The sequence below is a fragment of the Pinus tabuliformis genome, chromosome 9 (genome assembly GCF_031772625.1).
Source record: "Pinus tabuliformis cultivar Carrire ecotype Pingquan chromosome 9, CPIR1, whole genome shotgun sequence".
Lineage (NCBI taxonomy): Eukaryota > Viridiplantae > Streptophyta > Pinopsida > Pinales > Pinaceae > Pinus > Pinus tabuliformis.
Window position 1 is genome coordinate 382660564 of NC_142307.1, and position 72089 is coordinate 382732652.

Sequence of the window (72089 nt, forward strand, 5' to 3'; positions counted from 1 at the left end):
CCTGGGTATTAACATAATTGGCGACTCCAATGGGGACTTCCTCAAGATTTTCTAACTTCTGTTTATCTCTTTTGCTGCTAGCTTTGGAAAATATACAGTAAGTTCAAAATCTTGTCTGGTCTCTGTAGACACAAAAATATTCTTCAAAATACCAAAAAGAAGTTTAGAAACTGGCTCCTAAGAGGGAAACCAGACACACTAGGTCAAACCCTGACCCAAACCCGCAAGATTTTTTTGAAAATCCTAATATAATCCCTAGAATAATTAGGAAGCAGCAAAGGCAGGAAAATCCTAGTGATTTGAGTTCTGAGATAGCCCATCCTGAACCAGTTACAACCCCTATTAAGGTTCTATTTCGCTCTACTCCTATATCCCCCAGTTCACCATCTACATCCCAAATCCCTCCTTTCACATCCTCACCCACTGCACATATCCCCTTGAACAACACTCTAAGTGTTGCTACACCTGTTACCCCTGTAGTACACACCGTTACTTTTATCCCAGTTGCCCCTGTAAATCCCCCAAACCTTGTGAATATGGCTAACAGATATTCACCCCTGCAAATACCAGCTAATGCTGCAGCTTTGCCCCAGGATTACCAAACCAAAATCTCATATTTTTACTCCACTGGCCCTTTGACAGCTGTTCAGCATGCCAAAAGGATGCAAGACCATTTTGAGACCTATGAAATAGATGATGACAGTGTGAGAATGAGGATGTTTGTTCAAAGCTTAACTGGGGATGTAAGAACTTGGTTTAGATCCCTGAATGCAAATTCCATCACAACTCCTGATGAGCTTTATCAAGCCTTTATTAGCAGATGGGAGAAGAAGAAGGATCCTCTGCACATACTTGGTGAATATGACACTATTAAAAGAGGTCCCCAAGAGACTGTTTTGGAGTATTGTGCAAGATTCAACAATGTATATAACGCAATCCCACAAAATTTAAGACCCCCTCCTAATTTAGCTTTGTACAAATTCCCTGATGGTTTTGATCCTGACATGGCCTATCAGTTAAAGGAAAGAGACCCTCAAACCCTTGCAGAGGCCCAAAAGGTTGCTGTCACAGTGGAAGCTAACCTGATTGCCAAAAGAAATAGAGCAAGGTTGGAAAAAAGAACAGCCTTCAAAGAAGAACCCTCTGCTTTTGATCAAAAGTTGGATGCAATACTCAATGGAATGAAAAGATTGGGTGACAGAGTGGAATCGGTTGAGAGAAAATCATCATGGGAAGCACCTCAAAACAACCCTCCTAGGAATCCAAATTTTAGGAGAACTCAAAACCCAGGCATTGGCAAGCCCAGTGCTGACCAAGACATAAGACCCCCTTTCCAAGAAAATTATGCAGAGACTTCCACATCAACTGAACCCAATGAAGATCCTCAGATTAATTTAATGGGTCTAGATGGTGAAAGTCAAGTTTTCTTAACACAAGAAGATCATGAGGATGATGAAATCAAACTGTTCCAAACTAAATCAGGTGAATCCTTTGACTTTAAACAAGGCTATGACACTGCTGTTTATGAAGTCCATAAACAATACAAGCTAAGGCATAGAACTGTGAATGTAAGTCAGCCTGAAAAGATAAAGGATAATCAGCAGCCTAAAAGAACGATAGTCACAAAACCTAATGACAAAACAAATTCACTTGCAGAAGAAGTAATCATTGAAGAGGTCACTGAACCATTGTCTTTAAAACAGCAGCCTATGGCTACTTCATCCTCTCACCCTAATTTAAATACTACTCCTCAAGAGATGAGTAAAAAGGACAAGTCCCAAAATCAAGATAAGAATCAAGAAGAAGAGTTAGTGAACAAGGAAAGGACTGTTATCCATAATCCTAAGGCCCAATCTGAAAAACCCTTTGACCTAGAAACTGAAATTGGCAAACTAAAGATAGCAATTCCTCTCTCAGAACTAGCCAAGCATGACATTTACAAACAACAGATCAAGAAGTCCCTTCAACTCACCAGCATCAAAGATGATGTCAATGTGTTGGATGAAAACCCAGAATTACTGTTTGGCCCAGAAGTGGATGGAAAAATAGTAGTTACGGGGGTACTACCTTTTTATGTCAGCTTACATATTCATGATAAGATATTACATAATGCAATGTTTGACTCAGGTGCTTCTCACAATCTCATGCCAAAAGCAGTCATGGAGAGATTGAATCTAGATATAACAAGACCATACAAGGACATGTTTTCCTATGACTCCAGCCAAGTCAAGTGTTTAGGTCTCATAAAAGATTTATGTGTGTCTCTGGTTCACTACCCAAACAAAACAATTCTAATGGATGTCGTAGTTGCTGATATCCCACCTATGTATGGGATGCTGTTATCAAGATCATGGGGAGCTAAACTCCAAGGTTCGCTACAATTAGACATGTCATATGCCACCATCTCTGTTTTTGGGCAACCAAAAAGACTATACAGAGAAACACTCATGAAATACATGGTCAGCAGTGAAGAAAAGCCTCAAAACTTTCCCATATATGCTGTCCATTCAGAAATAGACTCATACATTCTCTTCAATGACAGCACAACTTTCTCAAAAAATGATGTTGAAACCAAAATACTCATACAAGAGGAAGACTCTAATCAAAGAATTATCACTCATAAAACAACAGTCAATCAATCACTAGAAACTGCTGTTGCTCTAGTTGTTAAGCATGTTGGATCAAATGATGAGATTGTCCTAGAAGACAAGCCAGATGAAAAACCAGAACTTCAACTTACATTGCCAATCCATCAACAGATCCTTAAATCTCCTTCACAACAAGACATTCCATGGTTCCTTGAATTTGATGGCTCAGTCAACAAATTAGGGGCAGGAGCTGGAGTTTGGTTACACAATAAAGAAAATAGTCATGCAGAAGGCAGAGCCTATAGATTAAACTTCAGATGTACAAATAACATGGCAGAATATGAAGCTCTTTTACTAGGCCTCAAGTTAGTAAAGTTGTTGCAAGCTGCCAGGGTTTCAATCATGGGTGATTCATATTTAGTTATCCAACAAGTGAAGGGAAATTTTGTCACCAATGACAAAAGACTGAGGTCCTATAGGTCTGCTGTTGCTGAAGTACTAAACTTTTTCGCTGAATTCCAAATCACTAAAATTCCTAGAACCCACAATCTGCATGCTCATAGTTTAGCCACATTTGCAAGTACCTGCAAGCTACCTTTTGAGCCCCATAATTGCTTTACAGCTGAGGTAAAACATAGACCCTCCATTCCAAACAATGTTAATGATTGGCAAGTATTTGAGGATGATATGCAAATAAACAATTTTTGAACGCTGCAACAAGAGTTTGCAGGATTAAATATTGACACTGACAAAGCAAGTCAATCACAAATACTTGACAAAGCAAGTCAATCACTAATACTTGACAAAGCAAGTCAATCACAAATACTTGACAAAGCAAGTCAATCACAAATACTTGAAAGAGCAAGTCCATCACAAATACAGTTTGAACAGATCAACCACCCAATATCACCTAGAACAGCAAAGCAAATACTACATCCAACCATTTTCAACAAGGAAAACATTCAGCAAATTCACCAAATCAGTTGTGAAGAAGTGCCCAATGCTGAAGCTGAAATCATTGAGCTGAAGGATAATTTTCTTCCAACAGGCCTAACTCCATTAGAGGATATCTTTGACTCAAATGACATCCCTAGAAAACCGAAAATGCATCCCCTTAACTCTGCCATTGAAGAATGCAACATTGGGACTGCTGCACAACCCAAAATAATAAAATTGTCCGCTTCCTTACCTCCTGACCAAAAGCCTAAATACATTGACCTCTTTAAAGAATTCCAGGATGTTTTTGCATGGATTTATAAGGACCTGAAGTCTTATGATACCTCTGTTATCCAGCATACTATCCCTCTCAAGCCTGATCAAAAACCCTTTAAAAAAAATTTGAGGAGAATCAATCCTATGCTTCTCCCAGCAATGGAACAAGAGGTACAGAAAATGTTCAAGGCAGGCATTATAGCACCTATCAGATTCTCTGAGTGGATCTCAAACTTAGTCCCTACAAGAAAGAAAACTGGTGAAATAAGGCTGTGTGTGGATCTAAGAAATCTGAACCAAGTATCCCTCAAAGACAACTACCCCTTACCCAAGATGGATCACATTCTCCAAAGAGTGGTAAGGGCCTCAAGGATCTCATTACTTGATGGATTCTCAGGATTTAATCAAATCTTAGTACACCCTGATGATCAAGACAAAACTGCATTCACGACCCCATGGGGAACTTTCAAATATGTAAAAATGCCTTTTGGATTGAAAAATGCAGGGGAAACATTTCAAAGAGCAATGGATATTGCTTTTGCCAAAGAGATTCATGACTTTTTAGTCATTTACTTAGATGACCTCACACCGTTTTCAAAATCTGACCAAGAACATTTAAAACATTTGAGGCAGATTTTCTTAACATGTAGGAAATATGGAATTTCCTTGAATCCCAAGAAGTCTCTATTTGGTTTGGAAGAAGGTAAGCTACTAGGACATATCATTTCAAAAGATGGCATTAGAATTGATCCAGACAGGATACAAGCTATCCTACAAATGCCCCACCCAAGAAATATCAAAGAATTGCAGGGATTTTTGGGAAAAATCAATTTCTTGAGAAGGTTTATCCCAAACTTAGCAGAACTAATCAGATTACTAAATAACATGCTAAAGAAAGATTCAAAGGTAAAGTGGACAGTTGAAGCAAATCAAGCCTTTGAAGGTATAAAGCGGGCCCTTACCCAAACCCCAGTCTTGACCAATCCTCAATTTGACAAAGAATTTATCATTTTCTCCTTTGCCTCCCAGCATACTATTGCTGCTGTTTTGTTGCAGAAAGATGACCAAGGAAATGAGAAGCCAATTGCTTTCTTTAGCAGAGCTCTTAGAGATGCACCTTTAAAATATAAAATCATGGAAAAGCATGCTTATGCTTTGGTCAAAGCCATCAAAGACTTTAGGATTTACATCCTTTATTCACATGTTATAGCATATGTGCCAAGTCCTATTGTAAAAGACATACTCACTCAAGAAAACCTAGAGGGCAGAAGAGGAAAATGGATTTCCAACATCTTGGAATTTGATATTGAGATAAAACCTACAAAACTAATAAAAGGGCAAGGTTTGGCCAAACTAATGACAGAAGCAAACTTCCAAGCCTTAGACATCAACCAGCTGGACAGTGAACCGGAGCTGGCGACTCCAAAGATCAATGTAGCCTTTGAACAATCCCCTTGGTACTCTGACATATGTTATGTATTGCAAAACCTGTGTGCTCCCCTAGGATTGTCCAGAACTAAATGTAGGTTCTTAAAAATGAAAGCTTCTAAATTCTGTGTTATGGATGGAAATTTATTTTGGAAAAACCATGAAGGGATATTGCTAAACTGCCTAATTCAGAATGAAACTGACAATATCATAAAAGAATTTCATGCAGGTGACTGTGGTGGACACTTGTATTGGAATTCCACTGTGGATAAAATACTAAGGGATGGTTACTACTGGCCCACCATGTTCTCTGATGTGAAGAAATTCACCACCTCATGTCATAAATGTCAAGTGTTTGAGGGAAAGAGACAGTTACTGCCACTTCCCTTAAAGCCCATTGCAACAGAGAGACCTTTTCAACAATGGGGCTTGGATTTCATTGGGGAAATTCATCCCTCATCTTCAGGCCAACATAGATGGATCTTAACAGCCACAGACTACTTCACCAAGTGGATTGAAGCTGCTCCATGCAGACAAGCAAATGATTCAACAATCATTCAGTTTTTGGAGAATAACATATTGGCTAGATTTGGTTGTCCTGACAAAATAATCACAGACAATGTTGCTGCTTTCAGATCCAAGAAGATGGTGAATTTCTGCCATAAATTTCACATTACCTTGGGCCATTCTACTGCATACTATCCCCAAGGAAATGGCCTTGCTGAGTCATCAAATAAAAGCCTGGTAAACATCATAAAGAAAGTGCTGGAAGAGAACAAAAAGAATTGGCATAAGAAGCTTGTGAATGCTCTATGGGCAGATAGACTAACAACCAAGAGATCAATTGGGACCAGCCCATATGAGTTGGTTTATGGATTAGAAGCCAAATTCCCTTCATCACTAGGGGTGCCTGTTATGAAACTTCTTCAAGAAAGCCAAGCTGAACCAAATGATATGCAAAGAAGGATCAATCAAATAATATGTTTACAGCAAACTAGAGACCAGGTTTTCAGCAGACTTCAAGTTCTACAAGAAAAGCTAAAGAAGGCCTTTGACAGAAGAACTAAGGCAGAAGACTTTAATGTTGGAGACAAAGTCCTCAAATGGGACTCAAGAAGAGAGGATAAGGGAAAACATGGAAAATTTGATTCCCTTTGGAGAGGACCATTTGCTGTCCAAGCTGTACAAGGAAAAAACACTTATTTCCTTAAAAGTCTTAATGAAACTGATTTGGATGAAGGTCCTGTGAATGGCAGCATGCTCAAGCACTATTTTGACTACCACCCATAAGTGCAGCCTGAGTTTTCCCTTGTACATATCCAGATGTATATATTATTTTCTGTTAGGATGTAAAAATGCAATTTCTCAAAGTTTTCTTAACTACCAGCAAAAGGTAAATAGGATCAGAGGTCTACCAAGAACGGAAGTACACAATTTTGGCATTTCAAAGCAGCAAACTTCAAAATCTTGATAAGAGCAATCAAGGGCCAAGGCAATCTGACCTGTTGTTCTTGGTCTTTCAAATGAAAAACCATCCCCATGTGGAGCCACTGTTAGCTACCTATACCAATAGGTTTCATATTTCATGATTGGCAAGGAAAGGTCCAAATATGCTCTGCTTTGATGATGCAAAGATCCCATATTTCCATGAGGAGACTAGGTTTGTATATAGCTTGATGTGAACTCAATTTTGATGGATGGTCCAACAGCCTAATCTGGATCATGCCATGTTTTAAATTTTCAGTTGTAAAATAGAGAAAGAAGTCTGTCCAAACTGTTTAATCTTGGCAGACAAGTAGTTTAGGTAGAGAAGAAAGGCTCCCAACTGCTTAATCTGGGACCTTGGAAGAAATAAGGGTAGAGGTAGATAGAAAAACAAAAGAAAAAAGACAAAGAAAAGAAAAGGCAAATAAGGGTCTGCAAGCCTAAGTGCACCCTCCAAGAAGAAACAAAAAATGCTAGGAAAATAGATGGGTAGGCAGTTGGGGTTGCAGAAATATAATTTCTTACAAATTGCATGTGTGGTAGCCTTGTTCATAAAGCAAAATCAATGAATTGAGAAGGTGTTCTTCTCCATCAGGTTGTAGCAAGCAAAGAAGCATGTCTAACCTCCCTTCCTCCCCTCTTCCCATTCATTATTAACATCCCATCATCAGTTGAGATTCATGGAAGAATTGGTGGTTTTATGGTGGTTCTTAGTCCTATTAGAAGCCACATTTCTTGTCTAAAACTCTTTTTATTTTGATCTACTCCCTAAGCTAAGTTATTTTCAAATAAACTTAGTAATTTTTCCCTTCATCCACCCTTTTTCATCCATATTAACCCTAACTCTAATATATAATTCCCCTATGTTACCCTTTCCCTAGTATTATAACACCATGGTGTATAAACCCCAAACATTGTATAAATATCCCTCCCCTTGGCATTATAGCCAATAAGTCCTCTGTCAGGGATCAAATGACATCTGGTTACTTTGATAAACCTAGGCCAAACCCCCTCCCATCTTCTGAATCCATTTGGCCCATTAAAACCTTCATTTGCTAAAGAAAATCTTATAAAAGACCTTGTTCTACCTATACCCGCTTTAATTTGCAAAATAAACAAAAAACCCACTTTTCTCATTTATCCAAAGTATGGGTGCCGTGTTATTTTTATATTAAAAGGAAATTGAAAAACCTTTATAAATATGCCTATACCAAGAGGTCTCCGCCAAGCACAGATCCCGAAATAAACATTAAAATAACCCCTGCCCCCTTCCGTATTGTCCGATCATTTCACTAACCCGTCAACCGTCGGATCGGACCCCTTTGATCCGACGGTCCTCATTCATATCGGAGCGACCCCGACGTCCGACAGATACCTTCTGATATCTGTCAGAGGGTGACGTCAGGCCTCCGCCACGCGTCATCCCCACAGCTCATCGGAGGTACGCCTGACAATTCCCCTTCCGTATCAAAAGCGGTGCGATGAGAAACCGCTAACCGCTTCCGGTTTTTGGTCAATCCGCCCGCCCAACGTCACCACCACGTCATACCCACGTCAGTGCCACCCCACCGTCGCGTCAGCTCCTTCGTCCGCCCCCGCGCTGATATGTCCGCCACCTCATCATCCCCGTGGACCAATCATAGCTCTCCACATCACCCGATGACGTCATGCTGACGTCATCCGACCTTGACCCCACCTGATGACGTCATGCTGACGTCATCCAAGAAAGGCGCCAATATGCCAAAAATCCATATTTAGGCCAATTTTCACGTTTTTTCATACTTTTTGCAAATTCGTTGTTGCTTTCTCTGCATGGTTTCTTCACGTCCAAACTTGCACCACCTTGCTGAAATCGATTTGGAGACCTCCGACGCGCCATTTCTACATAGATTCGTGATTGTTGCTCGCTGTTTGCCAGGTATTTACCTTTGTAAATCCTTCACATGCCTAATTTGTCTGTGAATTCCCTCGAAAAGCTTAAGAGACACCGAAACTTATAATTCACCGGCGAAATCTTTCTGCCTGGCCCCCCCTTTACAACTGTGAGCTCGAAAAACACCAGCTGAGCCTTGTTTGCCCACATTTTCATAAAAAACTGTACTCTGTGCGCGCAATCGTGAAACAACTTACTCAAACTGCACCTACCTGCTAAAAAAGACAGATTGAGACCACACATTGGTCTTATTTGCACTTCAAACAGTATTTCAATTGCTGCAGCTGTTTCACTCACCCTCTGTTCCATACAATTCACATTTTTCATTGTAGAAAACTCTTTTGTGTTGCTCTGCATAGCAACTCCATCCATAATCCTAGGAGAAATCATGGATCCACCAGTAGCTCCTATAGCGTTGAACGTTGCTCCACTGAATGCCCCTCAGAGACAATTGGAATGGCAGTCTCTGGCAGACATGGACTATCAGATTTCAGAGGAAATGCTGATGAGGACTAAGTTCCACTTCCACCTGCTCAATGAATTGAAGGCCAAGCATGAGACTGGAACAGATGTGCTGGGCATATGGGACTCATTCCTCCCTATTTTTAAGCTCCCTCAGGTTAGACAATTCCCTGATTTGATCCATCTGTGTGCTGAAAACTATGACCCCACTCAGAGGGCAGTTCTCGACCCTTCAGGCTCAGCTGTGTTTTATGTCACCCCAGAAGCTATCAAGGATATGCTCTGCTTCAGGACTGAGAAGAAACTGGTCCCTAAATCACTTGTAGACCTGATAAGTCAAGGAGCCAGAATGACAGATGCTCAGGTCACCAGATTAAACCAGCTATACATTGACCTTGACTCTGTGAAGTATCCTCCTATCAATCAAGTATACCTCAACCAACTGGGCAGAGATCTTGCAGACATGATTAGTCCCATTTTGGGCTACAACTCAATTGAGTTTGTTGATCAAACTGTGCTGGTAATGATGCTCATGTTTGCTCCTGGCAAGTCTCCTATCTGCTATGACTATGCCACCTATATAGCAGACAAAATACATGAGCAGCTAATGAACCTGGAAAGAGAAAGAGTGTTCAGATATGCCTCTTACATTTACCACTTGATCTTATATCATCAACATCAGAAGTTCTCTTTTCCAATCAAAAGAGAGGATGCCCAAGGCAATCCAAGATCAGTGGTCTATTGGTCCTCTGTTTTCCACTGTAGATTTGAGTCTCCTTATACTTATTGTGAGTTCATAGATCTCTTCATCCACCCAGCTATGTCAATGATGATGGGCTCACCTCCTCCAAGGCTCACTGATGAAATGCAAAGGATCCTGCAGTTATCCAAATCATACAGCATTGGGGACTGGTACTTTTACCAGAACCACACCGTCATCAGGATATATGGGTGTGAATTATCTCCCTATAGGCTACCAAAATATGTGCCCATGAGGCTGTTTGCCCTAGAATACTTCAGGCAGTTTGGCAATGTTGATGTGCTTCACTTTTCAGGCAAAGTCAAGAAAGCACAGTTGAAAGTCAGGAACCAACTTGGCCACTTTGTCTATAACCACAGGGAGGAAGGTTGGAGAGAAGCAGACAGGATACTTGAGTCCTTTGGCCTTCAAACCAGTTTCCTCTGGAAACCTTATGACCCCAACCACTTCATCACTTTGAGAAGGCTCAAATATAAGCTCTCTGGCTATGATCATGTAAAGATCCCTCACATTGAAAAACATGCAAACCAAGCAAAATGGAGGAGAGGAACCCTAGAAGAGCCGGTTACACAAGAAGAGCTGAATCAAAGAGCGGTGAGGAATCTAAAAAAGATGGCTGACCTTGAACTTTGTTCACAGGTGTTTTCCCTTCCAAGCACACAAGTGGGAGCAGTTGCATCCTCATCGACTGTAAATCAACAAGCACCCAAAGCCACTGAAGTTATATCTAGCAAAATCAAGGAAAAGGAAATGGAGACCGAACAACCACCTCATGAGAAGGTACGGCAACAGCAGCAGCAGGTAGAACTACAACAACAACAGGAATTGCAGCAAGAAGAAGGGCAGCATAATAAAGAGCAGCCCCCACAGCAAGAAGGGGCAGTTGAGGCCCCAATCTTCACAGAACAGTAGGCACAAAATACGGTGCATCCTAGGCAAGAAACATCAGTTGATGCATCAATCCTCCAAACTCCACAAAAGGAGGATACTAGCAGAAAAAGGGACAGAGAGACTCCCTTGACCACATCAGAAAGTCATGGTGAGAAAAGACAGAGATTGAGTCCTTTCTCTGAAGAGGAAATGCCAACATGGTAGTCTCTGGGCATGGGCCCACCTAGCAGGGAAGCATCTGCAAGTTCCTTCCAAGAGGAGCAGAACAGAACTGTGGGAGGAGAATTCAGCTCCTCTAGCCAGCAGAAAGAGGGTGAACTGAGTATTAAACAGCAGTTCATAGACATAAAGAAAAAAAATGAGCCCATAAAACTACAGCTCTACAATCATTTGCTGAAGATGGCTCCCACTAACCAGCAAAGACTGATGTCTGCTTTTGATGTTAGTGAAGGCAAAATGATCATGAGTCATTTCTTGCCAGCTGTAGCATAGCCCCAGTCTCATGCAGATTATATAAGGACCAATCTTGAGGTCCTTGCCAAGGACATCCACCTGATGGACAAAATTGAGTTACACAAACAAACGGGTGAGATGGTCTATGCCTCCTTGGCAGACAAAACATTGGACAATTATAGGCTCGAAAATAGCCTTAATAATACAGCCGCCCAACTTGAGTTGGAAAGGGCATCCTCACAAGCAAAGGACAACAGAATAAGGTCCTTAGAAGATATAATTATTGAGATTGGGCATGATCCCAAAGATATCAAGGGCATACAGGAAATATTGAAGTTAAGGGATGCAAACATGGCTGCTTTGAAGAAAAAGATCAAAATGCCAGCCACCATTCACCCTCAAATAGATGAGGTTGCCCAGCAGAGGCATGATCAAGAGGCCTCAACCTTGCTGGTGTCTCTATATAAGCAGTTAATCCAGACACAAGAAAATCTGGGAGAATCAGAGGCTGCACATGCAGCATTACAGGCAGTTCTGAAACAAAGAGAAGAAGGTCATACCTCCCAGCCTCCTCCTGAAGTAACAAACCTGGAGGAAAATGCTCCAACTACTATTCCTCCTCCTCAACAAACAGAACAGGCAGCAACATCCACCTCAGCAGCCCCACCAGCAACAGAGCAGGCCCCAAGCTTGGACATGCAAAAGCTGAGGAATGATATCCAGGCCCTGGAAGCTCAAATGACAGAGCTGAATGAGACCAGGGATAAATTGGCCAAAGTGAATGATAGATATGACAAATCCAAGCAGTCTGTGGCAGAAAAGGGCAGGGAGATAAAAGCCCTCAAACACAGGATCAAAGAGCTAGAGAATGAGCTCAAATTAGATAAGGTTGTGGCTGAGCTTAAAATAGTGTTGTGGGCTAACATTGGCCAATCTATTAATGACCAATGGCAGTATATTGAAACAATCCATGAGCAGCTAGAGCTCATTCCAAAAGCACAGGCTGAAATTCAGAGATCAAGAGCTGCTCTAAGCAATATGCCTGAAATTGCCACGAGGATGATTAATGTGCTTAACAATAGAACAAGTACCCAGTTGGCTGCCATGGGAATTTCAAACAGAACTGATCACATTCAGTTAATCAAGAGGGTTCTCACACTGAGAAACTTGGTGCAGACATTAGAGAGAAGAACCCAGGACATGCAGACTGAGGTAAACATGTTTTTGGAGAAGTTTCAGGTATTGGAAAATAGAGGGCTCCCTAGCTTACTGAACAGCGCAGGGAGACTGTTCACTCATGAGCAGTATGCCAAAAGGGTTAATGCATTTGCCACAAGTCAGATCAATGAGAAGCCCAGCACCTCAGAGGAAACAGGGCCAGCCACAGGGCAGACTCTCTACAACAAAGTAAAAAGTTTATTTTTTATAATGAATGAAATCAAACAGTTGTTTGAGGTGCCTCCCAATTTTTACAAATATACAGAGGCAGAGGAGACTATGGATGCAATTCTCAGGCATCAACTACCTACACTAGAATGGTGGACTAAGGCCATACAGATGATTTTATAAACAGGAATCCATTCAATAAATTTTGTTCATGAAAAATGCAAATTGTCATACACATGACAGTTTAAAAGAATCAGCATGCATTAAAGATGAAAGCTGAGCCAACTCAGCAGGAATTACGGCCAACAAAGCAAGATGATAAGCTACAGGTGTCCAGGCCGAGAAGCTACAGCAGAACAGCTCCAAAAGCACATTTCTCAGCATTAATGCAGATTACTCCAACCGACTCAGTGGCCTCCTAAGGCCAAAATATCTTCTGACAAGCATAAAGATGCATTTACTTTGTATTCAATGATGTAATAACTTTCTTATCAAATATCTTGAAAAGTTGGTGAACGTATTCATTTCTGAGATAACTTAGCACTCAGATATTTTGTATAACCGATGGTATATATTTGCCCCTCACACAAGCTTGAGGGGTTGTTGTTGATTTCTCTTGAAGAAGTTCTTATGCTGTAATCCTTTCAAAGTTTAATAAAGAAAGTGATGGAATTTCTCGGAGTTCTGAAGTGTTGAATGCGTTCTGGTGTCTGTTGAAAAACTGCAGGATTCCTGTGTACCTCATAATACAATAAGTTTTTCTGTAACTCTCTTTGTTATGTGTTTCAATCTCTTACAATCCATATGTGTTTCTAATTTCTAAGTGTTTAGCAACAAAGAAAAAGAATAACCTTCAGGACATATTCATGCAATACCCTGAGTTCAATCTATGTTGTTAATGAATGTTTTCTTCAGCTATAATCTTGATAAGTGTAATTCTTAATTGCTGCACTTTCAGAATATATCTTTCACAGTGACCTTTGTTTCAGGAATTCAATTTTGCTCCTGAGCCACATGTTTCACTTTCACTTCACCAACTTAATGGGGAATTCTTAATTTCTTTCTGTTGGCTGACCATACATCACCATTTAAGTTTAAATTTTGTTTGTTGAGATACCCAATAGGCCCTGCAGTCTGAACATCATCACTCCAGCATTTCAAAACATTTCACAGCTCTAGACTCCATTGCCCAATGATATACTACTGTCTGAACACTACATCTTAAGCACTGAAAGAAGTCCTTCAACCAAAACATAAACCAAAAACCTGAGCATAATAGCTAGCCTAAAATACTATCAGAACAGAGACAAATCATAAAGAGAGAGCCCTCTCTGATTACAGTTTGGCTAGGAACTGTGATCCAAAGATTGGTTAGTGGTTACCCCGGCCGTATTCCCTTGGGAGTCATAGGGAACAACCTGGGTGTTAACATAATTGGCGACTCCACTGGGGACTTCCTCAAGATTTTCTAACTTCTATTTATCTCTTTTGCTGCTAGCTTTGGAAAATATACAGTAAGTTCAAAATCTTGTCTGGTCTCTGTAGACACAAAAATATTCTGCAAAATACCAAAAAGAAGTTTAGAAACTGGCTCCTAAGAGGGAAACCAGACACACTAGGTCAAACCCTGACCCAAACCCGCAAGATTTTTTTGAAAATCCTAATATAATCCCTAGAATAATTAGGAAGCAACAAAGGCAGGAAAATCCTAGTGATTTGAGTTCTGAGATAGCCCATCCTGAACCAGTTCCAACCCCTATCAAGGTTCTATTTCGCTCTACTCCTGTATCCCCCAGTTCACCATCTACATCCCAAATCCCTCCTTTCACATCCTCACCCACTGCACATATCCCCTTGAACAACACTCTAAGTGTTGCTACACCTGTTACCCCTGTAGTACACACCGTTCCTTTTATCCCAGTTGCCCCTGTAAATCCCCCAAACCTTGTGAATATGGCTAACAGATATGCACCCCTGCAAATACCAGCTAATGCTGCAGCTTTGCCCCAGGATTACCAAACCAAAATCTCATATTTTTACTCCACTGGCCCTTTGACAACTGTTCAGCATGCCAAAAGGATGCAAGACCATTTTGAGGCCTATGAAATAGATGATGACAGTGTGAGAATGAGGATGTTTGTTCAAAGCTTAACTGGGGATGTAAGAACTTGGTTTAGATCCCTGAATGCAAATTCCATCACAACTCCTGATGAGCTTTATCAAGCCTTTATTAGCAGATGGGAGAAGAAGAAGGATCCTCTGCACATACTTGGTGAATATGACACTATTAAAAGAGGTCCCCAAGAGACTGTTTTGGAGTATTGTGCAAGATTCAACAATGTATATAACGCAATCCCACAAAATTTAAGACCCCCTCCTAATTTAGCTTTGTACAAATTCCCTGATGGTTTTGATCCTGACATGGCCTATCAGTTAAAGGAAAGAGACCCTCAAACCCTTGCAGAGGCCCAAAAGGTTGCTGTCACAGTGGAAGCTAACCTGATTGCCAAAAGAAATAGAGCAAGGTTGGAAAAAAGAACAGCCTTCAAAGAAGAACCCTCTGCTTTTGATCAAAAGTTGGATGCAATACTCAATGGAATGAAAAGATTGGGTGACAGAGTGGAATCGGTTGAGAGAAAATCATCATGGGAAGCACCTCAAAACAACCCTCCTAGGAATCCAAATTTTAGGAGAACTCAAAACCCAGGCATTGGCAAGCCCAGTGCTGACCAAGACATAAGACCCCCTTTCCAAGAAAATTATGCAGAGACTTCCACATCAACTGAACCCAATGAAGATCCTCAGATTAATTTAATGGGTCTAGATGGTGAAAGTCAAGTTTTCTTAACACAAGAAGATCATGAGGATGATGAAATCAAACTGTTCCAAACTAAATCAGGTGAATCCTTTGACTTTAAACAAGGCTATGACACTGCTGTTTATGAAGTCCATAAACAATACAAGCTAAGGCGTAGAACTGTGAATGTAAGTCAGCCTGAAAAGATAAAGGATAATCAGCAGCCTAAAAGAGCCATAGTCACAAAACCTAATGACAAAACAAATTCACCTGCAGAAGAAGTAATCATTGAAGAGGTCACTGAACCATTGTCTTTAAAACAGCAGCCTATGGCTACTTCATCCTCTCACCCTAATTTAAATACTACTCCTCAAGAGATGAGTAAAAAGGACAAGTCCCAAAATCAAGATAAGAATCAAGAAGAAGAGTTAGTGAACAAGGAAAGGACTGTTATCCATAATCCTAAGGCCCAATCTGAAAAACCCTTTGACCTAGAAACTGAAATTGGCAAACTAAAGATAGCAATTCCTCTCTCAAAACTAGCCAAGCATGACATTTATAAACAACAGATCAAGAAGTCCCTTCAACTCACCAGCATCAAAGATGATGTCAATGTGTTGGATGAAAACCCAGAATTACTGTTTGGCCCAGAAGTGGATGGAAAAACAGTAGTTACGGGGGTACTACCTTTTTATGTCAGCTTACATATTCATGATAAGATATTACACAATGCAATGTTTGACTCAGGTGCTTCTCACAATCTCATGCCAAAAGCAGTCATGGAGAGATTGAATCTAGATATAACAAGACCATACAAGGACATGTTTTCCTTTGACTCCAGCCAAGTCAAGTGTTTAGGTCTCATAAAAGATTTATGTGTGTCTCTGGTTCACTACCCAAACAAAACAATTCTAATGGATGTCGTAGTTGCTGATATCCCACCTATGTATGGGATGCTGTTATCAAGATCATGGGGAGCTAAACTCCAAGGTTCGCTACAATTAGACATGTCATATGCCACCATCTCTGTTTTTGGGCAACCAAAAAGACTATATAGAGAAACACTCATGAAATACATGGTCAGCAGTGAAGAAAAGCCTCAAAACTTTCCCATATATGCTGTCCATTCAGACATAGACTCATACATTCTCTTCAATGACAGCACAACTTTCTCGAAAAATGATGTTGAAACCAAAATACTCATACAAGAGGAAGACTCTAATCAAAGAATTATCACTCATAAAACAACAGTCAATCAATCACTAGAAACTGCTGTTGCTCTAGTTGTTAAGCATGTTGGATCAAATGATGAGATTGTCCTAGAAGACAAGCCAGATGAAAAACCAGAACTTCAACTTACATTGCCAATCCATCAGCAGATCATTAAATCTCCTTCACAACAAGACATTCCATGGTTCCTTGAATTTGATGGCTCAGTCAACAAATTAGGGGCAGGAGCTGGAGTTTGGTTACACAATAAAGAAAATAGTCATGCAGAAGGCAGAGCCTATAGATTAAACTTCAGATGTACAAATAACATGGCAGAATATGAAGCTCTTTTACTAGGCCTCAAGTTAGTAAAGTTCTTGCAAGCTGCCAGGGTTTCAATCATGGGTGATTCATATTTAGTTATCCAACAAGTGAAGGGAAATTTTGTCACCAATGACAAAAGACTGAGGTCCTATAGGTCTGTTGTTGCTGAAGTACTAAACTTTTTCGCTGAATTCCAAATCACTAAAATTCCTAGAACCCACAATCTGCATGCTCATAGTTTAGCCACATTTGCAAGTACCTGCAAGCTGCCTTTTGAGCCCCATCATTGCTTTACAGCTGAGGTAAAACATAGACCCTCCATTCCAAACAATGTTAATGATTGGCAAGTATTTGAGGATGATATGCAAATAAACAATTTTTTAACGATGCAACAAGAGTTTGCGGGATTAAATATTGACACTGACAAAGCAAGTCAATCACAAATACTTGACAAAGCAAGTCAATCACAAATACTTGACAAAGCAAGTCAATCACTAATACTTGACAAAGAAAGTCAATCACAAATACTTGACAAAGCAAGTCAATCACAAATACTTGAAAGAGCAAGTCCATCACAAATTCAGTTTGAACAGATCAACCACCCAATATCACCTAGAACAGCAAAGCAAATACTACATCCAACCATTTTCAACAAGGAAAACATTCAGCAAATTCACCAAATCAGTTGTGAAGAAGTGCCCAATGCTAAAGCTGAAATCATTGAGCTGAAGGATAATTTTCTTCCAACAGGCCTAACTCCATTAGAGGATATCTTTGACTCAAATGACATCCCTAGAAAACCGAAAATGCATCCCCTTAACTCTGCCATTGAAGAATGCAACATTGGGACTGCTGCACAACCCAAAATAGTAAAATTGTCCGCTTCCTTACCTCCTGACCAAAAGCCTAAATACATTGACCTCTTTAAAGAATTCCAGGATGTTTTTGCATGGAGTTATAAGGACCTGAAGTCCTATGATACCTCTGTTATCCAGCATACTATCCCTCTCAAGCCTGATCAAAAACCCTTTAAAAAAAATTGAGGAGAATCAATCCTATGCTTCTCCCAGCAATGGAACAAGAGGTACAGAAAATGTTCAAGGCAGGCATTATAGCACCTATCAGATTCTCTGAGTGGATCTCAAACTTAGTCCCTACAAGAAAGAAAACTGGTGAAATAAGGCTGTGTGTGGATCTAAGAAATCTGAACCAAGTATCCCTCAAAGACAACTACCCCTTACCCAAGATGGATCACATTCTCCAAAGAGTGGTAGGGGCCTCAAGGATCTCATTACTTGATGGATTCTCAGGATTTAATCAAATCTTAGTACACCCTGATGATCAAGACAAAACTGCATTCACGACCCCATGGGGAACTTTCAAATATGTAAAAATGCCTTTTGGATTGAAAAATGCAGGGGCAACATTTCAAAGAGCAATGGATATTGCTTTTGCCAAAGAGATTCATGACTTTTTAGTCATTTACTTAGATGACCTCACACCGTTTTCAAAATCTGACCAAGAACATTTAAAACATTTGAGGCAGATTTTCTTAACATGTAGGAAATATGGAATTTCCTTGAATCCCAAGAAGTCTCTATTTGGTTTGGAAGAAGGTAAGCTACTAGGACATATCATTTCAAAAGATGGCATTAGAATTGATCCAGACAGGATACAAGCTATCCTACAAATGCCCCACCCAAGAAATATCAAAGAATTGCAGGGATTTTTGGGAAAAATCAATTTCTTGAGAAGGTTTATCCCAAACTTAGCAGAACTAATCAGATTACTAAATAACATGCTAAAGAAAGATTCAAAGGTAAAGTGGACAGTTGAAGCAAATCAAGCCTTTGAAGGTATAAAGCTGGCCCTTACCCAAACCCCAGTCTTGACCAATCCTCAATTTGACAGAGAATTTATCATTTTCTCCTTTGCCTCCCAGCATACTATTGCTGCTGTTTTGTTGCAGAAAGATGACCAAGGAAATGAGAAGCCAATTGCTTTCTTTAGCAGAGCTCTTAGAGATGCACCTTTAAAATATCAAATCATGGAAAAGCATGCTTATGCTTTGGTCAAAGCCATCAAAGACTTTAGGATTTACATCCTTTATTCACATGTTATAGCATATGTGCCAAGTCCTATTGTAAAAGACATACTCACTCAAGAAAACCTAGAGGGCAGAAGAGGAAAATGGATTGCCAACATCTTGGAATTTGATATTGAGATAAAACCTACAAAACTAATAAAAGGGCAAGGTTTGGCCAAACTAATGACAGAAGCAAACTTCCAAGCCTTAGACATCAACCAGCTTGACAGTGAACCGGAGCTGGCGACTCCAAAGATCAATGTAGCCTTTGAACAATCCCCTCGGTACTCTGACATATGTTATGTATTGCAAAACCTGTGTGCTCCCCTAGGATTGTCCAGAACTAAATGTAGGTTCTTAAAAATGAAAGCTTCTAAATTCTGTGTTATGGATGGAAATTTATTTTGGAAAAACCATGAAGGGATATTGCTAAACTGCCTAATTCAGAATGAAACTGACAATATCATAAAAGAATTTCATGCAGGTGACTGTGGTGGACACTTGTATTGGAATTCCACTGTGGATAAAATACTAAGGGATGGTTACTACTGGCCCACCATGTTCTCTGATGTGAAGAAATTCACCACCTCATGTCATAAATGTCAAGTGTTTGAGGGAAAGAGACAGTTACTGCCACTTCCCTTAAAGCCCATTGCAACAGAGAGACCTTTTCAACAATGGGGCTTGGATTTCATTGGGGAAATTCATCCCTCATCTTCAGGCCAACATAGATGGATCTTAACAGCCACAGACTACTTCACCAAGTGGATTGAAGCTGCTCCATGCAGACAAGCAAATGATTCAACAATCATTCAGTTTTTGGAGAATAACATATTGGCTAGATTTGGTTGTCCTGACAAAATAATCACAGACAATGTTGCTGCTTTCAGATCCAAGAAGATGGTGAATTTCTGCCATAAATTTCACATTACCTTGGGCCATTCTACTGCATACTATCCCCAAGGAAATGGCCTTGCTGAGTCATCAAATAAAAGCCTGGTAAACATCATAAAGAAAGTGCTGGAAGAGAACAAAAAGAATTGGCATAAGAAGCTTGTGAATGCTCTATGGGCAGATAGACTAACAACCAAGAGATCAATTGGGACCAGCCCATATGAGTTGGTTTATGGATTAGAAGCCAAATTCCCTTCATCACTAGGGGTGCCTGTTATGAAACTTCTTCAAGAAAGCCAAGCTGAACCAAATGATATGCAAAGAAGGATCAATCAAATAATATGTTTACAGCAAACTAGAGACCAGGTTTTCAGCAGACTTCAAGTTCTACAAGAAAAGCTAAAGAAGGCCTTTGACAGAAGAACTAAGGCAGAAGACTTTAATGTTGGAGACAAAGTCCTCAAATGGGACTCAAGAAGAGAGGATAAGGGAAAACATGGAAAATTTGATTCCCTTTGGAGAGGACCATTTGTTGTCCAAGCTGTACAAGGAAACAACACTTATTTCCTTAAAAGTCTTAATGAAACTGATTTGGATGAAGGTCCTGTGAATGGCAGCATGCTCAAGCACTATTTTGACTACCACCCATAAGTGCAGCCTGAGTTTTCCCTTGTACATATCCAGATGTATATATTATTTTCTGTTAGGATGTAAAAATGAAATTTCTCAAAGTTTTCTTAACTACCAGCAAAAGGTAAATAGGATCAGAGGTCTACCAAGAACGGAAGTACACAATTTTGGCATTTCAAAGCAGCAAACTTCAAAATCTTGATAAGAGCAGTCAAGGCCCAAGGCAATCTGACCTGTTGTTCTTGGTATTTCAAATGAAAAACCATCCCCATGTGGAGCCACTGTTAGCTACCTATACCAATAGGTTTCATATTTCATGATTGGCAAGGAAAGGTCAAAATATGCTCTGCTTTGATGATGCAAAGATCCCATATTTCCATGAGGAGACTAGGTTTGTATATAGCTTGATGTGAACTCAATTTTGATGGATGGTCCAACAGCCTAATCTGGATCATGCCATGTTTTAAATTTTCAGTTGTAAAATAGAGAAAGAAGTCTGTCCAAACTGTTTAATCTTGGCAGACAAGTAGTTTAGGTAGAGAAGAAAGGCTCCCAACTGCTTAATCTGGGACCTTGGAAGAAATAAGGGTAGAGGTAGATAGAAAAACAAAAGAAAAAAGCCAAAGAAAAGAAAAGGCAAATAAGGGTCTGCAAGCCTAAGTGCACCCTCCAAGAAGAAACAAAAAATGCTAGGAAAATAGATGGGTAGGCAGTTGGGGTTGCAGAAATATAATTTCTTACAAATTGCATGTGTGGTAGCCTTGTTCATAAAGCAAAATCAATGAATTGAGAAGGTGTTCTTCTCCATCAGGTTGTAGAAAGCAAAGAAGCATGTCTAACCTCCCTTCCTCCCCTCTTCCCATTCATTACTAACATCCCATCATCAGTTGAGATTCATGGAAGAATTGGTGGTTTTATGGTGGTTCTTAGTCCTATTAGAAGCCACATTTCTTGTCTAAAACTCTTTTTATTTTGATCTACTCCCTAAGCTAAGTTATTTTCAAATAAACTTAGTAATTTTTCCCTTCATCCACCCTTTTTCATCCATATTAACCCTAACTCTAATATATAATTCCCCTATGTTACCCTTTCCCTAGTATTATAACACCATGGTGTATAAACCCCAAACATTGTATAAATATCCCTCCCCTTGGCATTATAGCCAATAAGTCCTCTGTCAGGGATCAAATGACATCTGGTTACTTTGATAAACCTAGGCCAAACCCCCTCCCATATTCTGAATCCATTTGGCCCATTAAAACCTTCATTTGCTAAAGAAAATATTATAAAAGACCTTGTTCTACCTATACCCGCTTTAATTTGCAAAATAAACAAAAAACCCACTTTTCTCATTTATCCAAAGTATGGGTGCCATGTTATTTTTATATTAAAAGGACATTGAAAAACCTTTATAAATATGCCTATACCAAGAGGTCTCCGCCAAGCACAGATCCCGAAATAAACATTAAAATAACCCCTGCCCCATTCCGTATTGTCCGATCATTTCACTAACCCGTCAACCGTCGGATCGGACCCCTTTGATCCGACGGTCCTCATTCATATCGGAGCGACCCCGACGTCCGACAGATACCTTCTGATATCTGTCAGAGGGTGACGTCAGGCCTCCGCCACGCATCATCCCCACAGCTCATCGGAGGTACGCCTGACAATTCCCCTTACGTATCAAAAGCGGTGCGATGAGAAACCGCTAACCGCTTCCGGTTTTTGGTCAATCCGCCCGCCCAACGTCACCATCACGTCATACCCACGTCAGTGCCACCCCGCCATCACGTCAGCTCCTTCGTCCGCCCCCGCGCTGATATGTCCGCCACCTCATCATCCCCGTGGACCAATCATAGCTCGCCACATCACCCGATGACGTCATCCGACCTTGACCCCACCTGATGACGTCATGCTGACGTCATCCAAAAAAGGCGCCAATATGCCAAAAATCCATATTTAGGCCAATTTTCGCGTTTTTTCATACTTTTTGCAAATTCGATGTTGCTTTCTCTGCATGGTTTCTTCACGTCGAAACTTGCACCACCTTGCTGAAATCGATTTGGAGACCTCCGGCGTGCCATTTCTACATAGATTCGTGATTGTTGCTCGCTGTTTGCCAGGTATTTACCTTTGTAAATCCTTCATATGCCTAATTTGTCTGTGAATTCCCTCGAAAAGCTTAAGAGACACCGAAACTTATAATTCACCGGCGAAATCTTTGTGCCTGGCCCCCCCTTTACAACTGTGAGCTCGAAAAACACCAGCTGAGCCTTGTTTGACCACATTTTCATAACAAACTGTACTCTGTGCACGCAATCGCGAAACAACTTACTCAAACTGCACCTACCTGCTAAAAAAGACAGATTGAGACCACACATTGGTCTTATTTGCACTTCAAACAGTATTTCAATTGCTGCATTTGTTTCACTCACCCTTTGTTCCATACAATTCACATTTTTCGTTGTAGAAAACTCTTTTGTGTTGCTCTGCATAGCAACTCCATCCATAATCCTAGGAGAAATCATGGATCCACCAGTAGCTCCTATAGCGTTGAACGTTGCTCCACTGAATGCCCCTCAGAGACAATTGGAATGGCAGTCTCTGGCAGACATGGACTATCAGATTTCAGAGGAAATGCTGATGAGGACTAAGTTCCACATCCACCTGCTCAATGAATTGAAGGCCAAGCATGAGACTGGAACAGATGTGCTGGGCATATGGGACTCATTCCTCCCTATTTTTAAGCTCCCTCAGGTTAGACAATTCCCTGATTTGATCCATCTGTGTGCTGAAAACTATGACCCCACTCAGAGGGCAGTTCTCAACCCTTCAGGCTCAGCTGTGTTTTATGTCACCCCAGAAGCTATCAAGGATATGCTCTGCTTCAGGACTGAGAATAAACTGGTCCCTCTATCACTTGTAGACCTGATAAATCAAGGAGCTAGAATGACAGATGCTCAGGTCACCAAATTAAACCAGCTATACATTGACTCTGACTCTGTGAAGTATCCTCCTATCAATCAAGTATACCTCAACCAACTGGGCAGAGATCTTGCAGACATGATTAGTCCCATTTTGGGCTACAACTCAATTGAGTTTGTTGATCAAACTGTGCTGGTAATGATGCTCATGTTTTCTCCTGGCAAGTATCCTATCTGCTATGACTATGCCACCTATATAGCAGACAAAATACATGAGCAGCTAATGAACCTAGCAAGAGAAAGAGTGTTCAGATATACCTCTTACATTTACCACTTGATCTTATATCATCAACATCAGAAGTTCTCTTTTCCAATCAAAAGAGAGGATGCCCAAGGCAATCCAAGATCAGTGGTCTATTGGTCCTCTGTTTTCCACTGTAGATTTGAGTCTCCTTATACTTATTGTGAGTTCATAGATATCTTCATCCACCCAGCTATGTCAATGATGATGGGCTCACCTCCTCCAAGGCTCACTGATGAAATGCAAAGTATCCTGCAGTTATCAAAATCATACAGCATTGGGGACTGGTATTTTTACCAGAACCACACCGTCATTAGGATATATGGGTGTGAATTGCCTCCCTACAGGCTACCCAAATATGTGCCCATGAGGCTGTTTGCCCTAGAATACTTCAGGCAGTTTGGCAATGTTGATGTGCTTCACTTTTCAGGCAAAGGCAAGAAAGCACAGTTGAAAGTCAGGAACCAACTTGGCCACTTTGTCTATAACCACAGGGAGGAAGGTTGGAGAGAAGCAGACAGGATACTTGAGTCCTTTGGCCTTCAAACCAGTTTCCTCTGGAAACCTTATGACCCCAACCACTTCATCACTTTGAGAAGGCTCAAATATAAGCTCTCTGGCTATGATCATGTAAAGATCCCTCACATTGAAAAACATGCAAACCAAGAAAAATGGAGGAGAGGAACCCTAGAAGAGCTGGTTACACAAGAAGAGTTGAATCAAAGAGCGGTGAGGAATCTAAAAAAAATGGCTAACCTTGAACTTTGTTCACAGGTGTTTTCCCTTCTAAGCACACAAGTGGGAGCAATTGCATCCTCATCGACTGTAAATCAGCAAGCACCCAAAGCCACTGAAGTTATATCTAGCAAAAGCAAGGAAAAGGAAATGGAGGCCGAACAACCACCTCATGAGAAGGTACAGCAATAGCAGCAACAGGTAGAACTACAACAACAACAGGAATTGCAGCAAGTAGAAGGGCAGCATAATAAAGAGCAGCCCCCACAGCAAGAAGGGGCAGTTGAGGCCCCAATCTTCACAGAACAGCAGGCATAAAATACGGTGCCTCCTAGGCAAGAAACATCAGTTGATGCATCAATCCTCCAAACTCCACAAAAGGAGGATACTAGCAGAAAAAGGGACAGAGAGACTCCCTTGACCACATCAGAAAGTAATGGTGAGAAAAGACAGAGATTGAATCCTTTCTCTGAAGAGGAAATGCCAACAGGGCAGTCTCTGGGCATGGGCCCACCTAGCAGGGAAGCATCTGCAAGTTCCTTCCAAGAGGAACAGAACAGAACTGTGGGAGGAGAAGTCAGCTCCTCTAGCCAGCAGAAAGAGGATGAACTAAGTATTAAACAGCAGTTCATAGACATAAAGAAAAGAAATGAGCCCATAAAAATACAGCTCTACAATCATTTGCTGAAGATGGCTCCCACTAACCAGCAAAGACTGATGTCTGCTTTTGATGTTAGTGAAGGCAAAATGATCATGAGTCATTTCTTGCCAATTGTAGCACAGCCCCAGTCTCATGCAGATTATATAAGGACCAATCTTGAGGTCCTTGCCAAGGACATCCACCCGATGGACAAAATTGAGTTACACAAACAAACGGGTGAGATGGTCTATGCCTCCTTGGCAGACAAAACATTGGACAATTATAGGCTCGAAAATAGCCTTAATAATACAGCCGCCCAACTTGAGTTGGAAAGGGCATCCTCACAAGCAAAGGACAACAGAATAAGGTCCTTAGAAGATATAATTATTGAGATTGGGCATGATCCCAAAGATATCAAGGGCATACAGGAAATATTGAAGTTAAGGGATGCAGACATGGCTGCTTTGAAGAAAAAGATCAAAATGCCAGCTACCATTCACCCTCAAACAGATGAGGTTGCCCAGCAGAGGCATGATCAAGAGGCCTCAACCTTGCTGGTGTCTCTATATAAGCAGTTAATCCAGACACAAGAAAAGCTAGGAGAATCAGAGGCTGCACATGCAACATTACAGGCAGTTTTGAAACAAAGAGAAGAAGGTCAGACCTCCCAGCCTCCTCCTGAAGTAATAAACCTGGAGGAAACTACTCCAACTACTGTTCCTCCTCCTCAACAAACAGAACAGGCAGCAACATCCACCTCAGCAGCCCCACCAGCAACAGAGCAGGCCCCAAGCTTGGAAATGCAAAAGCTGAGGAATGAGATCTAGGCCCTAGAAGCTCAAATGACAGAGCTGAATGAGACCAGGGATAAATTGGCCAAAGTGAATGATAGGTATGACAAATCCAAGCAGTCTGTGGCAGAAAAGGGCAGGGAGATAAAAGCCCTCAAAGACAAGATCAAAGAGCTAGAGAATGAGCTCAAATTAGATAAGGTTGTGGCTGAGCTTAAAATAGTGCTGTGGGCTAACATTGGCCAATCTATTAATGACCAATGGCAATATATTGAAACAATCCATGAGCAGCTAGAGCTCATTCCAAAAGCACAGACTGAAATTCAGAGATCAAGAGCTGCTCTAAGCAATATGCCTGAAATTGCCACGAGGATGATTAATGTGCTTAACAATAGAACAAGTACCCAGTTGGCTGCCATGGGAATTTCAAACAGAACTGAGCACATTCAATTAATCAAGAGGGTTCTCACACTGAGAAACTTGGTACAGACATTAGAGAGAAGAACCCAGGACATGCAGACTGAGATAAACAGGTTTTTGGAGAAGTTTCAGGTATTGGAAAACAAAGGGCTCCCTAGCTTACTGAAAAACGCAGGGAGACTGTTCACTCATGAGCAGTATGCCAAAAGGGTTAATGCATTTTCCACAAGTCAGATCAATGAGAAGCCTAGCACCTCAGAGGAAACAGGGCCAGCCACAGGGCATACTCTCTACAACAGAGTAGAAAGTTTATTTTTTATAATGAATGAAATCAAACACCTGTTTGAGGTGCCTCCCAATTTTTACAAATATACAGAGGCAGAGGAGACTATGGATGCAATTCTCAGGCATCAACTACCTACACTAGAATGGTGGACTAAGGCCATACAGATGATTTTATAAACAGGAAGCCATTCAATAAATTTTGTTCATGAAAAATGCAAATTGTCATACACAGGACAATTTAAAAGAATCAACATGCATTAAAGATGAAAGCTGAGCCAACTCAGTAGAAATTACGGCCAACAAAGCAAGATGATAAGCTACAGGTGTCCAGGCCAAGAAGCTACAGCAGAACAGCTCCAAAAGCGCATTTCTCAGCATTAATGCAGATTACTCCAACCGACTCAGTGGCCTCCTAAGGCCAAAATATCTTCTGACAAGCATAAAGATGCATTTACTTTGTATTCAATGATGTAATAACTTTCTTATCAAATATCTTGAAAAGTTGGTGAATGTATTCATTTCTGAGATAACTTATCACTCAGATATTTTGTATAACCGATGGTATATATTTGCCCCTCGCACAAGCTTGAGGGGTTGTTGTTGATTTCTCTTGAAGAAGTTCTTATGCTGTAATCCTTTCAAAGTTTAATAAAGAAAGTGATGGAATTTCTCGGAGTTCTAAAGTGTTGAATGCGTTCTGGTGTCTGTTGAAAAACTGCAGGATTCCTGTGTACCTCATAATACAATAAGTTTTTCTGTAACTCTCTTTGTTATGTGTTTCAATCTCTTTTTTTTTTTGTAGGCTAAGATGGTGCTCAATCTATTACTTCGATCAAAAAGAACATTACATCAGTTCATAAAACAGTATATGCCCGCCCTCTAGGGGAAACCGGGTCATAATGCCATCTGTAATTCTTGATAGCAGCCCAAAAAAAATATGTCCATAGTCTGATGGAATTTGCTAAATAAACTATGCAATCCTGAAGCTTACTAAAACTATTACAAAAGCTACTGCTTTGTATGATATGCATTCTCCTATCTTTGACAAAAACAAAGCTATAACCACAAAAAATTTTGCAAGTTCTAAACATATCTTGAGTTAATCATGGTCTTTCGCAGGTTGCTGCAGCGCCTCTTCCGCTTGCTCCGGCTGGTCCCGTGTTAGCATTTGCTGGATGGTGTTCAGATTCTCCTCCATCCTCATCATGGCTTCATCCTGTTTCAGCATGGCAACTCGCAGAAAACTCAGTTCCAGACGGATGTCCGGGCTTCCTTTAGCCAAATTCACCATTTCCTTCGCCACTTGCAGCAGCGCCTTGGCCAGGATTCCCTTCATCACCCAGTAGAGGTGAAGGGACTGTTTATAAAGGGACATGCGTCCTCTGGTTTGACCCGGGTCATGCAGCAGGAAAGTCCAGTCTTCAACTTCCTCATCAGACTGATCTTGGGTGGCTTCCTCTTCAAGCTTCTGCATAACCTTACGAACCGCCTGGTTGGAAAAGCGAAGGAAAGCCTGTTCGGCTTTGCGCACACGGTCCGTAACAGTCTCTTTCGTCTTCCTGTTCCTTCCCGGCCCCCGCCTGGACGTTTCCCCAGCCTCCTTTCCATGTCCCTTTCGACCACGGGCTCTCTTGCTGGCCCTGTCATCACCTTTGTCATCAACCATTCCGCGCTTCCTCAACCCATAACGCCGAAACATCATATCCTCAGCGCCCGCAGGGTTCGCGTTCACCTGCTCGGTTCCTTCCTCAACCAGGTGCTCGTGCTGCCGTCCGCTTTCCTTAGTCACATCCGGGATGATGTCTTCCTCCGATTCGTCCTGAACCTCCCAAACAGAGAAGGAAGGCTCCTCCTGCATGAGGTTCTTTCCCTTTCTATCACTGGTTTCCTCCCCTACGCCCTGGTGCTCCATCGCCTGTCGCTGTCTCTGCCTAGTCTCCATAATTCCCAGGGGATCGTCCCTCTTCAATCTCTGGTCTCCAGGACTGTTCTCTGCTGTTTTATGCCTCTCAATGGAGCCCGCCCCTCTTGCCCAGATAATGACCTCTCGTAAATCCTTCACCATCAACCCGCTTCGATTATAAAGAGTATTGTTTGCCGCGGGGACGCAGGATATACCGTTTATCGAGTACCGCCGGTCACTCTCCGGTGAACCACTACTCCCTGCCATCTTGTCATTATTCATTCCTTCTGCTGTGAATCCTGATGAGCCGCCTCCATCTCCAGTCATAGTTCGGGCAATAATAACCTCGCGTTGGGTGAACTTATTCCCAACCGTTTCACCTGCCACCGTAGTACTGTCACCACGATCTAAGTCCTTCGTCCTGCTGTCTGGCATGATGATTTTGACAAAACCCGATTGCATCCTAATCTTACATCTGGCTCTCCACGAATCCCTATTAGTCCGACCCGCTGGACCGCGCATTATCCTCCGTGGCTTGAGCATGATCCATCTTGATGAGGTCTGCCAGCTCCTTCCACTCCTGATTACCTTCAATGGCTCTCCACTGACTATCAATTGAACTACCACGTCCATTGCAGCCCCGATTCGCCAGCCAGTCTGCAGCCTGATTCCCTTTTCGCCGCACATGGCTTATGATGCTGTAGTCTATGCGTTTAATCAAGCTGGCTATTTCTTGGACGATGCCTGCGGTCCTCCAGCTTTTGGTTACTTTCTCCCAACCTTGCCCATTGTTGAGTCTCCTCAACATGTCCACAGCCAACTGCGAATCCCCTGTAATTTCGAGATTGGTATAGCCATTCCTAATGGCAATTCGTAAACCTTGGTGCAGGGCCCAAAACTCAGCCTCATTATTGGTCATTTGTCCCCCCCATTCGGCATAGATCCACCTAACTTGATTATTACTGTCTCTAAAGATCCCTCCAAATCCAGCTTCTCCCGGGTTGCCCTTCGAGGCTCCGTCAAAGTTGAGCTTAATAAATTGATCCCTCGGATACGAGAATTTCTCTGGACTCTGAGTTCTCATATTATTGTTGGCCGAACATTTGTAGTGGACCATTTCCAGTTTTAAATTAAGTTTATTCAGGATTTCTTGTTCTTCCGGAGTAGTCTTCCAGTCATCACTTTCCCATTTATCAGCTAGGATGGTCTCCCTCGTATACTCTACCACCTGCGCCCAGACTGCTTCTGGAGATTTAGCCCCATTCTGGAATATCCTCCTATTCCGCTCTTTCCAGACCGTCCAGAGAATGAAAGTAGATATCAGGTTCCAAGCCCTCTGGACAACCCGGCAATGGAAGGTTTCCTTATTCCACTGAAAAATTGTATCCTTAAATTCTCTAATGTTGAACCCTAGTTTATTGAACAATCGTTTAGTTGATATCCATAGTCTTTCAGTATATGGACATCGAATCAGCAGATGTTCTCTATCCTCCTCGTCATTGTTGCACAGATGGCATTGTGAGGGGCCATTGAACCCCTTCTTGCGGATACGATCCCATGTCAAAATTTTATTCTTTGTGGCTAGCCAGACAAAAATAGACACCTTAGGCCACCAATTGGATTCCCATATAGACTTCCATTCCCAATTCCTGACTCCTCCATTTTGTGACCCCATTAGAAAATAGGCCTCTTTGGTAGAGAAAGTCCCCTTCATTGAACTCCCCCACCGAAGGATATCTTGCCCATGGCGAACTCTGAGTTTCCTTGATCCCATTTCTTTCCGGTAAGCGTCTTGGATATCAGAATTAAGACCCTGATCCCATTTTGTCGGTTCCTCCCAGACCCTCCAACCTTCCGGCATATTATTTTCTTTCCAATAATCCTTTACTTTCGGTCTGTTCCCGACAGTTTTATCACGGACTTGGAGAAGGATTTGAATGTTGTTCAGCCTTTCTCGTTGTTGCCAGCTATCTTCCCAGAAGTTTGCCTCTGACCCTCCTCTGATTTCCCAGAAAGTGTGCTTGTCAATCAGATCTCTGTTTTGAGAGGCTAATTCCCAAATAGTGGAGCCTCGGGGAATTTCTTGTAGTCTTAAGATGTCAACCGGTGAGTTGGGCATTCTATATTTAGTCCTCCAAATAGTTTTCCATAGATCACTTCCTCCACTAAGCCATCTCCACCATAGCTTGGCTCCCAGGACCTTGTTTAGAATGTCCGGGTCCCTTAATCCCAACCCTCCTTGTTCTTTTCTTTCGGTGAGTTGATTCCATGAGACCAGAGCCCATTTTTTCTTTTGATCAACTCCACTCCATATGAATTTTCGGATAATTTCTCTGATTTTTGCACAAACCCCAGCAGGGGCAGCCATAATCGATAAAGGATAGATAGGGATAGCCTGAAGAACCGACTTAGCAAGAATAACTCTTCCAGCAATATTCAGAACTCTAAACGACCAATTGGCAATCTTGTTATTAAGCTTGTCCAACACTCCCTGCCAGTTTTTCAACTTTTTAGAAGTGAAGTCAAGAATATTGCCCAGGTATTTAGTGGGTAATTCCCCCCTTTTGAATCCAAGAATTCTGATTAGATGGGATCTGACCTGTTCTATTGTGTTGAAGATGAAGATGCAGGATTTATCTTTGTTGATTTCTAATCCCGAGGCAGCTGAAAATAGATCAAGGATCCTCCTTAAATTTTGGACTTCTCTTACCGTTGGTTCCCCAAACAGCATAATGTCATCAACAAATTGTTGATGGGTCAGGGGCAAGTTGTTTCCCCAAATTTGCAATCCTTTAATTCTATTTGTTGTTCTTTCTTGTTTGATGAATCTCCCTAGTCCTTCAGCAGCTAGGATAAATAAAAAAGGGGACAGCGGATCACCTTGACGAATCCCTCTGGAGGCGTTGAAAGTTTTTGAAGGACTTCCATTAACCAGGATAGAGAAATGAGGAGTGGATATCAGATTGTGAATCCAAGCAATCCATCTTTGGTGAAAACCAAATCTTTCCAGGACTGTAGCAAGGTATTTCCAATTTAGTCTATCATAAGCTTTGGATAAATCTAATTTTATCATCATACCTTTTTGCTTTTTAGCTTTCAAGGAGTGGATCACCTCCTGAGTTACAACGAGACCATCAAGGATCTGCCTGCCTTCAACGAAACCCGTTTGTTTAGTCGAGATTAAGTTGTCTAAGAGAGGTTTTAATCGTTTAGCAATCAAGGACGTGATTATTTTGTAAATGACATTGCAAAGAGCTATAGGTCTAAAGCCATTAGCCTCCTCCAGGTTGTCTCCCTTAGGAATAAGAGCATAAAAGGTAGAGTTAAGAGCTGGCCATACCTTTTGATTTATTCTTGATTCCTCAACAAGTTCCAGAATTTCTTGTCCCAAGAAGTGCCAACCAGCCTGGTAAAAGTCCACAGTGAAGCCGTCCGGTCCAGGGGCTGTCCCTTTCTTCATTGCCTTCACAACTTCTTCCAGCTCCTCTAAGGTCACGGCCCTCATGAGCGCTTTATTTTGGTCCTCTGTGACCAGTCTAGGGATAGCAGAGCATATCTCTTGTATGGCTCTCGTCCTGTCACCAGGAGGTTCGGTTAAAATTTCCTTATGGTGATCTGTCAACACTTGTTCAATTTCATTCTGTTCAACCACTCTTTCCCCATTTCTGTCCTTGATTGATAGTATTCTGTTTCCCTGCCTGTGTTTGACCATGGCCTGATGAAAGAATTTAGTGTTTCGTTCTCCCTCCCTCAGCCATTTTATCCTAGATTTTTGGCGCCAGAGGATCTCCTCTTGCTTCCTCCTCTCTTCCAATCTGCCAAGGATTACCCCTTCCTTGAGAGTGCTTTCCTCCGTTCTTCCTTCTAGAATTATCTTCTGTTGGAGATCAGCCATTTCCCCTTCCAGCTTCTGTTTATCCTCCAAAATGTTGCCAAATTCCTCTTTGTTCCATTTCTTGATTTTGCCTTTCAGCTCTCTCAATTTTAACTGGAACGTTTGCATTCTGCATCTGCCCTGACTATTACTTTGTTTCCACCATTTCTCGATTCTCTTGATGAACTCTGGGTCCCTTAGCCAGAAGGCTTCAAATCGGAAAGGCCTTTTTCCCTGGATCTTTTTAATGTCAATCTCTAATCGAATCGGCCAGTGGTCAGATCCCAGAGCTGGGATGATCTTGGCCTCCACAAAAACATCTTTATTCATTATGGCTTCAGACACTAAAAATCTATCTAACCTGGAGGCAATTTGGTTTTTGCCTCCCCTTCTATTGTTCCAAGTGTATACCCCGTTAATGGTTTGGATATCCACTAGCCGGAGCTCTTCTATCATCTCATTAAATCTGTCCATATAATGATCCCTCCTCCTAATCCCTCCTTTTTTCTCTTCCAAGGATCTGATCAGATCGAAATCTCCACCAATAATCCAAGCAGCTTCAGGATACAGATTGCGGATCGCTTTAACACCGTTGATGAACTGTTCCTTATTCCCAGGGGTCGGGGGGCCATAAACTCCTGAAATAACCACCTGGTGTTTGGTTCCCACAACCCTTCCCAGCCCAGAAAGGATTCCACTCATACTCACCCAGTTATCTATAGAAATGTCATTTGGGTTCCACAGGATTGCGAGTCCTCCTGCAAAGCCCGTTGCATCTTGCCCCATCACCTGGTATGGTAATCTACTTTTTTCTATGATTTCTTCAAGTTGGTGAATCAAAATCTTTGTTTCCTGTAAGATCAGAATACTAGGTTTTTCTTTTTGCAACTTATCCTTCGTATACCTTTGCTTACCTCTACTATTCAAAACCCTAATATTCCAACTGACAACTATCATTTAAAACTTTTTATATGAGGGGAAGAATACCTCCGACAGAGGTATCACCTTACCTGAGTTTATCAATATCTCTCCCACCGTCTGGATCGTTTCACTCATTGGTTTCCGACCTCTCTTTCTGTTGTTTTTGCCCGAGATGCCTGTTCCTTTATCTTCAGTCCCTTGCTCACTCTCTAACATTGCTGGTGCATCCGGGGGTTCTCCTTTTTTCGCTTTGTATTTCTGGAATACTTCCTTATATAGCTGCCTTTGGTCTTCAGGTATGAATCTGCTGTCTAAATACTTCCACTCTTGGATCAACCTTCTCATGATTATCTCTTCTTCTGCTTCAGGTTCAGGCTGGTTTTCCACTTCCATCTGAGCCACTAAATCTGCTTCCGTTGCCTCTTCCTCTGTTTTTCCTTTGTTGACTTTGCTAATAGTTGTTCCTTTCCCTTTCTCCTCTCCTGAGATCTCCATTGGGCTATTTTCTGGATCCTCATCGTCTTCCAGATTTACTTCATACTCTTCATCTTCGCTCTGCAATACTTGATATTTGTTCTGATTTTTTGCTTGACTGGGTTGCTTTTGGGATTGCGTCTTTGGTCTTTCTTTATTCGGTCTTCTTTTCCTGACTACCTGTTGAAATCCTCTCTCTGGATCCTCCGCTCTCCCGGTGGTTCTCTGTTGATTCGCCTGACTTTTCCTGCTCTCTTCCTCTTTATTAAGGGGACATTGCCGATATAAATGGCCATACTCGTGACATATTCTGCATCGGAAAGGGATATGTTCGTAATCAATTGGCTGTTTCCAGACTTCGTCATGGTACTCAACCTCAACATTTTCTGGGAGGGGATCAGCCAGGTTTATGTAAACGCAGATTCTCGCATAGGCATTATACTTACCTCTTTTCGTAGCCTCTGCAATTTTGATAAAGCTGCCAATCGAGTTGCCTATTCCTTCCAAGATCCCCGGCTCCCAGAACTCATCCGGAAGCCCAAATAACCTGACCCAGACTGGTGCATCAAGAATTTTCTCCTTTTCAGGATTATATCTCTCCTCCCAAAACTTCATGAATAGCCCCGCATTGTTCAAGAAATAGGGACCCTCTTCGAAGATTCTGTTCTTGTCTTCCAAATTCGAAAATATTGCTGTGAAGAAACCTTGAGCACCAAGTTTGAGATCTATCTGCCCCTTAGGTCTCCAGCGCTGATCAATCCATCTGTAGAGTTCTCGCTCGGATGGCCAATACCCAACAAATCGGCAGATTAGAGCATGATCCTTCATATAGCAGTTGTATTCCTCCAATTTATTATGGGGAACAACATACCTAGGCTGTTTCTGAGCCCTCGGTAAGCATTTTCCTCTCATTCGTTTCTGCCATAAGTTGCCCATTACTGGGATTTGATTTTCCCGTTCCGTATGCTGCTCTCCTTCCGTACTTGTTTCTCCCATGACCACGTTTTTGAAGGAGGGGATCTCTCCCCCCCCCCCTTGGCTCTCCCATTTCGTTCAGGGCGATATCACAAGGTTAGGTTCTCCCGCACTGGTTTTTTCTTGTAACCTAACCCAACCCGTGCCAGCAAACTGAGAGACGCTGCCCTGGCAGGTCTGCGCGCTCAGCCTACGGTCTAAACCAGACCGTGACCCTGTCACTCTTGTCTGCTAGCGCGAACCCTAGCGCTCATCCCGCAGCTCCTCTTCCTGAACCAATCCATGATTACACCGTTATGTGTTTCAATCTCTTACAATCCATATGTGTTTCTAATTTCTAAGTGTTTAGCAACAAAGAAAAAGAATAACCTTCAGGACTTATTCATGCAATACCCTGAGTTCAATCTATGTTGTTAATGAATGTTTTCTTCAGCTATAATCTTGATAAGTGTAATTCTTAATTGCTGCACTTTCAGAATATATCTTTCACAGTGACCTTTGTTTCAGGAATTCAATTTTGCTCCTGAGCCACATGTTTCACTTTCACTTCACCAACTTAATGGGGAATTCTTAATTTCTTTCTGTTGGCTGACCATACATCACCATTTAAGTTTAAAGTTTGTTTGTTGAGATACCCAATAGGCCCTGCAGTCTGAACATCATCACTCCAGCATTTCAAAACATTTCACAGCTCTAGACTCCATTGCCCAATGATATACTACTGTCTGAACACTACATCTTAAGCACTGAAAGAAGTCCTTCAACCAAAACATAAACCAAAAACCTGAGCATAATAGCTAGCCTAAAATACTATCAGAACAGAGACAAATCATAAAGAGAGAGCCCTCTCTGATTACAGTTTGGCTAGGAACTGTGATCCAAAGATTGGTTAGTGGTTACCCCGGCCGTATTCCCTTGGGAGTCATAGGGAACAACCTGGGTGTTAACAGTAAGGTCAAAAGGAATGACCAAAAATAATGACCCTCATGAGTTCTAAATGTTGTTTTCGGAATGTCATCAGTCTTCATTCAGATTTGATGATATCCAAAACAAGGATCCAACTTGGTGAAGTAAATTTATCCATGCAATTCATCCAATAATTCATCAATGATAGGAATGGGAAACTTATCTTTAATAGTGAGCTTGTTGAGCTCCCAATAATTCAGACACATGTGCCATGATCATTTAAAACTACTTTGGGTGTAGAGCATGATCATTTAAAACTACTCTAGGTGTGACCTCACATTTTGGTTTACATGGTCCCTTTTGAGCTTTGTCTTTTGTTCATTGTTCATTTTCTTCTTCCTCATTTTCTTTTGCACTATTATTCACCCTTGATTTGGTACAATCTTGCTTCTCTTCAATGTTCCCTTTCCTTTCTTCTAAAGGACCTCTGTGAATTTCTATTGGTTTCTTACCTTTGGCTGGCCATGACCTACTTGTAGGAGGAAGTGGAACTCCCTCCTTTGTGCCCTTCCATGGAGTTCAACACCTACAGAAGCCTGGAAACCCTAGATGTTCCTTCACCGCAACTCGATCACCAACCATATTTATCGCTTCGATTCACTAATTCATTGGGGTTTTAATATTAAACGGTTGGGTTTATTAGTTCCTTGGGTTTATAATATTAACAATCCATTTGGTTTATTTTTTTTTCTATTTAAGACTAACCTAAGTACCCAGAGGAGATTTGAACTCGTGACTTATCGCAAGGATTTCCTTAACAGCGCACCCATTCACCATCAATCCAAAGGCGTGTGGGCTATGAATCCTTTTGGTTTATTAATCCCTTGAGTTTCAAATATTCATTCTTAGGGTTTATTAATTCAACCATGTTTATATTAGTATTTTTAATATTTATCTTGGGGTTTCTATACCTTGTGTTGTAATATTAGTCCCTTTTGTTTAATATTATTCCCTTAGGTTGATAATCCCATGTGGTTATAGTATTAATCCCTTGGATTTAATCTTCATTTATCTTTATAATCTCAATCACTTGTGTTTATTATTCCCGATTCAACCATGTTCGTTATGATATCAACCACGATCCAGGATAGAATTGTGATAAGGATTGTCTCAACATGAAAATAAACTATGGTCAATCATGTTTATTTTAGTGTTTATAATATTTATCTTAGGGTTTATATAAATTGGGTTTCTAATATTAGTCCCTTGGGTTTAATATTATTCCCTTAGGTTCATAATCCCTTGGGGTTTTACTATTAATCCCTTGGGCCTTTTATTGCTTTGGGTTTCTCATATCAATTTGTTTGATTTATTATTCCCTTATGTTTATAATATCAATCATGGTCAACCATTATCAATAATAGGAAATGATGGTAAACCAGGGTTGAATCTCGCATTTTGACAAGGATTGTCTCACCATGAGAATAAACCATGTCTATTTTAGTGTTTGTAATATTTATAGTTGCGTTTACAAATCTTGTTTTTGTAATATTAGTCCCTTAGGTTTAATATTATTCCATTGGGTTCATAATTCATTGGGGTTTTAATATTAATCCCTTGGGTTCATTATTCATCCGAGTTTACAATATCAATCCCTTAGGTTTGTAATACCAATCATGGTCAACCATTTTCAGCCATAGCTAACTATGGTTAACTATGGTTGAATGTCACATTGTGACAAGGATTGTCTCACCATTAAAATAAACCATGTTTATTTTAGTGTTTGTAGTATTTATATTTGTATTTGCCAATGTTGTGTTTATAATATTAGGCAATTGGGTTTAATATTATTCACTTGGGTTCATAATCCGTTGGGGTTTTAGTATTAATCCCTTGGGTTTTTAATATTACTCACTTGGGTTCATAATCCCTTGGGTTGTAGTATTAATCCCTTGTGTTTATGTTTCCCTTGTATTCATAATATCAATCACTTATGTTTATTATTAACTTAGGTTTATAATATGAATCATGGTCAACCATAACCAACCATGGTCAACTGTGGTCAATCATGGTCCCTTCTCACATTAGGGAAAAAATAATTCTCCTCCTAGGGTTTATATAATTTTGGTTCATAATATTAGACTGTTGGGTTTAAGAATATTCAATAAGAACATTCAAGGAATGGAGGTAGATAGAATGCAACAGGAACCCACGACTATAGAGGACACAGAGGCAGAGCGAGAAGAAGCATAGCGCATGGAAGAGGAGTCGGAGAGCTTCGACACTAGAGATCTGGATATACTGGGACTGCAACAAGCTTGTAAGGAAAAAGGATATGATAAGATCCCAGAAAGGTAGCTGGAGGACATAGAAGTCATTCTCTCTAGACCAAAGAAGCAAATATCGCTAGGTATCCAAACTCGAGGTTAGTGGGATGGAAAAAACATCTTCAAAGCTAATAAGAAATGAGGAGGGAAAACAGATCTCCAATGAACCATCCACATAGGAGAACTACTTGTGGAATCTGGAAGATATTCCAAGATTACAAAGTATTACAACCCCCTACCAAACCATGCATCATGAAGCTCATTTCATGGAACATTAGAGGGCTCAACAGGCCCGAGAAATATAGACTAATAAAAAAAATGCTTCAATAGGAGAAATATTAAGTATTCTTTTTGTAGGAGACCAATTGTAACTCTAGAACACCGGATCAGATCATTGCCAAAGCATGGCTAGGCAGCAAAGCAGTCGCAGTGGATGCCACATGAACATCAAGAGGACTAGCAATAGTATGGGATGAAAGAGCCATAACACTTACTAACATTCATGCTAGTAAGCACTTTATTCAAGCCACATTCCATATAATAGGGACAAATGTTCATGGACACATAACCAATTTCTACATCCCACAGGATGCATTAAACAAGCTAGACATTCTGAATAATTTAGCTCAGATCAACTCTAAAAGATCCCTTCCACTTTGGATAAGAGGAGGAGATTTCAATATGATAAAAAATTTAGAGGAAAAAAGAGGGGAAAGGGTCAAGCTCGACAATGACAGCATTCACTTCAAAAACTTCATCCAAGACAACTAGCTCATAGATATGTCATTCAACAATGGAGTATTCACATGGAACAACAAACAAGGAGGTGCTCATCAAATCACCTCTCGATTGGATAGATTCCTGCTTTCCGACAATGCAATTCGTCTTAGCGGGGACTTCTCGGCCTCCATCTTATCGCTTTCGGGCTCAGATCACTCGCATATCAATGGAAATGACTAGGAAATAATATACGTAGGCCCTTTGACTTCAAAGCGTTCTGTTTGACTCATCCAAACTTTCACAACCTGATTACAATGGTTTGGAAAAATTTCAAACCACCAGAAGGCACAAAAATGTATCAGCTCCAGCAAAAACTATAAAATCTCAAGAATAACATCAAACAATGGAATCACTTTACCTTTGGCAATTTTTTCGAAGCATAAGGTGCTCTTGATCAAGAAATGGCAAAATTACAGCAGAGAATCACTACTGAAGGAAGATGCAAAGCCCTAGCAGAACAAGAAAGCCACCTACAAACACAAATCTCAGAAAGAGAAAAGGAGGCAGAAATACTTTTGAAGAAAAAGTCATGAATCAAATGGCTTAAAGAGGGTGAACAAAACACAAAGTTCTTCCATCGCACTACTATCCAAAGGAGGATGCATAACAACATTACTCATCTCCAGAATCAGCAAGGGGAACAATTGGAAAAACACGAGGATATAGAACAGGAACTTCTCACCCATTTTCGGATGCTGCACGAGGAACCTCAGATCAACCGACTGCTAGCTATAGTGAAAATAACCAAGAATATTCCTAAGATCATAACAGAGGAACACAACCAAATTCTTCTCAAGCCTATATTCTTACAAAAAGTGGAGACAACTATGTGACAACTCAAGGTAGGAAAATCACCTCGTCCAGATGGCTTCACTTCTAATTTCTTCCACAAATTCTGGGACCTAGTCAAGGAGGAGGTATGTCAAGTAGTTGAGGAATCGAGGGAAAATGGATGGATGCTTCCATCTCTAAACGCAACCTTCATCACCCTTGTTAGTTTCAGTCTTTCTAGCCTTCCTCCAGTGATCAAACATGCTCTTACAAAGTGATTTTAAGGTGTCAAGGTCAAATTTTATCATTTGAGCGAGTCTTAAAGCAAAATTTGGTCACTAGGCATTAGGTCTAGGGTTTTCTTTTACTCCTATCAAAGTTGTCCAAATGTCAGTACTTGTCACCGTTCAACTATGTGTACCATCATTCAGAGGGTTGTCATCATCATGTCAGTGTCCAATGGGTCATTTTAAACCTTGCTCCTGCTTCAATTGCGCCTAGGTAAGGTTCATTTCCCTCTCCTAGGGTTTTGAAGGCAATTTCTCTTTGATGGTCATATCATTAGCAAAACTTGTATCTGAATGTTCATACAGCTTCCCCTATCCTTAATATACCTTATTAAACACTTCCCATCACTGAGATCCCCCAAATTCCTCATTTTCGCACAAACCCTAGTTTCTTGCTACAACTTGGCAATTTTCTAGGCTAGGCATGTGTTTCGCCCTTTTGGACCCCTTCCCCTCACTCAATTTTAAAGATTACACTTTCTGCTACTTCCTAACATTCCTCCGTACTTCCCAAAATTTCCTCAAGAATATAGAAGCTCCCTATCCCCTTCATTTTGCTTCGTTTCAACAAATCTCTTGTTCCACACATTGGGGTAGGTTTTACTCAAATGATGTTTCTGAGCAAGGAAAGATGAATTTGGAAAACTGAGAGAGGTTTTTGTCCACAACAGGGTAAAGAAGGAAAACCTCGTTCATGTTTTACACAGGTGTCATGGTTTTATATAAATGTCAAAAATAAAATTTCCTTGGGAGAATTGATGCACCTCTAAAGTGACCTTGGGAAAATCAAGCTTTCTCCTAGCTTGGTTGGCCAAATGACTTGTGTGATGAGTCCAATGATAACTAGACACAAAGATATTTCCAAGGAGCTATTATGAACTCAATTTGGAGTTGAGGAAGACCTTCAAAAGTTGAATGTAACAACACTCTCCCTTTAGGAAGCCTCATTTAGCACATTTTGACCAGTCTTGGGAGATTTGAACTTTGATAGGGAAAATGAATACCAAATTGAAAGATTCTAGTTGGGTTGGAAACTAGACTCAAATACCTTTCTAGCGAGATATCCTGTGCAAAATTTGGACATCAGTAAGGCCTCCAAAAGTCTCCTACAATAAGCGCTATGTACAGGCTCTATGTGTCGCGCCTCAAGCCCAGTGCGCCACGCCTTCCCTGTGTGCTGCGCCACGTGGCGTGCGCTTATGATAGGAGGCTCCAAATTCAAAAAACATTTATATTTTTGGATGTTTCATGAAAAATCATGACTGTTGGTGCATGGACAAGAATTTTGGGCAAGTTTTGAGTCCTCACGAGGTAAAAAAACACCCTAAAAATGACCTCTTTGCCCCTAGTTTCACACATAGGAAGCAATCTTGGCAGATTAAATTTTTGGAGGGGAAAATGGACACCAAATTTATAAATTCTACTTGGGCTGGAAAGTAGAGAGGTGGGGCTTTCCAAAAAGCACACTTGGGCTCAATTTCGACCTCAGAAAGTGACTCAAAATCAACAGCAAATTGGTGCGACGCATACACAAATTGGCACGATGCACAAAGATTTTTGGCCAAATTTTTCATCTTCGAGCTCAAAAATTCGGCTAGTTTGACTAGTTTTGCCTTGTGATGCTATTTTTGAATTATATTGATGTAATTGGATGAACATGATGTAATTTTGGCACTTAATTACTTGTTCTAGAGGATTCATTCTCCAAAAAGTGAAAATTTAATGAATGAATCAGTTTCCTACCTTATAGAGGCAAGTTGTTTTGACTGCCTATATTTTAGTGCTTTGTTTAGAATTGATTGAAATAGCTCATTGAATGAGGAGCGTGAACCCTAGAGGCAAGGGAATAGGTTGGCTTGCCTATATTATGTAATTTCTAAGTCATTTTCAGGGTTGGACGCTTGGGAAATTTTTGGCACTCTATTGTACATTCACTTCTATATTTTTTGGCTAAGGGAAGACCAGGGTTTGGCAGCACTGTTTGAGATCCATGTGGATTTATGTTTTGATGATGTGCTTCTCTAAGTAATTGCAAGTTCATTATTGTTATGTGTATCATTTCCTATTTCTTCTTATGAATTTGAACAAATGAGTGATTAAGGTGGAATCCATTAACTGTTATGCTCTGCCTTTGAATTTGTTTAAATTTCCATGTTTTCATCTGTTTAAGGATAATTCTTGAGACTCCCTTGCTCTCCTTAGCTCCTCACCAGTCCGATCTATCCATTCACTCACTTTAAAGCATCAAAACGATTGCCTTCCTTGCCCCAATTAAAACTCTACAGAAACTGTGCCTCATCCTTGAGCCCAAATTTGCCTTTCCTTGTTTTCAACAAAAACCCCAAAAAACTAAAATCAAATCCTTTGCACTTAATACCTAGCCTAAAATTAGCTTTTATTATAGTCATCTTGAGCCCCATCGATTATCTTTTCAGAGATCGACCTAGAGACAACCCTCTCCTGTCCTCGTAGGGCTAGCTACGAGGCTGAGCGTGGTTTGATGTGGACCTGGAACCTTGTCTTTTCAGTGTGAGACAAATCTAGGCTATAACAGCCCTCATTCCTAAGGAAAAACATAGTTAGAACTTGGACAAATTTTTTCCTATTTCACTATGTAATGTCATATATAAAATCGTCTCCAAAGTGATTGCCTCACGACTCAAACCCCTGCTTCCATTACTTATCTCACCGGAGCAATTAGGATATGTGGAAGGAAGGGAAATTACGGATGGTATTATTCTCACTCATGAGATCATTCACTCTTTAAAGTAGTCCAAAAAGGCAGGTATGGTCCTTAAAATCTATCTCTCTAAGGCTTTTGATAGTTTAAGCTCGAAATATATTCAAAAATTTTGCTTTCCTTTGGCTTCAACCCCCCTTGGGTTAGATGGGTAATGATTCTTATTACATCTACCTTCTTTTCTATTATAGTCAATAGGATTCCATTCACCCCCTTTCACCCATCCAGAGGTATCCAACAAGGTGACCCCCTCTCCCCCCTTTCATTTGTTATTATGGCAGAGGGTCTTGGCCAATACATCAAAGAAGCCCTTCATTCCCATAAATTAAGAGGCCCATCCTTTCCCAACAACCCTGCTTTCGCGCACCAGAAAATCATGGATGACAACATGTAATTCGGTCATCCCTTACTCCAAGAAGCCCTCAAATTAAGATCCATTTTATATGATTTTTCGGACACCTCTCGAGCCTACATTAATAAATCCAAATCCCAAAACTTTTTCTTTCACACCCATGCAATAACTCAATGATCTATTGCTAGAATAATGAGCTTCTCGACTATGGTCCTCCCCTCTAAATACCTGGCTGCTCCTATGATGGCCTCTGCCTTAAAGCACTCATCTTGGCTTGTGCTCTTAGAAAAATTGGAAGCTCATATCTCTTCTTGGAACTTCAGAGAACTCAACATGGCGAGCCATTTAATTTTAATCAAAGCAGTATTACAATCCATGCCACTTTACCTCTTTTCAGTTCTAGCAACACCGAAATGGATTCTCAAAGCAACCAAAAATCTTCAATGAGGTTTTTTATGGGGAAATATGAAACGAAAGGGAAAATGGGCATTGGTAAAATGGAACACAATTTATCTATCGAAAAATTCCAGAGATATTGGGTTTCATGATCCTCAACATAGCAACACGGTCATGGGAGCACGCATCTGGTGGAAATCGATCTCTAACCTACATACTCCTTGGGCTATCCTCTCGACAATAAAATATGTCAATAATAGACCAGTAGATGAGTTGATTCAGCTCAAAGAAGTAGGCCTAGGTTCCCTAATTTGGAATGCAACCAAACATCATAAAGATCTAATTCAACAACACAGATTCTGGGAAATTAGGAATGGTGATAATGGAAGGTTTTGGGAGGATTCTTGGCAGCAACGACCCAAACTGAAGGACATTATCACACCCCACCAACTACAAGATTGCGTAGAGCAACCAATGATGAAGGTAAATCAACTTTGGAAACCCACTCACACCAAGGCTATAGGTAATGGATAATTTCGAACAACATTCTTAGGCAAGGCATGCAGTCCATCAAAGATAATCTGGAAGCAGAGCTCTCAAACAGGAAAATCTGTTACTCTAACAAGATAGATATCATTAATTGGGGTTATGAAATGAGAGGAACCTTCACGTCACAAGAAACCTATCACATAATTCTAAGGAACAACATAGTCATGGATCTACTCTGGAACAAAGTTTGGGATCCCCCAATTTTCCCAAAAATATTCACCTTCCCTTCATTGCTTTGTCAAACCAAAATCCTTACTTGGGACAACCTACGGAAAAGGAGGTTTCATGCACCCTCTATGTGCCCAAATTGTAAACAGGCGAAAGAAGCTACTGAGCATCTCATAAACTCATCTCCGTTGGAAAATCGACTTTGGGAAAAAGTTAGCTTTAGATGTCAAAGAGATGGATGAAGTAAGGAGGATACCACCAATACTATCCGCTCTTGGGCAATCCATCCTTACAAAAGCAAACTGTTAAATGCGTTATGGAGACTTATAGCAGGTTTCCTCATATGGACTATTTGGAGAGAAAGAAATAGTCGAATCTTCAAATACCAATCCTCTCCTATTGAAGTTCTATGGAATAATATATGTAAAAACATTTGAGAAACCTTGTTTCTCCAAACATGGCATGGTGACGATTTCCCCTCCACCCCGTAGGAACAAAATATATGGGTCAATTAGAATTTCCAGTAGAGCCAAAAGGAGGCACACCAAGGTAAAAATTCTCCTCCAGGAGCAACACCTGACAAATGGACTCCTCCTCCACCACATATGATACAACTCAACTTTGACAGAGCATCTAAAGGTAATCCAGGCAAAGCAGGATATGGAGGAATCTTCATGAATCACAAAGGCAATGTTCTCCTAACTTTTTTGGGTTCAATTGGTTGGGATACAAACAACTCGGCTTAAGGAGAAGGGTTATGGTAGGGGCTCCTCCTTGCTCAGCTCCATGGTTACTCCCCACTTATAATTGGAGGCGATTCTCATATTCTTATTAACATGGTTAATAAGATATTACAGAGAATTCCATCACATAGAGTTGGTAGCAGCTGGAGATTGGCGAAGCGATTAGAGGAGTTTGAAAAACGACTGTTACCTCATAGAGCAATCAACATTAATCACATTCGTCAGGCTGGCAACAAAGTAACAGACTTCCTAGCTAATATCGATGTTGATAGTGGAAAGACTCTTCATGTAGGTACACTTAACACTATAGCCACCACTCCTCAATTGCAGGATTACAATGATTTGGTGCAAAATGAAAGAGAAAATGAAAAAGAATCATACCCAGATGTGGGTGTTAATCCCAGGAGTTAATACGATAAGACGGAGCGACGGCGGATGAGGAGGCCACATGGGCCCCTACAAATTTTCTCATGCCACCCTGAATGGCATTCATGGCACCTTGGAGGAGCCATTTAATGCCAGCACAGGCTGAGGTAGAGCCATTGGCCACATAACAATGGAGTCAGAGAATTTCTCTGTTACTCTGCCCCTAATTCATTGTGTCTGTCTTCCACAGGTGATAGAGCCAAATGTGCACACCAACACTGGCCACAGACGTTGGCTATTGAGCTGCATTGATTTGGGTAATGGCTTCCACCATTCCCACACCAACCTCTGCAATATTTCTCATAACCTCAATCCCTCTATAAATTCCTCGCATAGCTCCTCTATCAATTCCTCCACTGTTCCTCCTGAAACTATCCCTATTCCCATATCCTCCATGGTCTGCCATCGTATGCGCAGTCGAAGAGGGGGCACACGAGGCGACAACTCTCATTCCCCTGCTCTGCCTAACTGTGATTCTACATCCCGAGCCTCCTATGTAGATAATCCCAACACGCACAGTTTCACCGGCCAGTACCTAGACACACGAAGTGACAGAAGCAGAGCCTGGCTCCACAGCTCATGTCATGGAGATGCAACTGTTCGCACTACAACCTTTCCCTAGCCTCCACATCTTGCACCTCATACCACAAAATTTCGCTTTTGTAGTTCTCTGAACCACACTGTTATCGTTGCCACCATCTCAATTACCATCATGGAAGAGACTGAGCCACATGTTCCTTTGGGTGACCCTACGGAGGAGGAAAACAGAGCTGACTCAAGCAGCATGAACTAGGACAACAATGGTGAACCCGAAGCTGATGAAGGGTGAACTATATTGCATGGAAAAGTTGTTACTCGCAGTCAACATGTTGATATGGGCATACACATTTACACGCAGGTTTCTGGTAGCCGCCAAGGTGACACATCAGGCCCGCATGTTGAGGCATGTAGCATGGAGGAAGGCCATCAAGCGCTGGGACGTGGCAAGTCGGACAACCCGTATGACTCGACATGTCCAATTGTGGAGGAGCCAACTTCGGAAGACTCAGTGCCATGTGTCGTGCCAGTGAGGTGGAAGTTTTGTCATTTTCTTGGTTCAGATTATGTTTAGTCTTATGTGTCTTCAGGATAAAATTATGATATGGTTACCCTGTCTGACTAATGCACTGTTTAAACTCGTTACCCCTGTGTGGGTTATTTTTGGACCTATTTTTGGACTGGTTTCCCATTTGTTGGGGCAGTCAAAGAAAATTATTATGATTTTTTTCTCATTGAGGCTTGGTTCCTTTATGGCCAAGCCTCATTGTAATTCACCTTTTTTGTATTTTATTAATAGATTAACCTTAATTAGAAAAGAAAAATTAATTTGTTGGGTTTATTATTCCTTTGGTTTTTTGATATCAATCCCTTGAGTTTATTATCCCCATGGAATATAATATAAATCATAGTCAACCATTGTCAATCATAGCTAACCATGGTCAACCATGGTTGAATGTCACATTGTGACAAGGATTGTCTCGCAACGAACATAAGCCATGCTTATTTTAGTGTTTGTAATAGTTATATTTGGGTTTACCAAAGTTGGGTTTATAATATTAGTCCCTTGGGTTTAATATTATTCACTTAGGTTTGTAATATCAATCATGGCCTACCATTGTCAATCATACCCAACCTCATACCCAACCATGGTCAAGCAAGTTTGAATTTCGCATTGTGACAAGGATTTTCTCACCATGACAATAAACTGTGTTTTTTTTAGTATTTGATATATATATATATATATATATATATATATATATATTGGTTTACCAATGTTGTATTTATAAAATTAGTTCCTTGGGATTAATATTATTCTCTTGGGTTAATAATCCCTTGGGGTTTTAGTATTAATCCCTTGGTTTTATTATTTCTTTGGGTTTATAATATCAATCCCTTGGGTTTATTATTCCCTTAGCTTTAAAATATCAATGATGGTCAACCATTGTCATCATATCTAACCATGGTCAACCATAGTCCAACGTCGTATTGTGACAAAGATTGTCTCACCATGAAAATAAACCATGCTGATTTTAGTGTTTGTAATATTTATATTTGGGTTTAGTAATGTTTTGTTTTTAATATTACTCCATTGGGATTAATATTATTCCCTTGGGTTGATAATCTGTTGGCTTTATTATTAACCACTCGTTTATAATATTAATGATGATCAACCATAACCATCCATAGTTAAGTGTGGTGAGTCATGGTCTCATGTCACATTAAGGAAAAAATTGTCTCCACTTAGGGTTTATATACCTTGGGTTTATAATATTAGCCCCTTGTGTTTAATATTATTCCATTAGGTTCATAACCCCTTGATTCCCTTAGGTTTATAATATCAATCATGGTCAACGTGTTTGAATGTTGCATTGCGACAAAGATTGTCTCGCCATGAAAATAAACAATGTTTACTTTAGTGATTGTAATATTTATATTTGGGTTTACAAATCTTGTGTTTATAATACTAGTCCCTTGGGTTTAATATTATTCCCATGGGTCCATAATCTCTTGGGTTTTAGTACTAATACCTTGGTTTTATTATTCCTTTGGGTTTATAATATCTATCCCTTCAGTTTATTATTCCCTTCAAATTATAATATAAATGGTGGTCAGCCATTGTCAATCATAGCCAAGCATGGTCACCCATGGTTCAATGTCACATTGTGACAAAGGCCGACTCACCATGAAAATAAACCATTGTTATTTTAGTGTTTGTAATATTTATCTTTAGGCTTACCAATGGTGTGTTTTTAATATTAGTCCCTTGGGTTTAATATTATTCCCTTGGCTTGATAACGTCTTGGGTTTATTATTAACTTGGGTTTATAATAGCAAACATGACCAACAATAACCAAGCATGGTCAAGTGTGGTCAATCATGGTTCGATCTCACATTATGAAACAAATTGTCTCCACTTAGGGTTTATATACGTTGGGTTTATACTATTAGTCTCTTGGTTTTAGTGTTATTCTGTTAGGTTCATAACCCCTTGGGGTTTTAGTCTTAATCCCTTGCATTTATTTTTGTCTTCTCTTTATAATAATAATCACTTGGGTTTCTTATTTCATGGTCAACAAGGGTCCACCATATAATTATAATATTTATCTTAGGGTTTATATACGTTTCGTTTATAATATTAGACCCTTGGGTTTAATATTATTCGCTTGGTTTCATAATCCACCGGGGGTCCTAGTATTAATCCATTTGGTTTATTATTCCTTTGGGTTTATAATATCAATCCATTGGGTTTATTATTCACTTAGGTTTATAATATAATTCTTGGTCAACCATTGTTAATTATAACCAACAATGGTGAGCCATAGTTGAATGTCGCATTGTGACAAGGATTGTCTCACCATGAAAATAAACCATGCTTATTTTAGTGTTTCTAATATTTATATTAGGGTTTACCAATGTGGGGTTTATAATATTAGTCTCATGGGTTTAATATTATTCCCTTGGTTTCATAATACCTTGGGGTTTTAGTATCAATAGCTTGGGCTTATTATTAACTTGGGGGCTTATAATATCAATCATGGTGAGATTTATGAATCTCTTGTGTTTGTAATATCAATCCATTGTACCCGGATCCGGGTGAAATTAATGAAATCTAAAGCTCATAATGATAAATGGACAAGCATGGTACTGCGAGCTGCAAATCAGCGTGGCATCCCAGGAATTCATCTCGCACAAGATGGATAATATTAAGCGAAGTAGATTTGGTAGGATTTCTATATTAATGGCTCGCTCCATCCAAGGTGAAGCTATGGTTGTTATAATCATGGCGCTCTCGGCTATTCTTCCCACTATTAGTGTTTAGCCTTCATGCTCCAAGCTCTGGCTAGCTGCGGGTCTTGGTGGAAAGCTGGTCTTTGCTAATGGAGGCAAGATTCCTGTCTGCACCCCGCCCTCGTGTCTGTGGTTTTGTTCAACTAAGGGTCTTGATGGCACATTAGTCTCTGATCAGCAGTAAGCTTTCAATTTCCCTTAAGGTTAGAATTGTGCCGCCCTCATCGCTCTCTCAGACCTGTCTTGTGCGTTCGAAGTGGTTCCCTGTGCTGTTTTATAGCCCTCCCAACATCGCCCCTATTCTTACTGTGCCTCCCCCTCATCACCTCAACATGGTACGCCAGTGTATCAGTAGTCGCTCTCGGGGACGCTGAGGTGGCCGAAGGCATTCGAAGGCTAGTTGTTTAGTGGATCTTTCTCTGCCTCCTATTAATATCCCCTCCTCTCTCATGGATTCGCCTCCTCTTAGCCCTGCTCGCAGGCCGATTCCAAACAACACGTTTCAAACCACTCACTTCAAGTTTCAAAGCAATCTCAAAAGGCTAATGATTACCGCTCATATCACTATTATCCTCTCTGAGGAAGAAAACATGCTTCATCCTATGGTGAACGTGGCGTCTGAGCCTTCTCAGAGCATTGAGCAGTTCACAACAGAGGGAAGCCCGAAGAATCGTAAGGGAAAGATGCTCGACAAGGGAGATGCTCCCAACATTACTCTGCCTCGTGAAGCCTTTGTCCCGGTGGACAGGGATGGTAATTCCATTGTCACTCATCACCCCACGACAAACTCGGAGGGCGAGAAGGCACGAAACAAAGATATGTCGATTGGCATCATGTGTCCAGTGGTGGAGGAGTCTTCGAGTGAGGACGTGGCTATATAATGCCACCTGGGCCTGCCCAAACTGTTTTGGTTTTGCTGATGTCTCATATGGTCAAACTCAGGCAGTTTTGATTGCAGTTTTGGTTCAGCATCTACAGCGAGATGGTTTTGTTATTCCTCTTGGGCAGTGGGAGTATAAAGATCTTTTGGGTAGCTAGGGAAAGTGTCTATCTTGCTTTCGGGTCCCTCCTTATGTTATGATAGTCTATCTCTCGTTTCTACATCTGTTCTGTAGCTTTCTATAACTCGTTCTCCTAGGTTCTCCCTATACTGCAACAATTTTGTTGCGTTGGGTGTTCTCGGGTGATGTTATCCGAGGCCTCAACTCCTTGTAATATTATTTTACTTTTGAGTTAATAGAATTAGTCTTTGGCGAGAAAAAAAAATATCGATCCATTGTGTTTCTTCATCCCTTGGGTTTTTAATATTTATCCTTTAGATTAACTAATTCATTGGGTTAATAATAATAAATAGTTGGGTTTTTTAGTTCATTAGGTTTATAATATTAATAAATCCTTTGGTTTATTATTCCCTTGATTTTAAAATATTAATTTGTAGGCATTATTGATGCAACCATTTTTATTTTAACCAATAATATCAATAATGGTTAACCATAACCAACCATGGTCAATTGTGTTCAATCATGGTAATATCTCACATTATGGAAAAATTTGTTTCCACTTAGGGTTTATATACGTTGGGTTTATAATATTAAACCCTTGGGTTCAATATTATTCTCTTAGGTTCTTAATCCATTGGGGTTTTAGTATTAATCCTTTCTGTTATAGTATTAATAATTCTTTTGGTTTATTAATCCCTTCAGTTTATAATATTAGCCCCTTTGGTTTAATATTATTCCCTTGGGTTCAAAATGCCTTGGTGTTTTAGTATTAATCCATTGTGTTTCTCATATCAATCATGGTTTGATATGGTCAACCATTGTCAATCATAGCCAACCATGGTTAACCATGGTTGAGGATTGTCTCACAACCAAAATAAAGCGTGTTCGTGTTTGTAATATTTATATTTGGGTTTACCAATATTGGGTTTATAATATTAGTGCCTTGGTTTTAATATTATTCCTTTGGGTTCATAATCCCTTGGGTTCATGTGTTGTTGGGTTGGGAGCCCAATAGGCAAGACATCGTGATATCATGTATTGTCCACTTTATGACGAGGTCAAATTGCATAAAAATTAAATAAAAAAATAAATAAATAAGGTGAAAACATTTTTCTCCTTCAAAATAATATAAAAAATATATAAAATACAAATAACTTCATGGTATGAGATAGTGATATTGAGCCATGGTAATGATAATACTTGGTATTGAACCATGGTATTCATGTGGACTGTAACTTATTTAAAGGTGGAAATTAAACTATACTAAATCCAAGTGTTGTTGGTTGAGAGCCCATATAAAGTCATGTACAATCCAAATTATTAACCGTCAAATTGCATAAAAAGAAAATAAAAAACAAATAAAAATTAAAAAATTAAATTAAATAGGGTGAAAGCTTTTGAATGAGTCAAAATAAAATTAAAAAAAATATAAAAAACAAATGACTTCATGGTATGAGATAGTAGTATTTACCCACGGTAAGGGTAATAATTGGTATTGACCCATGGTATTCATGTGGACTGTAACCTATTTAAAGACCTGAATTAAACTAGCATAGATCCATCATAACTTCACATCTACCAAGTGCTAAGGTCCTTTGATGCCTTCTGATGCTTGGTAGATTTGAGAGTAAATATGGATGTAGGCTAAAAATTGGGGCAGTCTGGTATCTATTGATATCTATTGATCAAGCTTTCCTTACATTAGCTGTTAAAAGGTACCTCTGTTTTCTTCATGGGTTAAATGATTAAATAACAAAATATGGATAACATATGAATATCATATACAACTATATTTACATGGCCCTAATGAGCATTCTTTTATTTATTATTGACCTTTGACCTTTGGATTGTGAAATATTTAAGTTAATCATGTGTTTGATCTTATTCATAATTGCTTTCAAATTTATATGGATTAGTTTTATGTCTAGAGTTTGTGGAATTTAGTACCGATGGCGGAAGATGTCGTAAGAAATATTTGACCTAGTGCTGTGACCTATTTGCACGACCAACATCTCTGTAGGCATAGCTATTCCAGCCATAACCAACCGGAGCGTCAACATCTCCTTTCTGTGTAGACCATCCCAATCTGGTAGGCCCTAGTAGCCCTCACCGTTCTGTATCCTTTAATACTCCCTGCAATCAGTCTATCTTTACTCAGCTCAATCTTTTCTGCCTTGTGGATCTTTGACAGACAAATCCTCATGTTTGGGTTGTCATCCTCATCATCAAGCAGCCCGGTGGCGGGAGTTACGAGAGTAGTATCTTTTGCTGCGGGATTGACATTAACCGTGTTCTTCTTACCCGACTTCCTGGATGCTGATCTGGTCCGGGAATTAGTGTTTCTCCCGTTGGACTTTTTAATATCACTATCCTTACAAAATGCCCCCATTCGAGCCAGTAATTTCCTCTTGTGCGCCGCCCTGTCTGATGTTCTGTGCCGCCCTGCCTGATGTTCAAATGCCCATAACTCTGAGGCGTTATCCTTATGCCCACTTTCTATCCTGTGTTGTTGGAGCAGAGGCAGAGCGACGAAACTGGGCATAAGGATAACGTCTCAGAGTCACGGGCATTTGAACATCAGGCAGGGCGGCACAGAGCATCAGGCAGGGCGGCGTAGAAGAGGAAATTACTGGCTGCAATGGGCGCATTTTGTAGGGATACTGTTATTAAAAATCTCAAGAGCAGAAACATTAATTCCCGGACCAGATCAGCATCCAGGATGTCGGGTATGAAGAACAGGGTCAAAGTCAATCCCACAGCAAAAGATACTACTCTCCTAACTCCTGCCACGACGCTGCTTGATTATGAGGATGACAACCCAAACATGGGGATTTGTCTGTTAGAAATCCACAAGGCAGAAAAGATTGAGTTGAGTAAAGATAGACTGATTGCAGGGAGTACTAAAGGATACAGAACGGTAAGGGCTAGTAGGGGTGTGGTGGAGGGGGCATGGTATTTTGAGATCAAGGTTGTTTACCTCGGTAAAACTGGGCATATCAGATTGGAATGGTCTACAGAGAAAGGAGAGGTTGACGCTTATGAGATTGGTCCTGCAAGTAGAAATGGCTCAATTTATGTGGATATGAGATTGACTACCATTGTGAGTTTTTCCGTGGGTTGTTATGACGGCAACACGGGGTTGTTATCGAGTTGTTTGTGCGGACGAAAACCGTACCAATTTTTATTTTTACATTATTTCATTAAGTAAAAAGGATAGCATTATTTTAAATCTATTTTTTTTTAAATTCACTGTATTTCCACATTTATCACTAGGTAAAAGGGTTTGATTCCTTTTAACAATCAGGGTATCTATATATCAAAAATATTTAGGAAAATCTATCCAACAAAATCACTTTTAGCATCACTTGCGAGTAGAGAATATTTTTAAAGGCATTTTGGAGAATTGACAAACCTCTCATTACTGAGGTGTTTTGCTAATTAGAGCTAAACAAATTTGGCTAACTTTAGGGGCTTAGTTTACCTCAATTTTATTTTAATTATTAATTTAGTTTTTTAACTTAGTTTAATCATTTTGTTAAATAATATTTTTAATTTGAGGGTGTAAATTGAATGATACCAGTATATTCTAGTAGTAGCCATTTGATGAATGAATGAAATTCAAAGTGATAACCTCCTTGCATATCTAAATCAAGTGTTTAAACCCTAATAAAATTAATTTTTTAAGAAATGATCATTAAAATATTACTATGACTCTTATTTATCTCCACCTATGTGAGATTAGAAACAATTAAATTAAAAAAATAGTGCCAAAGACACATTGAAACTGATGTGTTGTTGCAATTAAATAGAAAAAGTAGTGCCCATTGAAACTCATGTGTATTTGTTTTCTCAAACTATGAATGTTGAAACTTGAAACTTGGAGGACAAGTTTAGGTGGCCTATCATAGAAGTTATGCTACTAAATGTTCATTTTCTATGGGCCTTTCTCATAAATGTGTTTGTCTAATGGCCCTATGATGAACAGGAGACAAATAGCATGTTAGGGAGAGTGTCTAGACATATATGCAAGATTGAGGTAAAATGTAATTTATGTCATGTAGAAACAATTGTAAGACATAATCATCTATAGTTTAACATACAATTAATGAAACAAAATCTTTTAGGTTGGCTTACCTGATTATGCCCTTACCTTTGGTACTGTTCCATCTGATCAGTGACCCATACCACTACCTGGAATTTGTGAGTAGGAGATTGGACATGGCCTGGCTCTTAAGGTTTCCAGAAATCAGAGCCGAATTTGTTAAATGTTTTCACTTGTTTTTTGTTTTTTTTGTTTTTCAAGCATGGCCATGCTTAATTGAATAATTGTTTCATGTTTCTATCTCTTTCTGGGTTTTTGTTTTTGCTTTTATTTTAGAATTTTTGTTTTGGCTTGGTTTTGGTTTTCTTTTTTCAGTCTTAGTCTATAGTGAGCTCTAGTTTGTTGTTGTTTAGGAGGCTTAAGAGGTTGGATATAGTTGGTTGGGGTTAGGAGGAAGAGGAGGTTGAATCCTTTTGGTTGGGGTTAGGAAGCAGGATGATGCTAAAGAGAAGAGAAGAGAACATGGGATCCTAAGGGGACAAGGTATGCACCTTTTTATTTTTTATTTGTATTTTAGGATGGTTTTGTAATGGATTGTCTAAATTAATTGTATGTGGTTGGAACATTTTGTTATGGACATTTGTTTTCTTTAATAATTCTTGTTTTGGCCTTCTTTTTTTTTTGTGGAAGAGAGGCAGAAGAATTACAGATTCAATCAATAATTGTAGAATGCATGCTATGGGTTTTTTCTATTATTACAGGTGAGAATCTAAATTATGGCTTCCCTAATTAACAATTTATTCATAAATAAAACAGACTAAGGTTTAAATACACATGTGTTACTATTATAGTTTTGTATTGTATTCCAACTCCATCTAAAGATAGACCCAGAAAAATTCATGATCTCTGATGCCTTGGATTTCTAAGACTATATGTATTTGACAATCTAAATTTTGACTACGCAATTTATTAACAGGTAAAACCCACTAAGATTTAAATATACATGTGCTACTATTATAGTTTTTTCTTATATTGCAACTCTATGTAATGATAGACTCACAAACATTTATAATCTCTAATACCTTGGATTTCTAAGACAATGTATTTAAGCGCTGGGGATAATTGTTAAGTTTTATTTTCATTCCGTGTTCCTGTATAGTTACAGGTTTATTTTCTTTTATAATGTTAGATTTTAATAGAGTAAAATTATATCTTTTACTATACTTTGTTTCATGTTTTGTTTCAGAGAAACCTGATAAAATCCAAATCTATAAAAAACTTTTAAAAGAATTGGGTTTATCCGGATTCATTCGTTCTCCCACACTGTTAGGCTTCTATATTTTTCAAAGATATGGTCTCACACAACCCCAGTTGGCATAGCTATGGAAACAAATACTTGCGTGAGGGTCAGCGCCCTTGGTTACTCCAAGGCAATGCGCCCAGCACACGTAGTTAAGTATAGACGCCTACTGCAGGGAATGTCCAGCAGTGAGGCTGGGAACCAGTGATCAGCGACAGTTTTGTTATAATAGCTCCTCGTAATAAGGGCTATTTATTTTTTATTTATTATATCCCTAATTAGACTTACCTGGTCACACCTATAGCTTTCAGATATATTTCCTCACTTGGCCCTGAAAAAAATGAGGGTGAGCTGGTTAAACGTTACATGGTATCCACGTAAAAGCGTAGTTCCTTAATTTGGCATGGCATTTTTGTTTTGTTATTTCCTCTCCTACCAAGTAAGGTAATGGGCCCTCCAATAACCTCCTTTGCCTTTGTTTGAAATCAATCTCTTAGAAATGGTGTTATGCAATGGTGTCATGCAAGTATAGCCTTCTTTATTTTCCCTTCAATTTACTATGAACATTTTATGGGTTTAGTTCATATAAGTTTGTTTTTTATTTCTAAACATTTTTGTGGCTTTAGCATATATAAGTGTGTTTTTTATTTCATCTCCAGAGATTACAGCCCATCTAATCCAATTGAAATGACAGTGACATCTAAAGATGTCCTGGTCAACAGAATTGAATTGAAATCATAACAATATTGACAGCATTTTGTAACACAGAGTGGATCAAAATAGGTTGGAAAGGGAAGAATCAACCAATACTTTTGCTATGTTTGTGATTTTGAAGTATGAGGTGGAAATGTGTGCCAAGAAAGAGACTTCTTATTATTAGCTAGCATATTACTTAGCATGTATTTAGGTTGTTGATATTGTGAGAAAATAGGGGATATTCACTGGTTTAAGACATTTGCTTTTACTTTTACTCCTTTTTATAATCTCATATATATATATATATATATATATATATATATATATATATATTATAGTTTATTACCTTTGATTTCATGTGAAATGTGTGGGGAAATTTATAAAGGGTGAATTTCTATTGTGTTTCACATTTATTTATTTTGAATTGGATTTGAAAGAATATTTAATTGTATTTTGTATTTATTATATAAAGATAAAATTTCTAATAAACATTTAAATTTCTTATGATATGAAACAGATAGACAGAGTAGGGAGGAGAAAAGAGTAGAGTTGAAAGTTAAGAAGGAAGTTGTGCACAAGAATGTAATTCAATTCATGATATAGATCAATAGGATAACAGTTAGATTTGAAAGAATATTTAAGTAATTGTTTTTGTTTTTATTAATGCACAATAAAATTGCTACTAAATATTTAATTCTCTTGTGATATGAAACAGATATATGGAAAATGTTTTTTACAAGAGTAAGATATTGTGCTAGACAAGTACATGCAGCCAGAAAGTTGCTTGAAGGTCCAAATCATATAGGAGTAGCAAGTAGATGAAGTGTAATTGGTTAATACAAAGAAGTGTAATTGGTGAAGACAATTATATTATTATTGTTGATGTAAACCTCAAAAAGGAAAAAAAACTATAATAGATATATAATCAAGCATTTTCTTTTTGACAGGGGGTTGCCCCTTCTCACAACCTTCATGGATAGCCTTGGCCAAAGCTATCATGGAGGAGTGTGTGTTTTTATTGTGTTTCTCATGCTTTGTGGTTTAGTTTTTAAATTTTTTATTATTTTTGTATGCCTTTGGTTTTTAAAATTCTAATTTTAAATTTATTTCTGCCATCATTTTATAATAACAATTTTTTAAATTATTTATTTTGAACTTGAAAGATTAATAATATTTTCTTACTTTTTTAATGAAGTGTTCTTTTCATAATAATTTTATAATAAAATTTCTAAGAAACTTTATGTAAAAACTTTTGATATATTTAATTTTCAACCTCACATTTCAAAATTTAATTTTTTTCATTTTAAAACTTGGATGTGTAGAGCTTCTCTTTATTTTAAATTTCCCATCTCAAAATTTAAATCTTAGCACACTCTGGAGATGCATTTAAATAATAACAATTGTAAAATTACATTTAAAAATTTCCATGTTTGATAAATCTACAATTGCATTTTTAATAAGCCAACAACATTTAACAATCACTACTTAGACAGTTGTACTATTTAATTTTCAATTCCACTACTTAAAATTTGATGCTTATACACACATTTATATACTCCAATGACATTTATAAAATTACATTTGTTAACTTTGGACAACCTTATGTTAAAATCTCATATATGTATTAAAGTAGAACATTATAAATAGAAGCTTAAATTTATATATTTTGTGTTATGATGTGTTGTAGTGTTTTGTGTTGTATCATGTTAATATGAATATCAAATGTTATATTGTCCCTCTTGCATTTGTGTGTATAAGGTGATAATCACAACACTCTATGTTTAAGTTGATATAACTATTCAAATTTTAAGGATGAGACACCTACTAATATCCTTATGTTGATATTTTTCTCCTTGCTAACCTGCTAATTGAAATAAGACACAAGTGGAAGAAAACTAAAAACAAAACTCATTCTTATTATCAAAACCATGGACTACATCAAAAGCTATGACAAGTCTTGCAACTTGAAAATAGAGTAGAGTTTTAAAATAAAAAATTTGAATCCTTTTGAGGTCATAGGCCTCTCTACTTATACATCTGAATTCTCGAATGACTTCCTTAAAATTATGGAGGCTCGGCTCCAAAACTTGAGATAAACTGGTTCTTTGTCTTTCACTTGCTCACATGCCTTTTAGTCCTCATGATTTGGTTGTTTGCAATCCAAGCTAATGGAAGAATATTCGAATGGAGGGGTAGTAAATGAGGAGGATTTACCTCCTATAATTCCTCTCCCTTGTCCCATTCGAGTTTTGACTAAGTTCTTTGCCAAACTTCCTTGCTTTTGTCCTTTAATCCTGCATTAAATTCACATTCAACCACAAAGAAAAATATCCAACTCTAACTCATCTCATAAACAAAATATAATCAAAAGTATGCAATAAGTTGTGAGAATAGTTGGTTTGACTAAGCTAGGAGGTGAATTAAGGCCCATACAATTACCCAATGAAGAGGCTCATCATACACCTAGAATCTATTAACACTCCTTGGCAAACACAATTCATTGTTCATTTCCATGTATTTTTACCTAGTTCACCCTTGTGATGCCCTAATAGTCCCTAACATTCCTCAACATGCATTGGCAATGTTTGACATGTGTTAGCATGCATTTTCATTCCTTCGCATGCCGTTACACTGCTCATCTATAATTCCCTCACAACTACCCTTGCTTTTTTTGGGACTTTGGAACCCTGCCAAATATTGCGTCAACTACAACGAGTTGACCAAGTTACAGTTACTACAACTAGACTATGCCTTGTTCACATGAGAATTGACTATAACTCATCCTAGGATACTCATGTATAATTTCAAATTATCCAAATTAACAAGTTACAAGTTACAATGTCAAGGCTCACATAGGAAGGTGGCCATTAAAAAATTGAGAAACATAGAATACATCTTGACATGCCATAGCACCTGGCACATATAACAATCCCTTGGCACTCTATGGCACGTGTTAGCACCCTCTACATTCCTTGGTGTGCTTTGGCACTCCCTAGGACTCCCTAACACTCCCTGACATGTCCTAGCAATCTATCTTTCCTAGAACTCCCTAGCATATAACCTTGCCATTCCCTCCTTAACACACAAGAAACTCACTGACACTTTGTATCACACACTCTTATTTGTTCATTTTTATGCATTTTGAGCTAGTTCTCCCTTGTGTTTGGAAGGAAATCCCTAACACTCCTTAACACCTCGCACATATTGTCATGTCGCCCTTGCACTCTAGAATTCCTTGGCACTACCTAGCATACCTTGTCACTCACTCCGTAACACACCCATAACTAACTCACACTTCATGTTGCATATTCTTATTCATTCCTTTCCATGCATTTAAAGCTAATGCTCTCTTGTGTTATTGTGGCACTCCCTAACACTCCCCGACATGCATTGGCACACCCTAACACTTGGTACATCTTGTCATATTGTTTCCCTAGCCTCTATCATGGCTTAGCATTGTAAATAATATCTCGTCACTCCCTTAGCACACATCAAACTCACTCACACTTCTTGTCACAAAATCTTATTCATTCATTTCCATGCATTTCTCTGAGCTAGTGGTCCCTTATGTTTCCATGGCACTCTATAACACTGCCAAGCACGCTTTGGGACACCGTAGCACCTGTCTCATCTTGGTAGGATGCTGCCCTTGCACTCTATCATGCTTTAACATTGTCTATCATACCATGTCACTCCCTCCTTAACACACCTATAAATCGCTAGACTCCATGTCACCAAAACTTATTCATTCGTTTCCATGCATTATAACGTAGTTCTCCCTTGTGTTTCCCTAGCACTCACTTGTTGGCATTATGGCTAAAGTGTTGTCCTTGATGGCAAACCATTCAGGTGATAGATCACAGTACTTCAAGTCAGCAGCAGAGATTGATGATCAGCTATCAAATATTGAAGAAAATAAGGGGTACGCAGGTACACCTTGCATAAGGTGCGTACGCGCAGGTCAGTGTTACATAAAGTGCGTACATACCCACAGTTATCCCGTTCAGGAGGTGCGTACCCCCAGTGCACACATTTCAAGGCAAAGAAATTCACATGTGGGGTTTTCTTATGTTTTAATCTTGGTATTTAGCCGACGGTATTGCGTTATTATGGTGTCGGCTCGTGGTATTGATCCATGATTTAAGGAAGAGCTTTCCTATATAAAGTAAAGGAGATCATTTGGCTTGAGCATGGTTTTTGGTTGAATATCTTATGGGGCTAGATCTGGTCTAGATCTAAATAAGGCGAATCTACTGATGGACCGAGATCTCTTCGGCGCATGTTCAGATCTGTAGATCTGACTGTCTGGGTTATTTTTGAAGTCTTGAAATCATCTATGCCCGAAGGTACGTAGGTACAGTGAGAGAAAAGTGCGTACATACGCAGGAACGAAGCGTTTCAGGTGCGCCGGTACGCAGGCACAGAAGTGTTTCAGGTGCGCCAATACGCTCGCACTGAAGGGTTTCAGGTGCGCCGGTACGCAGGCACAGAAGGGTTTTAGGTGTGCCGGTACGCAGGCACAAAAGGGTTGCAGGTGCGTCGGTACGCAGGCACAGAAGGGTTGCAGGTGTGGAGGTCCGCAGGCAGTTCAATGGACTCACAGCGAGGTACGCAGGCGAGCAGTTGAGCATGATGCGTATGTAAGCAGGCGAGCAGTTGAGAAGGGTGCGTACTGTAAGCAGGCAAGCAGTTGAGCAGGGTGAGTACTGTAAGCAGGCAAGCAGTTGAGCAGGGTGCTTACGTAAGCAGGCGAGCAGTTGAGCAGGGTGCTTACTTCTCTTAAAATATTTGTTTATCATTGTTGTGTTCTGGGTTTGGTCCTATTATTATTGATCTGGTTACTATAGTTGACTCGGTGATTCTCTTACACTTGATGATCATTTGATGCTTATGGATCCAGTTTGAAAATTTATGAAAAGTGGTCCTTGTAAGAAAAGAAGTAGGGGGTTGTAGCTCCCTTCGAGGAGAGACTGGAAAACGAGAGAGAGAGTTGTAGCTCTCTACAGGTTGCAGCCTCCGTACTGGTAAAGGACTGCACCAGTACAAAACCATTGTAAAAGGAGTTTCTAATTTGAAAGAAGATAGAGACATATTGCAGCAGGTGGTTTTCACCCACATTGGGTTTCCACCTTACATATTGTGTTCTTTGGTGTGACTATCTGTTTTCTTTTGTTCATGCTCATTATTTTATGGTACTGACATGCAAAAATAATTCAAAGAACAAATAAAGAAGATTTATTAAAAGAATTAGATAATACTTATTCACCCCCCTCTCAGTATTATTTCCAAAAATTGGTATTAGAGCAGGTCCTTCAGAGAAGCTTGATCGCTTGAAGGTAGATTGTTCATCATGAGAAACTACGAGAGAGAAGCATCAATCAGGCCACCGGTTTTTGATGGGACAAACTTCAATTATTGGAAGGTAAGAGTTACTGCCTATCTTCAATCTCTTGGTACAGAAGTTTGGGACATCGTAGAGACAGGCTACGCTTTTCCTTCAGCTACTCCTACAGATGCAGCCGAGAAAAAGAAGTATGAAACAAATGCGAAAGCAGTCAGTACTCTATGAGGATGTATATCTCAATCAGAATTCATGAAGGTAATGCACTATAAATCCGCAAAAGAGATATGGGACAAAATTGTCACGAGCTATGAAGGTGATGAACAGGTAAAGCGTGCTAAACTTCAAACTCTCAGAATTCAGTATGAGACTCTCAAAATGTATAATGATGAAAGTGTGGCTAACTATTTTCTTCTGGTAGATGAGGTTGTTAACTGTATGAAAAATTTGGGTGAAGAAATAAAAGAGGCTATTGTGGTTGAAAAGGTTCTAAGATCATTGTCCCCCAAGTTTGAATCTAAAGTATCTGCAATAGAAGAAAAGGAAAATCTACGAATTCTTACTATGTCTCAGCTACATGGAATTCTAACTGCTTATGAAATGAGAAAGGGAGGTCCATCAGACAGAAGAGAAGCTGCTTTCAAGGCATCAGGCAAAGGAGATTATTATGAAGCGAGCCACGTCCCAGAAGAAGAGGAAGAAGAATCAAATTTTGTTAGAAATCTTCAAAGGGGTTCTGGAACGTTCAGAGGTAAGTTACCTTTTAAATGCTTTTCTTGTGGAAGAGTAGGTCATTATGCTGCAAAATGTCCTTATAAGGATAAAGGAAAGGAACCTGCTAGATGGAACAAGAAACAGAATGCAAATAAGAAAAGCTACTACACTCATGAAGATAGTGATGGTCTATCAAACAGTGATGAAGATGAACAAGGTAATGAATATAAGTTGTTAATGGCATTTGAAGATGATGATTATATGGATGCTATAGATGTGGATAACCTTTATGATGAAATTACTAGACTCAAGAGATGTATAGAAGAAAAGAACATGATCATTGATACTCTACAATTTCAAATTGATGAAAAGGAAAAACATCTTGAAAAATTAGAAGGTGAAATTGTTGGTCTTAGAAAAGAGATTGAGAAAACGAAAGCTATTAATCTCAAGTTTGTCAAAGGATCTGAAACTTTGGATGAGATTATCAATGTGGAGCGGTCTCCACTAAACAATACAGGTCTAGGATATAATGGAGAAACTTCTCAAGCATCCACCTCAAAAAGTTATCTTGATGCAGAAAGAAGAAATGAGCAAAAGCACAATGAAGATCATCACGTAAAGCAGGGACGAATTACAAATAGAAACTCTCAGGGGCAATCCATCTTAAGGGTGAACAAAAGCTACAACCAGCCACAGGTAAAATCTTCTCAATTTGGTTCAAGAATAGAAGACAATAGAAATTACAATCAATTGGCTGGTAGATTTGATAACCGCAGAAGTTTCTTCAATGGACAATGCTTTTCTTGCCATAACTTTGGTCACAAAGGAACTCAATGTGTTGCATATAAAACGATCATGACTAGGGAAGCTCAAAAACAAAGAAGTATGATGGGGATTACAAAAAGGACCTATAACAACTTTTCGGTTCTTGAAAATGAAGTTGAATGTTCTATTTGCAATAACTTTGGTCATGAAGACTCTGAATGCAGGAGCAGGTTTCAGCAGAAAAAGGAACAAGCCTCAAGCACCAAAACATGGAGAATAAAGGAACCTCAAACATAAAGATGTGGGATAGCATTTTATGCGGAGGGACAGGAAAATCTATGGTACATTGACAGTGGATGTTCGAAGCATATGACAGGTGATAAAGAAAAACTTGAGTCTTATTCTACTCTAGAAAAGGGAAAGAAAGTCTCTTTTGGAAATGATACTCCTGCAACTATAAAAGGAAAGGGCATTGCTCAGTTAAAAGAAAAGGTCAAGGCTGGAAATGTTTTGTATGTTGATGGATTGAAGCATAATCTTCTAAGTGTCAGCCAGATGTGTGATCAAAGAACCGAGGTTATATTCAGATCAAATGGATGTCTTGTTCGTGATCTTGATACAGGTAAAACAGTGATCAAAGGCAAAAGAACTCCAAATAATCTGTACATATTTGAAGAAGGACAACAATAATGCTATCTGAGCAAGGATGATGAGAACTCGTTATGGCATCGGAGGTTGGGACATCTAAGCTTTTCACAAATAAGGAAAGCATGCAAATATCAGGCAGTTCGCGATCTTCCAGATATCAAAATTCCTGACAACACCATATGCAAATCATGTCAGTTTGTAAAACAAACCAGAACTAACTTTCCAGAGAAAGAAGGATCAGCTAGCATGCCTCTTGAGCTAGTACATACAGATACATGCGGTCCTTTCAGGAAAAGAACGCCTCGAGGAGAAGAATACTTGATATTATTCATTGACGATTTCTCCAGGTTTGTCTGGTTAGGACTTATGAAGCACAAAGATGAAGCATTCGAAAAATTCAAATCCTTCAAAGCCTTGGTTGAAAATGAATCAGGTCACAAAATTAAGTGCCTCAGATCCGACAGAGGTGGGGAATTTACTTCAAATGAATTTTTTGATTTCTGTGAAGAACATGGGATAAGAAGAGAATTCTCTACAGCAAGAACTCCTCAGCAAAATGGAGTTGTGGAAAGAATGAACAGAACAGTCCAACAAATGGCTCGTGCTATGCTTGATGAGTCAGGAACTCCCGCAACTTTCCGGGGTGAAGCTGCACATGCTGCAGTTGTTATTCTCAACAAAACAAATGTCCGAGTGCACAGCACTCAAACTCCTCATGAGCTCTAGAGTGGTAGGACTCCTTCAGTAAAGCACTTCAAAATCTTTGGGAGCAAATTCTATATCAAGAATACTGATGAGCAGCTTGGCAAACTTGAACCTAGAGCAGATGAAGGCATTCTTCTTGGTTATTCTCCACATAGCAAAGCATACAAATGCTACAATAAAAGACATGGCAGAATTGTTGACAGCATTGATGTAGTGGTTGATGAGAAGGGATACATTCCTAGGCAAGTAAATCATGAAGACATCGAAGAAGATGAAGGCTACCCCCAACGACAGAATGATGAAGAAGAAGAACCTCAAGAAGAACCAGAGGAGCAAACAAGAATAGAAGAAAAGACTCCATCTAGATATGTTCAGAAGAACCATCCAGAATCTCAGATTATGGGGCAGAAAGAAGCATGTGTACAAACAAGAAGAACAGTTGCAGAAGCTTCAAGCTATTTGGCATTACTCTCCTCTACTGAACCACAAAATGTGAAAGAGGCATGCAAAGATGAATGTTGGGTGAAAGCAATGGATGAAGAACTTGAGCAGATCGAAAATAACAACACTTGGGAGCTCGTTCCTAGACTAAAAGATAAGAATGTTATCGTGACAAAATGGGTCTTCAAAAACAAATTGAATAAAAATGGAAAAGTAATTAGAAACAAAGCCAGACTTGTTTGTAAAGGGTATGCGCAGCAAGAAGGAATAGACTTTGAAGAAACCTTTGCTCCTGTTGCAAGACTTGAGGCCATCTGAATGTTCCTTGCTCTCTCAAGTTTTCAAAACTTCAAAGTATTTCAAATGGACGTGAAATCAGCCTTTCTGAATGGAGACTTGGAAGAAGAAGTGTACCTTGAACAGCCAGATGGGTTCATTCTTGGAAATGATCCAAATCTTGTATGCAGATTGAAAAAGGCTCTCTATGGTCTCAAACAAGCTCCAAGAGCTTGGTACTACCGTTTGGACAAATATCTTCATCAATAAGGCTTTTCAAAAGGATCGGCAGATAGCAATCTTTATATAAAAGTTGAAAATGAAAAATTGCTAATACTTGTGTATGTATATGACATTATTTTTGGGAGCAATGAAGAAGCTGTAGAGTCCCTACTTTACACCTTATCCTCCATCATTACCTACTGTTTTCATCACTTTTCTCTCTCTTTTACCTCATTTTCCACCGAGATCATTACATTAGTTGTCATTAAACATGATCAAGTGAGCTTTGCTAATGGGTAATTGTTTTGTTTAGTTTTTGACATATTTGCAGGCATTCCGCAGCCTTCTGCTGATTCCGCAGCCATCTGCTGATTCCGCAGCCATCTGATGATCCCGCAGCCATTTTGTTGATTTCAAGGTTCCACGTGCTATTTTGCAGAACGAGCCACGTGGGCATGTTGGAATATACATGCTCGAGGTTCCTGTGCCATCTGTTCAGCCAGCCACGTCATTTGTACCTCCGGTCAAAGGGGGTCAAGTTACGGTCAAATAAAGGCAGCTTAACGTGGATACGTAAGCTGTTTGATCACGTCGGTGGAAAAGGTGACTTGTCCGTGTTTTGAAAGCCGTGGGGGACATGATCTAATGTTAGATTCATTGCCCATATCGACCAGGACCTCCAGCTCGACCATAAAGCTTATGACGTGTCACCTGCACCTTTAATACGCATGACAGTTAGTTCATTTTCTGTTTTATGTTTACGTATTAGGCCATCTTGTAGATGCCTATATATAATTGCGTCTGCGTACGCTTATGTTAACTTTTAGATGCTGTAGCTTATGCACTTGTGAGAATTTTACAACGTGTTTAAACTCTGTTTTTATAAGAGCTGTTCCAGCACTTTTTGATTATGTATTTCAGCATATAAGTAATGGAAACAGTGTTGTTTTGAAGACTTAAGAGCATCTGAGTTTTTGTGGATGATATGAATGGAGGGCCCCTGTTCGTATTAGCCGTGTAAAGTATTTTTATGTTTATACTTCTGCAATTTCTTTATTTTATAAACAGAATTTCCTTTCTTGAGTTATGTACATCTTGATTTCTTTTCATTGTTGCAGCCTTTATTTTCACTGATCAGATTTACTTCTTTGCAGGTTTTCACCCGGGATTAAGTGTGTTGTGTTTGCTTTAATATCTAATGGTAGTTGCAGTTGTCTTGTTTATAATGCTGCCCTTTTTACTCTGTTTTCTAGATTAGTTTTAGCTTAGTTTTACAAGTTGGATGCTAACTAATTTATGCTCTCTTTATCATGAATGGCTTATATTTCAAGAGAACATAACACTAATTAATTGTAGCTTGTCTTTGAGTAGTCTTGGCTTGTGATACTAATACTTTTTCCACTTGTTTGCACATAATCACATATGTAGGAAGCAGTATGATGGAAAAGGCTTAGTAGTGTTACAATTTGTCAATTAGAGTTTTTATCAATTCTTGGATTTGTCTTCAGCTACCTCCTAATCATGTTTTACGTAGTACTATGTGGTAGAAGCAGGGAGTTAGGAGGAGATAACCATTATCATCAATCCTTGAAATGGTTTTCTTGTTTCTTTTTATTTGCAGCAATATGGATAGAGACTAATGCCATTAGAACGTGGTCATTTACTTTCAAGTCATTTCAATTCATTCATTTCTTTCAAGTTCTTTTCCTTTACAAATTCAGCAAGTAATTAGAAATCACCAGTCACACACTTTCACTCATCTAGAACTCACTTTTCACACACTTGCACTCATCTGTCTATAATCATCACTCCATCTTAGGAAGATAAGTCAAACATAAACAACCCCCCGAACGACAAAAGCTCTAAGAAAGTTTCTTAAGTACATATAGTACACCCTCACTTCATCAGCTTACGAGCCCCGGGTTGACAATTAATGACATCAATTTAGGAACACTAAATTGACTAAACATTTTGGCGCCGTTGACGGGGAAGTGAAATTAAGTAGCCATACTTAGAGAAAAAAAAAATATAAAAACTTCAAGGAAAGAAGTTAATAACCTATCCAAGTATGCTCTCCTCTTGCACTTCAAAGTGACCTGGAGGATCAGAAAGGAGGAAGTTATTGATTTAGTAGTTTCTTGAGTATGCTCTCTTCTTGCACCTAGAGTGAACTGGAAGATCAGAAAAAGAACTATTAACTTGACTTGAAGGAAAAAATAAAAATGACATGCAGAGAGCTAGAGATTCTAGAGGACAGTTTTTAGCTAGAGCTCGAAGTTCAATTTTTACAAGTCCATTTGCTTCAAGGGATAGACAAGAGACACCTCCCTTATCTCCAACCGAAACTCCTAGTCCTAGAATTCCTGGAATTCAAGAGCCAAGAGTTGACTCTCCTACACCTTCTATTGAGTTTGAACCAGGAAGAGACTATTCTCTTTCTCCTACAGGAAGACCAATTGTAATTGAGGAATTGGAATCATCTGAAGAAGAAGGAGAAATCTCTTCTCATTCACCTTTTGTAGAGGTACCAGAAGATTTTGAAATCCCTAGGAGAATCATCATGGCAGAGGAAGAAGGAGGAGGTAGAGGTAGAGGTAGAGGTAGAGGAGGAGGAAATAACAATAACAACAATGGAGGTAGAGGTCCCATTGGAGGAGGAAATAGAAATGGTGATAATTCATTTGGGTTTCCCATTGTTGGTGAGGATTCTCGAGCCACTATGAAAAACATATCACCATCTGTCCTCCCTAACTTCCATGGGTTAAGGACTGAGGACCCTGAAACATTCTTATTTGAGTTTGAAGTGGTGTGTCGAACTTATGACTACCTGGAGGACTCTCAGAAACTCAAGTTGTTCCCTTCAACACTGAAGGATCAAGCCTTGAAATGGTTCATGGGGTTACTCACTCAATCCATTAGGACTTGGGATGAGATGAAACAGAAATTTTTGGATAGGTATTTAGACTATTGCATGCCTACTAATGACAAGGATGAGGTTTTTAAAATGATACAAAAAGAAGATGAGAGTCTAGAAGATTTACTTGAAAGATTTCAATATAACTTAAAAAGAGCAAAAATGAACACTTTGGATGAAGAGACCTTAAAAGCCCTCTTATTAAAAGCCATCAGGGATGAATGGATAGACATCTTAAACATGATGGGGAAAGGGGATATTTCTCAACTTTCTCTCAATGACATAGCAGAACTTTGTATCCATCTCTCAAGGGGCAAATCAAAAACTCAAAAAGGGCCTAGAGATCCTTCTCTCCTTAGGGCGAATAAATCTGCAACAGGATCAGTGAGTAGGGCTGAAATCGGCAGTATGCTTGATGAATTTAAAACTGACATCTTAGGGAGTCTTAGTGAACAACTTGATACCCTTAAGATTCACAATAAAAAAAAAGCAGAAGCTGAGGCTTTGGCTATCTTTTGCCCGAAATGTAGAAAGAAACATGCTTTAAGGGAATGTCCCTTAGATGCACACGTTGTAGAAACATGTGTAATTTGCTCAGAAACTCATGAGACCAAGGACTGTCCTTCAATCCCTGGCCTCAAAGCAGTCTTTCAAGAGGATCCAGATACACTTGAATCTCTCTGTTTTATTGCAAGGAGACCTTGGCAAGGACAACAGAATCAAGGGTTTAACAACTCTATGAATTCTCAATCCCAACCAAGTTGGAATCCTTGGCAACAACCTTGGCCTCAACCTCAGAATGCTTTCCAAGCATGGATGCAAAGCATGCAAAATCCCTATGGGAGGTTTGCTCAATTCTATCAATATCCTCCATCATTTCAGAATCAGCAAGCTCCCCAACTTCCAAACCAAGGTCAACAACTATCATTGCCATACCCTCAACAACAACAACCTCCTCCACAAAATCAAAATTCTCAATTAGCACTTCAATCCCAGCAGAAATCTAATCAACTTCCCTCTCAGCCATTACCAAATCCAAATAATAGGAACCCTCAAAATGCTTACATGATGGAAGGTCAACCATTCCCTACCTATATGGTTGTTCCTCTTAATGAAGTACAACTTAGATCAGGTAGAATCCTAGATCAACCTTCCACAAGTGTTCAAAAACTAAGCATTTCTGAGGAGGAATCTCTCAAAGCCAATAAAGGTTCTGAAGTATTACTTCAAAACCAAAATATCCAAAAAGAAAAAGAAAAAAAATCAATCTCTACAACTCCCCTAGTTGAGCAACCTACACCTGCAGCTACACCTCCCTTTCCCGAAAGATTGCAAATTGATAAAGGGGTGGAAAAGCAGATATGGGTGCCTGACTATAACTTCCTAGATGAATTGAAGAATGTATGTATCAAGATCCCCTTGTTACAGGCCATTAAGGAAATTCCCATTCTAGCGAAGACAATAAAGGAGTTGAGTTTGAAGAAAACAGTAAAAAGAACCAGAGATACTAAAAGGATACATCTAGTTGGAAAAATTGCAGACATAATGATGGGTAAGATTACCATGCAAAAGTATGTAGATCCCGGTAGCCCTATTGTCAAAAATCATATTAATGGGGTTGAAATCCCAAATACTCTGATTGACTTAGGGGCCGCGATCAACATCATGAGTAGACAGACCATGGATCACTTAAAGCTTCCTAACCTTCTCTTTACACCTACCTTGCTGCAGCTTGCAGATAGATCAATCATTAAACCTGATGGTGTATTGGAAGATATTCCAGTCTCTCTAGATTCTTGGGAATATCCTGTTGATTTTATGATTTTAACTCCCAAGAACAATCTAGGAGGACATCCTCTTATTTTAGGAAGACCTTGGCTGGCCACAGCTGATGCTTTCATAAGCTGTAGGTCTGGAGACATGTATATATCAGATGGTAATTCCACCAAGAAATTCAACTTGTATCCCCCAGCAAAAGCTATAACAGAAATATGAGAAGATGAATGGGTAGAGGATGAAGATACTATACAACCAGTTTTAACCATCTCTGAGATCAGTGAGGATAGTCAAATTCTAAATACATTAGAAAATTTTGAAGTATCTTTAGAATATGACTCTGAACATTTTCATATAGATGCAGACATTGAATATCTCTCCTCTAGACAAATGTCTCTCTTTTCAGTGGAAGAGTTTGGTAGTTCTACAGCTGAAATCCTCCCAGGAAAAACATTGAACATTAACAAAAACTTGGGAAGACCACAACAAGAAGAATTAACTAAACTGTTGCAAAAACATTCCACTGCCTTTGCATGGGAATACACTGACATGAAAGGAATCGATCCTAAGACTTGTATTCATCACATCTACATTGAAGAGAATAGCAGGCCTATTAGGCAACCACAAAGAAGGATGAATCCAAACCTTAGGGAAATCGTGAAAGAAGAACTCCAAAAATTGCTCAAGGTAAACTTCATTTACCCCATTTCAGATAGCCAATGGGTTTCTCCCTTGGTTATAGTGCCCAAAAAGAATGGTAAATGGAGAGTTTGCATTGATTATCGAGAATTGAACAAGGCAACCTTAAAGGATCATTTTCCTTTACCTTTTATTGATCAGGTACTAGAAACTTTAGCGGGTAAAAAGTATTTCTCATTCTTGGATGGTTTTAGTGGGTATAATCAGATTCAGGTAGCACCTGAAGATCAAGACAAAACCACATTTACTTGTCCTCGGGGAACTTTTGCCTACCGAGTACTCCCTTTTGGATTGTGCAATGCACCTGCTACATTTCAAAGGGCTGTATTAGGAATCTTTTCAGATCTGATTCATGATTGTGTATAGGTATACATGGACGATTTCACAGTTTATGGTAATACATTTGAAGAAGCTTTGGAAAATTTCGAAAAAGTACTGGTAAGATGTAAGGAAACAAATCTTTCTTTAAGTCATGAAAAGTGTTTTATGATGTTTACTAAAGGGATTGTTTTAGGACATCATATTTCAAGAGATGGGATCAAGGTTGATAAATCCAAAGTTGAAGTCATCTCTAAGTTACCTGTTCCAAATTTCCAAAAGGATGTTAGAAGTTTTCTTGGGTTTACTGGGTATTACAGAAGATTTATTGAAAACTTCACTAGGATAGCATCCCCTCTTTTCAAATTGCTTACCAAGGACTGTGAGTTTAAATGGGATCCTGAGTGTCAATCTGCCTTTGAAGCTTTAAAGTCTAGAATATATGAAGCACCCATCTTAAGGGGACCAAATTGGAAACTCCCTTTTCACATCTCTACTGATGCTTCAGATATAGCTCTAGGAGCTGTTTTGGGACAAAAGGATTTGATCCCTTATGCCATTTATTACACAAGTAAGAATTTGACTCCTACTGAGTTAAATTATACTGTTACAGAAAAAGAGTTCTTAGCTGTGGTACATGCAATCAACAAATTTAGACACTACATAACCGTCTATGAAACCTTTGTCGACACTGATCACTCTGCCATAAGATACTTAATGAACAAACCTGTCACTAATGGTAGAGTTACAAGATGGCTTTTACTCTTGCAAGAATTCAACATCACTGTGTTAGATAGACCTGGAAAGCAAAACACAGTAGCTGATTTCTTGTCTAGAATCCAAAACATTAATGAGGATTCTCCAGTAGAAGATAAGTTTCCAGATGAATACTTGTTTGCAGTGACTACCAAGACTCCTTGGTATGCAGATATGGCTAATTATCTTGTTACAGGGAAACTTCCTCTACACTTATTTCCTAATGAGAAAAGGAAAATCATTCGGGAGAGTTCACATTATTCTTGGATTTCTAATGAATTGTTCAAAACAGGGCCAGATTGTATAATCAGAAGGTGTGTTCGGGAAGATGAAATGCCTGACATCCTTAAGGCATGTCATGATGAACCATGCGGCGGGCACTTTGCGGACAAGAGGACAGCCTATAAAATCCTTTCTC